At 39.8% G+C, this 65,146-nt stretch overlaps 2 protein-coding genes across 3 annotated transcripts; one reads left to right on the top strand and one right to left on the bottom strand.

Moving 5' to 3' along the window:
• Positions 1-17,764: 17,764 nt before the first annotated feature.
• ccbe1 (collagen and calcium binding EGF domains 1) lies at positions 17,765-62,429 on the top strand. Of its 2 annotated transcripts, none has more exons than XM_051938596.1 (11): positions 17,765-18,009; positions 18,099-18,179; positions 48,207-48,259; positions 48,471-48,605; positions 49,507-49,644; positions 51,490-51,596; positions 53,100-53,208; positions 54,917-55,056; positions 57,811-57,846; positions 61,358-61,393; positions 61,823-62,429. In XM_051938596.1, exons 1-11 carry the CDS (start codon positions 17,906-17,908, stop codon positions 62,078-62,080), a joined length of 1,197 nt encoding a protein of 398 aa, XP_051794556.1. In that variant the 5' UTR covers positions 17,765-17,905; the 3' UTR covers positions 62,081-62,429. The 2 variants fall into 2 exon arrangements, with proteins under 2 accessions (XP_051794556.1, XP_022065926.2); XM_022210234.2 differs by having other exon boundaries at positions 51,487-51,596.
• A 1,908-nt stretch (positions 62,430-64,337) lies between these two features.
• LOC127530949 (snaclec 5-like) lies at positions 64,338-64,670 on the bottom strand. The gene has a single exon (XM_051938943.1). The coding sequence runs from the start codon at positions 64,668-64,670 to the stop codon at positions 64,338-64,340; it is 333 nt and encodes a 110-aa protein (XP_051794903.1).
• Between the last annotated feature and the right edge of the window lie 476 nt (positions 64,671-65,146).

The following is a 65,146-nucleotide window of genomic DNA, read 5'->3' as shown; positions in this document are numbered from 1 at the left end:
AAGAAGAACAATTTCTCATTCACCAGCTCTTGGAATCCCCTCGTCCTTTCTCTTTCTCCTTTTCTTTCTATCATGTTATGAATTTCAAGTTTGTCACCACCATCGTCTGTCCTTGAGCTTGACTCGTCGGTAATTAAATTAGCTGGATGACACGCGTGAGTACTTAAACCAATTCATCTATTTCAAAAGTTAACAGTCCTCCATTTGACCGACACTATTTGCTAATCAAGTTTGTCCAGAGACCAGAATATGTCCTGCCCCAGACGACTGCCTGCAGCTTGTTGCATGTGCTGGAATGAAAGGAGCCTCAGTCTTTTATTCCTGTCAGATCGAGTAAACAGCACATTTGAGAAAAGACAGAAGTGCCATGTGCTCATTAATTTATCTCATTTATGATCTGAACATCTCATTTCACTTGATGCTAGTGCCTTTGTGTTGTGAAATGACCCATTTGATGGGTAGCGAAGGAGAAAAAACCTCTTGAAAATTCCGTTTGTCCCATTTCTTGGTCCATCTCACATTTTTTAGCATATCACCTGAATTATTACTGTCCTATACAGAGCAAAGCAAATTATGCCACTGAAGAAGGCATTAATAAATGATAAACCAGCAGCTGTGAGTGTCAGTGTTATGCAATCACACCCTACCACAAGTGTGTGTGCAGTTTGTGTGTGAGAGAAGGGGAGACGGATTCAGAGACTATAGGGCTGAAGTGGGAGAAAGAGGGAGCAAAGTGGCAAAGACTCCAGCAACAAGGCTGCAGAGTCTTATCTATATTGATGCTGTATTTACCGCCACCGCCTCCCAGCATTGACCTGAAAGTTACTGTTTAATGCATTATTAAAAAGGCTTGAGGGCTTCAAGTGTTCTGAACAGTGTATAGACTATGAGAAGAGTGTGATATTTTATGCTCCAGCAGCATCCAGGAAGTGCATATATTTGCTGCCTTGTTAACATTGGTACTTTCAAGGGTGCTCGACCAGTGGAGGGGAGGAATGCAGGAAGTGTGAGACAATTAAACAACATGCAGTGTTGCGCAATACTCACGGAGAGCCATGTGTGTAGTGGGAAAAGGATTTCAGAATGTTGCTTATGAGTATCACATAACAAACTGGCTCAGTGAATGTGACAAAGGAAGGGAGACCAGTCAGGTTTTCAAATACAAACACAATATTTTAAGATATCTTAAGTAATTAAAGACAAAAGGAATGAGGTGTGACAAATGTTTACATCAGTAATGAGTGGAGTGCAGGAGCTTGCAGAAAGGGAGGGTCGTTAGACTAATATGTGGCACCTGGGGGAGCTTTAAGTGGCTACAAAAGCTCACCTGGTCTCACTTACACTCTCTCTCTCCTTGGCTCCACAGCTTGGTTTGGTTTTGGTTCAATTGGTGATTCCTTTGCACTCAACACCAACACACACATCTTCACTCAGTCATGGAGTGCATGAGTGAGTGAAGACTGCTCTTTTGGAGCAGTCTTGATTGGATCAAATGGGCTTTTCAAAAGAAGAAAGAAAAAAGGTTTTGGAAAACGCATATGATTATATAATCCAGTCGTGGTCCAATCCTTGCTCTGGTCATTATCAAGCAAAAATTCATTTATCACTGTGTTTTTATTAAAACTGATGGCTGTTGCTAAACCTCTTAAAACTGCTAGTTTTTCCACAAATGACAAAGAGCTCTGAATGTTTTTTTAATGTTAATTATTGAACATTCAGTAATTCATTATACAAAACACAATGAGATATGTATATTAGGTTGTTTGTACTTGTTGTGGGTTAGAAATGAGATCTGATTATTTAAAATAAAATAGGAAAATGGAAGGGGATGTTTTTTGTCTCTTCAACAACATTTAAAGTAAACTCATGCTACCTATTCTGCCTTTTGTTTTTTACAAAGCTACCACCTTACAATATGACATGTAGTCCCATAAATTAAGTGCACTTGGTAATCAGATGATCTAATCTAATGTTTCTTTAAAATACACAATATAAGATGGATTACTTGATCCTGTATTTCTAAATCTGGAAGATTCTGATGCAGATTAAGCTTTTTGAACAACCTGGCCCTGAAGATGAAACCCAGCAAATCCTCCATCCCCAATGTGACCATCTATCTCAACATCTAATTGTTGGTTTGAACCTTTCTACAAACTTGTATGCTTCTCAGATGATGCATCCTAATGACTTTTTTGATCATAACAAACAGAGAAAAGCAAGTCACAGAGTTTTCTGTAAAACATTTTTTACACAAATTGAGTCACACTTGTAAAGCTCTGAGCCAGGGGACGTCTCTGACATTGAACAGTGAATGCAGTGAGTAGCTTTTGATGCTCTGGCACTTTGTTCTTCTATTAGTTATTCAGGCAAATTGCTGTTACGAGCACAAATCTTTTCTCCTCGAGGTAGTTTTACCAGTTTCTTGTGGAAGAATCAATAACACTGCAAAACAACAGAGTTGTTTAGCAGGATTTAAATTTCCAGGATTTTTTTTTTAACTTATGCTTAAATGAGTGCCAAAGATGAAATTTCAAGATACTAATTGACCTTTCATGAGAATACTCTTTTGGTCATTAAATGACCATGTACAATAATGAAATGCATTTATTCTCTGCCTTATTAACGCTACTTTTAACCCCCAGGGTTGTGTGTGCAGCCCCCTCCTGTTCCCACTGTACATCCATGACTGCATTTCTAGACATGGACAGAATGTGACGTTTGCAGATGACACAACTGTCATTGGTCAGATTACCAACGATGAGGAGAATTTATATCAGGAGGAAATCCACAATCTGGAAGTGTGGTGCACAGAAAACAGCCAGTATTACAGAGAACTTGTCGCGATCATCACACTTCTCCTTGGCACCCATACTCCTTAAAGGCATTATGGAGGATGTTTTTGTTGTTTAATTTGTTAGGTCAGTATAAAAATGAATATACTGACCTTCAGTGGACTTGTATGTATGGTTTCTAAAAGAATAAAAAATAAAAAAAAAACTGTGGACATGGCAGGACCTGAAAAACATCAGCCAATCAACACACTCGGACCGAGGCGTTTGCTTTGCTCCCTTTCCTGTCAATCAAAAATCTTCTGGCTCAGGCGTAGTTACGTAGATTACGTACGCCTTGGACTTAAGTGTTTTGTGTATGTGTTGCTTTGGTATTGCTTCGTAGTTAGCTGGCGACTTGTTTTGCTCATCTTTTTTTACATAATGGCAGATAAAGATCCAGGGGGACCCAGCCGTAAGAGAAAGTCATTTTTTGAGGTCAGAGAAAATAAAAGACAACTGGATCGTGAGAATGCAAAAACAAAAGTGATTATTGGCGAGTCATTTGGGCGATGGCGTCAGCTCAAGCAACAAATGGACCTAAAGACAGATGCCTTGGTTGCTAAATTCCTTCTGGACAGGTAAAATGTATTATTGTATTATACTGCGGCTGTAGGCAACTTCACGAGTCCTACGCAATTGTCTGGAAGGGGGCGTTTCTTCGTAAATGTTAAGAGGGGGGAGGTTAGAGGGGGGTGAGGGAGAGGTTTTATGTGCGCATGCGCATGCGACATTCAAAGTCGTAGGAAATTAAATCTCCTCTAATTCCTTTAATGGAACAAAAAAAACCAAGTACCTGTTAACTTTTGTAGAGGATCAATAAAATTCATCCTAACTACAAATATTTTTAACTGGTATGCACACTCTTTAGCCCAAAACACACCGGGGAGTTTGAAAGACATGTTTAAAGTATTTTTTGTTTATGTTTTGAATCTCTGGAATTCCACAATCTATCAAAGCCAGAAACTGCAAAAAACTGATTTCATCTTTCTGGTGGTTCTTGGACTACACTCATCTGTGAGATGCGATTGGGTCAGAAAATTTAATCAAATCTAAGCTGAGAACCTGATATTTCATCAAAACCACTTAATTCTACATGTCTCATAAGCTGTTTGTTTTGACCAGATTCAGCAAAAAAACAAAACATCCTGCACTCCTCGGCACAACCGTGACGCTATTAACAATTAGTGACTTTTCAGCTGAACTGCACATTGTGCTCATACGGAGGAGAGAGGGAAAAAGTATGGAAACAAATTTAAAATCTCTCTAGTAACATACATTTTTGAGTTCTCTATACTTCTAGCCAGTTCCAGCCCAGCATCCAGAGGGTCCTCGTCAGTCCAGTGGCCGGTTCCCAGTCCGGCCCCCAGAGGGTTCCCGTCGGGCCTGCTGCCAGTTCCAGCCCGGCCTCCAGAAGACCCCAACTGACTCAGCTGCCGGTTCCCAGTCCGGCCGCCGGAGGACCTCCGCCGGCCTGGCTATCAGTTCCCGGTTCAGCCCTGGCCTGTCCAGCCCCCGGGCCGTCCTCCGGAGCAGGCCCTTTAGTTTGTTCGGCTCCAGCCTGTTCGGGTCCAGCCTGTCCAGCCCCCGGGCCGTCCTCCGGAGCAGGCCCTTTAGTTTGTTCGGCTCCAGCCTGTTCGGCTCCAGCCTGTTCGGCTCCAGCCTGTCCAGTCCCCGGGCCATCCTCCAGAGCGGCCCCTTCAGCCTGTTCAGCCCCTGGACCATCCTCCGACATTTTCCCTTCCACCCGCCCGGTCCCAGCCCGCCCGTCCCTCTGGCTGCCCCTCTCTATACTTCTAGCCAGGATTGTGTTGTTTCCACAGACATACAGTACAGGACTTCATAGCAGGGAGTAAATATGTGACAACAGCAAATAAACACCCAGGGAGTGCTTAATACCTGCTCAGAACATCATTGATATCGGTGAGACGAGGTGTCAGTGAGGACCCAAAGGATACTCAAAGACAACACCCACCCCAACCATCACTTGTTGACCCGGTTGCCATTGCTTTACCACCAGACTTCACAGCGGTTTGTTTCCTCAGGCTGTAAGATTATTGAATTTTTCCTCCACACTTTACTATGAAAACATTTTTTAATTACTTGTTTATTTGTTAAATAATTAGTCTTTATTGTAACTAGCAAAAGAGATTACATTCTGTTATTCCTTCACACAGTCTTTTTGTCACGCCCTCTCCAGCTCCTGTGCTCTGGCTCGTTAAGCTAATGAGGAGCGGCTGTGCTGGAAAGCACAGCTGATGCAAATCTCCAATCAAGCACAGCATAAAAGCCTGGCTCTCCTCAGCTTCCATTGCTGGTTCATTGCCTCAATCCTCTATGCACTCTGTACTCTGCACTCCGGACTCTACAAGCTGCATGCCATCAACCAACATTCCGGAATATCATGCAGGTTGCATCCGTCAACTGCAGTTACCACAAATCAAGTTGTACATCCTATAGGTCACCTCAAATTATTCTACAGGTTATCACCTTTGACCCTTGTTCCTATTTGCTTCTCATAATCTAAGGTTTTAAGCATGTTTAAGCTCTTCCTGTCCTTAATATGGCCCTGAGAAAGGCAGACGTGCAAAGACAAATCCTGTACTAAAAACATGGCTTGGATATGAATAAATATTGTCTAGTTGATGTTCTTGAGCAGACAAGTTGTCTCCATATTGGGCCGTAATCTACATATGGCATTCCTTCCGACTCTGTAAATACCCAAGGTCGAAGAGAATCCTCAGAACTGATGCTGGCAATGCTCACATGAATGTGTTGCTTTGCTCTTTCACTTCTTCTGACGTCGGTAAACCTTATTCTCCACCTGAGCCATCCGAGTCTCCAGAGTGTCTCTGGGTCTGAATCCTCATTCGTCTCTCCATATCGCAGATATTCCATAACACCTTTCAAATCACACTGAATTTCATATAAAATGTCAAGATGCTCCCTATATGAAGCCAAGCAGCATTAGTCTTGATTGTAAGCCTCACTGTCACACATCTGAACCCACAGCACTTCTGATCCACCCCCTACACAGTCAGCATGACTTTCTGTTAACTTCTCTACCAACTGTTGCCACCATCCTGACTTTAAAATTCATGACTAGCCTATCAGTGATATTTCTCAAGGATGAATAAATCAAAACAAGAAAATTATGAAGGACTTGGCTGGCTTTGGCATATGATTGACAACTTGGCCATCTCACAAGAAAAACTATTAGCTGATACAGTCAGTAAATGACCTCTCAGGACATCTTGGACAGTGAAGCAGTGATGTGCATTAGATGAAGGACTGAACAGTGTTTCATTAGGCCAAATGAGGGGAAATAAAGGCTGAGCAGGTAAATAATTTAAAGATGCAATTCAGACGATGCTGTGAAGAGCAAACCTGTAAAAAGGTTTTGGTAGTAATTATATAATCAGAGGTTTGTGAGCGTTATTGATGAAGGCTTCCAGTCACTGTACTGTAAGAGATTTCTCCAAGCTGCAGGTTTTCTGCACCAGCGGTCCATTAAGGTCTTCTGCTTTTATGAACATTTCTCTCACAAACATTTGATGACAAAAGAAGAGAGCACCAGGGAGAAACATCTTTATGTATAGAGATTATTGAAGGACATGTTTTTCTGCAAAGCCTCTCAGCAAAAAGCCAGAAAGGAAAACGAGGACACGTATACTGTATAGCAGTGCTCCATTTTAAATGCAGAGAGGGCTTAGTAATTAGAAAATGAGGAGCAATGTGAAGTTGCCCTTATATTTTCTCAGACCTGTGACAAGTAAAGTAGTTGGCCAGCATCCATACAACCATTAGGCTGTGTCCAAAGTATAGTGGGCCAACAACGATATATCACAGCACCCCAACATTAGGGAACGACAAGACGGGTCAGAAAGAACGAAATGAAAGTGAGTCCTAATAATTCATGAATGTGGCGATTTAGTTGATGATTAATTCTCATACAAATAGTTGTGATTCACAATTTGTCTTTTCTAGTAATTGTAGAGTGCTGCGTTAGTTTTATTATTGCTTCTGAAATCCTAAGGAGTGCATTCTCCAAGTTATTTTTCATGAAACCAGAATGTTACCCCTTGTGCTGAATCATGATGCTATTGTCAACAGATGCTCCAGGTACCCAGTTGGTGCTTTTACACTTTACACAGTTGTGTCAGGACTGCTGATACTTCCATTTTTTGTTTACCACAAGCCATCTTAGATCACTGGGGCAGAATTGCCTTCATTCCTATATATTGATTGTTCATGCAGTCAATTCAAAAGGGCGCTGCACCGATTTTGCACGTCAGAATCTATTTTAAGCTATTTGGGGCTGAAGCCTACAAGTCTGGAAATGGAAGAGAAAAAAAAAGAGAATCAGAGTTTGGGATAAATGAGCATACAGGACTCTGCAGCCCACTCCTCACCTCTGTTTGAACTCAAGTGCATTGCTTTGTGGATACATAGACAGTCTAAAACGAGGAACAACCCCACTGTCATCATCCAGCAAGCACAAGATGCAATGATTTCATATAAAATTTAAAAACTATTTATTTCTAGTAAAAGACAGGCAGTAAAATAACCTATCCGGAGGCATAATCTTTACTTTGTGTTTATAGCCTGCCAATGATAGTCACTATTTGTGTCCTGAATTGTACATGCAGGTCAACCTTAGAGACACCTCACAAATCTGAACAGTCAAAGTAGTCAATTAGAAACTGTTTAAGTTTAAATGTTACAGCTGCAAAATCAGTGACACTTTATATAGCTGCAAATGAAGAGATCTCGAGACAATGATGAGGAAAAAAGTGGTTATGATAATCACCTTACCACTGAACAATGTGGTTTGGTCTGCTGGTGCATGTTGCCGCCACTGGGCCACAAATTCAGAGACCCATGACTGATGCTTAATGCTTCAGAACTGATTTAAATGATGATGAGCTATATTACTAGACCTGTGCTAGTCCTGATCATCACAGCACCCCTGGGAGATTTTTGAAAATATGTTTTGCATGAGTGAATGTCACAAGGTTACCTTTGCTTATAAGTTATGAATTGATAGTTCTGGCGTTCTTACAATAGCTAGAATTTCCTTGAAATAGCATATTTATATGCCGCCTTATATAAATTACCTTTTAATTAATTATAATCTCTTCTGCTTTTCCACTGTCTGGGATATTCTTGATTAGTAATTCTGTGATTGATAAAATACATCCTTTCGGTGCTCTTGAACGCCTCATCAGTGATGTATCCTGGGTTCCTTGGGTGTTTCGGGTCTTTTAACATCAGACACCCTCGCCCAGGTGACCCAGTCATGGCTGATCAGACCCGGCTTGTGTTCAGGTGGCATTTGCTACCCCCCATGGATCTCCTCTCCTCATCCAGAACCATCTCGAGGCTTTCTCTGGCTCCTTCTTGATGACTCTTATCCTCTCCACTCTGTTGATGTCCAGTTCACTCAAGGTTTTGTAGAGTGATTGCCCCTCAAACCCTCTGCAGCGAACCTCGATGAGCATACACTTAGCCTTCCAGCCCTGCTTGCGGCAGTTGATGACCATCTCTTCATATTTGATCCTCTTTATCTCGTAGGCATCGTCCAGACTGTCTTCCCACGGCACTGTCAGCTCCATTATGATGTTCTTTGCCTCTTCTGAAACCAAAACGATGTCTGACCTCAGGGTGGTCGCAACGACATGCTGGGGGAACTTCAGCTGTTTCTCCAGGTCGACAGACAGCTGCCAGTCCTGTGCAGTTGCCAGGAGTCCTGGTGGGTTCCTGGCTCCTGTGGTTCTATGCAGCTGTTCTCCAGCCTTCATGAAGGCGGTCGCCTGGGTGGTGGAACGGGACCATCTGCTGATGATGATGATTCCCATGCTGATGGCTTCCCCAATGGGTTTCAGAACCTGATTGTGGCAGCAGGTATACTGACCCTGCCCAAGAGCTGGACAACAACGCAGGATGTGCTCCAACATACCCCTGCCTGGACATTACAGGCAATTGACAGACTCTGTTTTGCCCTAGATGGAGCGGTTTGATGGGCTGGGCAGAATGCCGTACACTGCCTGGACAAGGAACTTTATGTGCTGTGGTTCTGCCCACCAGAGATCAGATTTTTTTTGTATCTGGTGCAGTTAAGTGGAGGTGGCAATAGAACAAAACCTGAATTTTTTCAAATATTTATTTAAAGACCCCGTGTCATTCACATTTTCAGGTTTGTAAATTTATTTTGGGGGTCTACCCCAACAGATTGACATTTTTTATTGTTAAAATAAACATTTGAAAAATAATAGATTGACATACCCCTATGTTAAAAGTGGACTAAAAGAAAGCTGCTCCTTTTTCATTTCAGGGTAAAACTACTCACTAGGAAGGCATCATGAAAATGGTTGCATGGTGATGTACACTAGTCAAAAGTTTGGACATACATTCTCACTGAATGTTTTTTCTTTATTTTCAATAATATTTACATTGTAGATTCTCACTGAAGGCATCAAAACTATGAATGAACACATTTGGAATTATGTAGTAAACAAAAAAGTGTGAGATAAGTCAAAACATATTTGATATTTTAGATTCTTCTACTAGTTTGCACAATCGAGGTGGTTTGGGATGAGATGGACTGTAGAGTGAAGGAAAAAGAGCCAACAAGTGCTCAGCATCTCTAGGAACTCCTTTAAGACTGTTGGAAAACCATTTCAGGTGACTGCCTCATGAAGCTCATTGAGAGAATACCAAGAGTGTTCAAAGCAAAGGGTGGCTATTTTAAAAAATGTGAAATTTAAAGCATGTTTTGACTTATTTCACACTTATTTGTTTACTACATAATTCCATATGTGTTCATTCATAGTGTTGATGCCTTCACTGAGAATCCACAATATAAATAATTCTTCTCATGACGATAAAGAAAAAGTTAAGTGAGAAAGCAGGTCCACACTTCTGACTGTTCGTGTAAATAGGTAATAAGGCATATAGGCAATGGGCAGTGTTTTCTGATTTTCTTCTTTACGAATGGACTTTGGGCTTTGTAGGTTTGCAGGCATTTTGTATGCACAAAAAAAACTAGAATGAACTGAGAAGAAAAAAAAACCAAAAACGTTATGAGCTCTTTAAATGTCAGCTTGTCAAGTAAAAACTGCGTGACTGAACACAGCAAGAAACTTTGCTTTAAAAGAACACGTAATAGCTGTTTTCATAATGTTCTTACTTTAGTAAAATTCTAATGGATTATTTTAAATGTCACATTAGTATAACGGCCCTGCTGGAGATTCCCACTTAACTCGCATGGGTTGCCACAGTCCAACCATCTGCTCGCTGGCTCTACATTTCAGTGGGTCCAGATCAAGAAATGAGCAGCACACTCTTCATGTCTGAAGAAATTAAACCATCCATCTGATATGGGCTCTGCCAACAGTCCTGTCAGTCATTTCACTGAAGGTAAAACAAATCAACAAAGCCCAATTATTTTAAAAAACTATTTTTTGTATGTTCTTGTTATTCACTACGCACACACAGACTGCTTCACAGACCAAACGGGGAAACAATATATTCCTTCATCAAAGAATATTTGGATCTGATAGGATAAAGATGAAGGCTTATTTCAAAGATGGATAGACTGGACTGTACGTGTGTGTGTGCACATGGAGGAGTGTGAGGTAAAAATGAGGCAGGAGAACCAGAGCAGGGGGAGAGGCATAATGGCAGGGAGGGGCAGTGAAATGTGGCCATTTCAAAGACACTGCATTAAGGTTATATATATCGATTGCAGCTCCATAGAAGGAACATGTGCAGTGATGTGTTCTATGCTAGAAGTAAATTCCAATCTCTCTGTAATTGGTGCTGCTGTTGATTTTTTTGTATAGTAATCGACGGTGGGGAAGTGGTTTAAATCGACTGAGTTTAGATTTTGATTGAATCTGTAAGTCTTTAATGAATAAATACCATGCTGTTTTTTTTTTTTGTTCTTCACTATGGAAGAGTTCATGCTTTGGAGGTGTTGTTGAAAGCAGGCCACCTTAGATCCATAAACAACTTCCTTTTCAGGTTTGCTTTGTTGCAGTTGAGCAGCTTTACAGTATAGACTGCGTGTAAAGGATGAACGGATGAATTCTCTGTGATGTCACTCATAGGTTTCCTGCAGAGTGGGTTTGAAGCTCGGAGTTTTGGCTCTGACTGTTGGCATCTTGCTAGTGAATGACTCCTAACTACTGGCTAATCCAAAAATGAAAAAGATTTGAAGAAAGGGTGGCGCTGATCAGGGCCATACAAATGTATCTGGGCCATGGACTATCTTGTGATACCCACCACCTGTTACTCAAAGCAGCCACACACTTTATGCATAACTTTAAGCCTTAATACAATTTAAACATGTGAGTTAAAAAAATATTCACCATCCTTGTATGTTTTCCCCTTTTATTGCTATTCAACTTTAAATCCTACTCAAAATAACTTGGCTTCCATGGCAAGAATTTATAAATTAAAGATCCACTCATGTCAAAGTGAATACACAGTACTCATGGTTATAACTGGCTTTGAGTCTGTAGAAATCTGTTTTCACTTTGACATTAAAGAGTCTTTTTTGTAAATTCATGTTTTTCCATGAGTGTGAATACTTTTTATTCGCGCTGTATATAAAAATGCCCTCCTTGTACAGTTATCATGAATGGGAAAACTCGCTACAGAGAGCAAAACTGTTGTTGCATCAGCCTATAAACTGTTATTTCTGATGTAAAGCTTGGCATTTTAACATTGGGGTGTGCAAAGGCTGACTCAATTTTAGAGTCAGCCTCAGTTAGCCATTCAAAGAGCTGCTGTTTGTGACGCTTGGCTTCATTTTTCAGCCCCAGAGATTGCTTCTTGTTTTACAGCAGCTGAAACGCAAGACTGCCTTGCACAACACATTACTTTACACCTTGTGTGACTCACCAGTAAACACCTGGTGCAAGTGAAGACAGAAAGGAAGAGAGAGTGACATGTGGAGGGGAAATAGCTCTCACTGAGATGACAGGAAGAAAACTCTGTATTAACCTGCTGCCAAAACGCTGGATAGCTCAACAGTGAAGGTTGTACCCCACTGACACTGCTTTGTCTTCTGGATTGGGTGATTATGTCATCCACGCCTTTCTGGAAAACCTACAAAAAGAGGCGAATGTTGGACTTAAACAGCCAAAATATGTATAAGTGATTAAAAAAAAAGAAGAAGCTGTACCTCACTGGATCATCTGTCAATGTATTGATCTTTTAAAGACAAGCTCAAGACAGGATTAAAACAACATTAGCATGCACATATGTTGCCACAACAATAAAACCGCCTGTCAGATGTTGTGTTGATCTCCCTCACACCGACAAAGCGGCTCTGACCCAGCAGGACATGGACTCTGTGGGTGTCATGTGGTGTCTGACAACGGATACTTTAGATCTCAGGACACAAGGTTTCCCAGCAGATTATTGCATTGAAATGATGTGATCAGTGTTATTCACTTCACCTGACAGTGGTTTTAATCTAGTCGCTGATTAGTGTGCATTTTTGAAAAAGCTTTAGTTGCTGTGGCTTTTCCTTCTGGCTACACTGCTAAAGTTACATAGTAGCTCTGGATGAATGCCAGAACACACATTTGCACAATAGAGTAACTGTTGATTTTTCCCAGATACCGTACACTGGAATCTCATTAGGAAGAGATGTCTTAATGATTCAAAGGAGGAGATTCTTAGAGTAAATATTCAATGCAATTACATGTTTAAGCACCTTTCTAAATAGGTGTTATTCAAATAAGGCTTTGTAAGAACCAGAAGAAGAGCATCCTCCACTACACCTACCCTCTATTCTGTTTGATGAAGCAAAGCATCAGAAAATAGACCAAAAAGAAAATACATCTTTCCTGTGTTACTGAATTGTTTTCTTTTTTTCCCTTCAATTTTCAACAACGACAATGTGTCTCCTTTTTTTTAACCTTTTCATCAGTTATTATTTTGTCTTTTGGTGAGGTATGAATCAGAGTTTGTATGCTTCATGATTGCACCGCTGGACTATTTTTGTTCCAGCTACTGTAAAAATGGAAAAATAAATAATGGTCTATTGCCAAGGGAAAGTGGTTGAACAGAATAGCAAGAGCAACATGCAGCCATCAAGATTTCCCCAAATGGAAAACCTGGCCTTTAGAGTGACAAAGCTACCAGACTGTTTGAAAATTGGACTCCTAGCTAAATATATTCTCAGAGCACATTTATAATTCAAACGCAATCCGAAGCATTACTGTCATAGCAAGCACAGTGGCCTTGTTGTTTTATAAAATATACATAAACAGGAATCACTCTGAGACCTAAACTGGTTAAAAGATAATTAACTTCCACAGTTTGGAACTATAGAGAGAGTTAAATACACCATTAAGCTAAAGCACTGCAGTAACGATGGCGATAAAAAATGAATCACTGTAATTTAAAAGAAAAAAAACTGTTATTATTGACTAAGCAGAGGTGGCAGGCGTGACACTGTATATTAAAGCTTCATCGATAATGTGTTCATTCTCCACTGAGCAGTTTGCGTAAAAAGCTTGTGGGAGGCGGAGTGACCTTGAGACAAAAGAAAACCCTCTAAACAGAGAGTCACAGGTTTGGTTCTTGAAACAGTGGAGGTGTCCACGTCAGCAGCATTTTAGCCTTCCACAAACAAGAAAAGAATTTATTTTTGTTTGCCTAAAGCATGACTTTTGTTCCTGCTGAGAAACGGCTCAGAGGAGTACATGAATGTGTCTGTGATGCAGGCTGTTAATATTTCTAGTGAGCTGAAACTTGCTGTGGCTCTCTCCCAGTCTGTCTGGGCATGTGCAGAGAGGCACTGCAGTGCTGCACTGTGAAGAGAGAGGAAGACAGAGAGAGAGGAGTTTTGACAGCGGGGAGCTCATTCCCTGCAACACTCACTGCCGTCACATGTGTTCCCTTGTTTGTGCAATAAAGACAGATTAAGAATTTTGCTTGATGTAGCACTGTGAGATAAGTTTTTAAAAAATGCTCTTTGTAAGTCTGGAAACAGGTCAGATCAGCAGAATGAGTTAAACAGTGAGGGCAGTAAATAGACACTGGAACCACTTATTGACTTAATCCAACCTGTCATTCATTTCTGAGTTTAAAAGCCAGATTTACACACATGCAAATAGACATTAAAATCGTTACAGCCAGGCTATCAGCAGCAACAGTAAGCATGATGTAACTGCTTCCCAGAAACTGAGGCCACGGGGCAACAAACGTATTTTTAAAAGGAACAATAGAGAACTTTTTACTTCTAAACTCAGTAGTTACTGGTAAAAGCAGATTAGAGGGTGCAAATGCTTTCTTTGGAGTTTTCTGTTGTTTTCTAGAATTTGATGACTAGTAAGTCTCAGATATTTCTGTCATATCTGTAAGGCAGAGGATGTTGTCAGGGGAGCTTGTTCGGCCTGTAGCTTTGATACAGTATCATCCTGCAATATTAATTGGCTGCTTGTGCTGTTGCAGGCATGATCTCTCTCTGCCTCGCGGGCTGCTGATGCATCAAAACAGGTGGAACATAAATGGCACAGCATGTGCACCTCAGAGTCGTGACGCACCCTGGTATTTCTAAAAGCTGTCATCCATTTTGTGGGCAATGATGACGATAGTGGCGAAAGTGGGGGCCAGGGTGAGATGTCTTGGTTGAAAGGGCCATCAAGTGGCCGGGAGCTGAACTGCACCCTCAGACTGTTGCTGAAGCGTAGAGGCTCTGTTGTAATGAAGCCAGCCGAGCAGCGAAACACAGCTTTCCCTTGAACTGAAATGGTCATGCCTGAGCGGGCCTTTTGAGGCAGGCTAAAGGTGTCATTTTCTGCTAAATGACACTGGAAGAGGTGCGATTCCCAGCCTTGAGTACAAAAACTTTATAGAAATGGGAAATGTTTTATTAAGTTTCTCCTGAATGGATTTTCTGATTAATGGTACGTCACTAATGTCCTGAATATAGTTAAATAATACCTGAGTGACCTCACAGATAGACAAGCTGCCAAAGTGGCTGTAAGTGACACCATGGTCCTCATGTTTCACCGGGATATCCTTTACAGACTCCTCAGTGGCTCTGCTATCCAACTCTATGTAATGTCACACTGCATTCCTGAGAAACTGAAGAACTCTTGACTTCTGCAGGTGCCAGAGAGCAGCGTTCGTGCTCGGATCAGGCCGATGGAGGTCGCACTGAGGTCAAGGTCAAGCCGAACTAAAGTCAGCAGCGTTTTAGTGTAGGGTTTCTCATTCATTCACCCTCTTAGCTCACCAAACACAAAGAATGAGTGAGCTGGTGAGGTCAGTTTGGGTTAGCAGAGAATTAAAGCTGCAACTTGGCTCCTCCAGATCATTAGGATGTACATGCTTAATGGTAAAGAACTGAATACAACAGTTATTTATTCAGAATCATTTAAAATGATCTGTCAGAGCGAGTGAGGCCGTTCCACCAGGCAGCAATAAGACCCACTTCTTAATGAGCAGCGCTTTAATTCACAAGTTGGCTTCATAATCAGCTATGTTTGGACGCGATATAATGAAACACACATTGTGCCACCAGGATCCGGGCTATAAATAGATCATGTTTATCCTGCAGGGTTTTAGTTGATTTTTTTTTTCTTTTTTGGATGCTCAGTTAATTCACAAACTCTGCTGTTCTCTTTAACATGCTACTCAGCTTTGTGATGACTTAGCTGATATGAGTCCCCAGTGTTCTGACACAGTAAATTAAGGGAGTAATTTGCATCACACCATCACACAATTGAGAGAACATTAGTTTAAAAAGTTGGACCCTATTTTCTGCAAGTATGGCGTAATGAGTTGCAGGAAACATATTTGAGACAGTAGTTTGAGTTAAGATCAAAGCGAAAGCTGCTAACTCATTTGACTAAATAATCCACCTTGTAGACATTTTGCCAAACAGGAAAAGTCCTCTGTCGGGTTTGTTAACCTCATCTGACATCACAAGCTAAAAGCAGATGCAAACAAGGTTATTTTTGAATATGTTGTAAGACTTGCACGCTTCAGCTTACAATTTACAATTACATTTAGCAGACGCTTTTATCCAAAGCAGCGTACATCTGAGAGTAGATACAACACAATGTCGGGGTCAGGGGTGTCAGTCACTGAGTTATCCAGCTGCTAACTTATTTATAGATTCACCCTGTTAAGGGTTATGGGGCGATGGAACCCAAAGACGACTTTACAGGGCCGACAATAAGACACAGAAAGGCATGTCAGGTCACATATGGGGCAAATTTAGATTCACCAATCTACCTTGTATGTTACTGGACTGGAGCAAGAAGCCAGAGAACTTGAAGAAACCCATGCAGGCACAGGGAGCACATGCAAACTTCACACTGTGAAAGCTCCAGCTGAGCCACAGGTTCAAACCCAGAACCTTCATGCTGTGAGGTGACAGTGCTAATCGTGCACCTCTGCAACTGAAAAATCTAATTGTGAGAAGTCACAAAAGAAGGAGAAGTATCAGCATCAATACATCTTTATTGCCTTTGTACATGTACAAGAAAACACCATTCTGCATGAAGGTTAGAGACCCAACTAACAATCCTTTGAAGCACAGTTGTCGCAGTAATCAGGAGATAAACAATGAGCTACAAATCAGAGCTGCAGTGGCAGGAACAATGCAGTACCTGCACATTCAAACTGAAACTGACAGGCAAGTGATCAGTGGAAAGGAGAGTTTCTGTAACGTCTCAGCCAGTACGAGGGACTTTGTGATCGATGGCAGAAGCTGCAAGATTAGATTTGCTGAAGAACAAGAACAGAAGCCTGATGAGCATCAGGAGTTCAATCTTTGGTCAGATGAGACAAAGATGAATTTTCTCGGCTCCAGCATGTTTGGAATGAACCTGCGGAGGGCTACCACAGTGAATGCATAGTCCCAACAGTGAAGCTCGGTGGGAGTTTAATGAGATGGGGCTGCATGAGAGCAATGAGAACATTTACAGATGGCACCCTGAATCCCAGTGGTACACCAAAACACTGGCTGGCAGGACGACTCCCAGTCTGCAGAAACTTGGAAGATGAGGGATATTTCAGCACGACAGCGTTTGAAAGCACACTGAAAAAAAATCACAGAGCTTCTAAAGACGAAAACAGTGAAAAGCGTGATCTGGACATGTTGTATTGTACATGCCGCGAGAATTGCATCCAATAAAAGACCTCTGGGCTATTTTAAAGAGAAAGATAGAGCAAGGCAAGATTTTATTTTATTTTTTAGCAAAGAGCAGCTGAAAAACGACTGAAGAAACTTCATCCGTGCAGAGGAGGACTGGGTACGTCATCCAACATAAAGGCAGATATATGAAGTATTTATGTTTTTTAGTGAGATAAAAATTACATTTGTATCTCAGTTTGTTTGTTTTTTGCAGTCAGTTTCAGATATGGAGCCTGTATTTCGAATGTAGTAAATCCAAAGTGTTAGTTTTTAGTTTTGACATAAGAATAAATGAAAACTATTCTACACAGAGGTAGTGTGATTACTGTAAGGTGATTCAATTTTGAATAATTTGACATTTCAATTGATATTGCACTGGGGTGTACTCATTTCTGCTGACTATTAACATTAAGTAGCTGTTATTTCATTGACAGCCGCGCGGTGGCAGCAAAGATCATAACGCAAATAGCGCGTTCTACGACGACAAGCGCGTGTTGGTGCGTGCGCGCGTGCACGTGTGGTATGACTGAGTAGTGTGTAATGTTTAAATTACTTCCAGTTAATTTTTAACGTTTCACAGAAGAAAGACCCCAAACCAAAGCCCACGTGTGTGTTGGAAAACTCCTCATCTCATAAAACTTCCGTTCTTAATGATTAAATAGTTTATTCCTCCGCTCTCGGTTTTTCTTGCCTTAACTTGCCTCCAAAGTAAAAAGGAGGGGAAGTTTAGATAGTTTGTGCAGTGACACCACAAGAATTAACGTTTCATAGTTACTCATAAACTGTGTGGCAGTGGGAGGGTCTGCGCGTCTGTGCGCTCTGCCACTTTTACGCACTGAAGTTGCAGCAGCGCGCAGATAATCGTTAAAGTGTGGACTGTCGACAGGAGCCAGGTGACTGGACCGAGGAGATGCTGCTGAACCACAACAGGACTCCTCTGCTGCTCACCGTCACCTGCATGTACTTCTCTGGAGCTCTGCTGTGGTCCTACCAAGAGGAGGATGCCAGTGACGGGTAACTTCAGGACAAGTTCACACCAGATGACAGGAGGACTCCTAGCGTTAGATGTAACATTAAAAATGCTCCCTTTGCTTCTTTCACAGAGAGAAGTGCTCTGAAAACAACATTTCGACCAGCAAGTACCCGTGCGTGAAGTCCACCGGAGAGGTTACGACGTGTTACAGGTACAGTAGAGATGAATTATGCGCGCAGATGCTGCTCAGATTGTGGCACAGTGAGGATAGAAGGATTGTGGAGCTGAAGTCCAGTGAGCCAAATGATGCAAAACTGGACTTGTGAATTATTTATAGTAATCATTCTGTTAAAATAGAAATGATAATGAAGCAGAAGAGTAATTTAGGTTTGACACTGAGCACAGTTCAACCTCATTAAGCACATAAAATCTTATTGCCTGGGGCTAATAATAGCTTTACAACCAAAATCAGTGAGCTGTTAAACATCCCCTTGGGTTCCTTTTTATACCACACATGTGATTTAGTTATTATTTTGTTAATGTGACTTGTCAAATTGCTGCTTTTACTGCAGAAACTGAAAAACATCCAAACCTTTTGGAGGTATTACAAAGTAATGTGTCTGCGTAGGGAACTGTAGGGATTTCTAGAGACAGACAGGCCATAGTGGGTTTTCCTCTTTATCATTCTTTGTGAACTAAATGGATCATAGCAATCTAAATATCCATGAAGCCTCCAGATTGACCTGTTATACTCTGACACTGGCTTTAATTATGACGGTTTGCAGACGCAGTGGACACAGCGTTGCCTCGCAGCAAAACTCCTGTCAGAGGCTGCGGATTAAGTTGTTAGAACCTAATCTGTCTTCATTGCATGGGGCTGCCTCCCAGGCATAATGAAAAAAGACGACTGACTTTAAAGAGCTGGTCTTATTCAAAAAAACACCCAAAAGTACCAATGAGAAGTGTCTGGAGAACAGTATGTAGTAACATAGTTGAACAAATGACTGCAAGTAAGTCATGACTGAAAGTAAGTTTTCCAGAAAGTTGAATCATCTAATTAAAACAAGACTTGTAGACGTCCGACACTCACACTCCTCCTTACAGTGTTCCTTTAACGTATCATCTTGGGAATTATTCAGTTTTGTCTCAGACAGCTGATAAATGCTCAAACAGCACTTAACTCATTTAGGGAACTAATTTGAAACATTTTGTCAATGATCTTGCTTTATAGCAAGTCTATTTCTATCTGTGCTTTTAGGGAAAAATATCGAGGACTAAAGAAATGACAGATTGTTGGACATCTCCTCTCAAGTCTTCCCAAAGTGGACTTTGAAATGTTTCATTTTTGCATCACTTGACACACGGCTGGCCGCGGTTCAAACACGCAGTGTCATCCCGTTTGATCTTCAACTCTCAAACACACTCTTAACATAATGATGTTGGTTTATGGTTATTGGCTGCAGCCGCAGTTGCTTCCCACAATGTTTATTTAAAGAAGAAAAACTGTTTCAGCTGAGAGCCAAGAGAATGTTTCCTGGGTGCATCTCAGTTCACCTGCACAGTGTGAGCGGATAAGCACCCATCAGCTCTGAATGTTTTATCATGGCACCAGAAGTTTCAAATAATGCCTGGAATCTTGTAGGATGAATGTGGATTTTGCATACTGCATTTTTCCCCTCAAAATGCAGTCATATACCAGTGCTATTATGCCTTGGCACGGCTGAGATCTTGTTCAAAAGGAACCAAGCGTGTTTAAAGTTGGCAAGACTCAGTTGCCAAAGGAAAATATAGGTTTATGGCATTTATTAGGTGCTCTGTAGAGCATCAGTGTGTCTGCACACCTCAGAGCATTTTGGTACTGTACCAAACTGTTCTTTTATTCACCATCTTAAGAAGTATTTATATAAAAGTTTTTGTTAGATGGGCATCAGTCTGCATGCCATTAAAGATTACAGTGCACGTGGCAGCAGTTCTTTCATGTGGTGCATGCAGGAGTCATACTAGCTTTTAGTAAAGATGCTTAAATTCTTATCATCACCACGGGTTTGGTTTCTGAAAGTATTTTTGGTAAATTTGACCGTGCAATTTTCACCAGAAAGCAAAACAAGCCCGTTTCGGTCATGGCATGCCGCTATGTGTACAAGTCAACACTCATCCTCGGAGCATTTATCTTATTGTGAAACAGCACCAGAGCAGATCCCAGACAGAAAGAGTGAATGTCACTGTACAAGACAAGTACCAGGGCCTCAGCTGACTCTACACATATCTGTCTGCAGGCATCTTCTCACTTTCTCTCTGAGTTATCTTACATAGAGTTTGTCATGTTTGGATTCTACTGTTTTTAAAGGTCTGCTGTACCAGGATTCAGCACTTTCAGGCTTTTATTTGTAGTTTTACAGGCCATAGGGTTTAATTTTCTTGGCTCGAAGTAGGATGTGAAAGGCTGTGGTGGGTTTTTGTTCCAGAAGTTGCACTTAAATCACAAATTGCTGAGATTGCAACATAAAGGCTTTTGCTAAAAGCCAGAAAAAGGTCTGATTGAAAAGATACGTTGTGTGCTTTTTGTCCCATTTCAGCAACATCTTTGCAGAGACATCAGTTTATTATCAGCACTGCCACTAGTATGGCTTTTCTTTGTGAAGTTTTTCTGTTTTTGTTCCTGTCAGTAGCTATATTTTCTGGTTGATGGTTGTGTTAAGTGTGCTACTTTAGCTTATAGTATATTTTTTCCACAAACCTCACTTGAACATGAACCCATCATCTTCTGTGTCCAGAGAATTCTCTGTTGCTTGTGTCAAAAGCGGGATTACTGAATTATGTGGACGACTGCACCCTCTGTAACCCATAAAAGGTTCTTATTTGAGTCTATGCTGCAGATTTTAGAGCCTCCCAGGTTTTGCTTAGCAGCTATCCAGCTAACTTGTTAATCCTGCTTTGTGAGACAGACCCCCTGGGGAAAATATTCCTGATGCAGCTGTTAGCAGACAGCAAATCTTTAAGCTTCCATGTGCTATTTTAGCCTGAGTCACAAGCCAAAAAGATGGATTATCTATGTACTATTGTTTTTAATCTTAGATCTTATACAGTTTCCTAAGGTTGTAGACGTTTACTTCTGTTGCTGAGAGATTAAGAATCGTATGATGACTCCGACAATCCAAGACGAGAGCCAGATTCGGTGTTAACCATCATAGGATCGAGAGACATTAATATTCTTTGTTTATAACTTTTCTTAAGTGACAAGAGGGTACATGAAGCAGTGATTACATTGGCTTGATTAATTGTGTATACGGTGTCGGCCTTACCTAACCTGTAAAGGAAATGCTTCTCTGGAGAAGAAGCAGAACCCAGGCGGAGTGAGTCTTTCCACTCTACAGCTGCAACAGTTACACATAATTGATGTGTGGCATGTGTAATTGTTGCTTTGTTATTTTTCCAAATAATTCTGGTGGTACTAAGCATTTTGTTGTGTTCTCCCACTTTCTCTTCGTTTCCTTCTGTTCCAGTCCGGAATTCAGGGGAAATTCTGGTTTACACTCTAAACATTTCCTCAGTGCCCCTGTGAGACATCACAGTCATGACACATGCACTTGGCTGATCCAGAAAACAATGTTTGTCTCCTGTAAATGTTCTCATTTCATTTCAGTCAACTGCAGTGGAATTTGTTTTAGTAGTATTTGCTTTAAGCATTTGTACCTATTCCATTTATGTGGTCTATTTTAAGGAACCAAGAAAAGCAGATGTCAGAGGCAATTAGATATAATTTCCACAGACTGAAAAACCAGTAATTGATTTATATTGTAATTCCAAGTTCGAGTCAAACACAGCAGGGTTGCAGCTCAGCTCTACTGAAGAGATCGCGTCAGTCGGATTATTCAACTTGGCTTTGAGGCCTGAAGTCTCTCTTGTTTCCTTTGTTTTCAAGTCTGTTTTTCACATCACATTTAAAATGTACTCTGCACCTTGGAATAATCCTCTCAGTTGGACTTTAGTTCTGTGTCCCAATTCAAATAGCTTTCAGCACTTGAAATACACTTCGGGGGTTCTTTGTTGCCGTATTGTCGTTCCTCCAGTGATGGGAGCTCCGTGAAGGATATATATATCCACATCTTAAGGAGTTAAACAGGCTACAGTGAGATTATGTTTTGTCCTTTTGGGCTACTACGCTTCTGATGCTGCTATAAATGTTCTAGACTGAAAAAAGAGAATGAGCCTAGATTTATGAACAACATATGTGTGGCATATTTCTGGATGGAAAAATGTGTAATTCAAGGAAAGCCCTCAGGCCACGATATCACTAAGTGAAAGTCAAATCAGCCATAAGCACAACAAGTTATTTATTAGATCAGCGCCCTTTAAATAGATGTCTCAGTTAGATTTTCCAACATTTTGAATGTTTTCTTATACTGGGTTTCTAGGTGAAATTACACATGCATTGATACAGAGTAATTAGTCATTACATGCAAGAGTGATTACTCCAGGGTGAAAGAATGCAAAACCCTTCCTTGGAAAACGAATGATGGAGATGGAAAATATTAGGCTGTTTGAAATGATCACTCTCAGTCTCAGATGTTCTCAATGTGCATTTTATTACCTACAAACCCATTGTTCAAATGCCTCATGTGCTACTGGATATGCATCAGAGAACATGTTAGTAGACTCGATCAGCACTTGTCAAGTCTTGTCTACTTGTTTATAGAGTAATGAAAGGAAACAAAGAGTCACCAGTGCAGTTCATGTCAAAAGATTTTGGAAAAACACTGAAAACATTGTAGCGCAGCATTACATTAGCTTTAGTTAAACCTAAGGGGTCCCAAACGCAAAACAGGCATTTGTTGATTCATTAAAACCAAGTTGCTAACAAATGTTCTTAGAATTGGTTTAAACCACCAATTATTTCATGAAACGATTGCAGTTTAGCTTTTGTAAAGGCAAAATGTTTCACGATAAAGGAAATAAGTTGTCAGAGAAAAGAACATGAAATAAGTCCAAGCTGTTTCTCAACAGGCCTGTAGTGAAACAGAATTTGCTGGAATTAACGTTGGTAGATGCAGAATGAGATTGCACCGTTGAAAATCACGCCAATCAAAAAAAAGTCTGAAATGATTCACTGTACCTTTAAAGCAGCAGAAACTGTGTAATAAAAGAAACATTAAAAACAGACGCAAACTTGCTGGTATCGTGTACATCATTATGGAATGTAGTAAACCCTTGTACTAACTAAATGTGCTTAATGCCTGACACAGCCGAAATACTGCGGTCGCATACATCCCATAATCATAAACCAAATCACTGAAATGATACATAATGTCCCGTCAAGGAAAATACATCAGCATCTGTTTTCTATCAGTCCTCAGAAAGAGGATGTGAAGCCTGTTAAGTGAAGTCGACTGCTGTGTTACAGAGTCTCTGCTGTGGACTGAAGGAGCTGACACCAACATTTGGTTTTGCTCTTCAATGACAGCTCCCACACAGCTGAACATTAAAAGGATGTAAAGGCACAGAGGAGGAGGTCAACTGCCATGTTAAGCTAATGATCCCGGTCCGTCTGACTGAAATCCTGCTGCGTAACAACGGAGAGAATACATAAAGATGTCTAGTGAAATACTCCTAATTGTAGTTTTATTTTATCATTATATGTTTGGCTTGTAAATTTGTCAGCAGCTTTATCCTTTGTGTTAACCAAGTCTTTCTGATTTAATCTGTTTGTTACGGTATAATTGTGCCAAATGGATAAATTTGCTGTATTTTAAACAAAAAAGTTCATAGTCAGTGTGTCAGCAGAAGTAAATGTTCCTTTCACCTCTCTTTTCCTGCAAGTTCTTTGAATTTAAATGAGATATTTGTTGTAACTGTGCTCCAGAAACAAGTGTAGAAGCATTCGATTTGGCTACTTTAGCAGCAGGACACCAGCGTTTGTTAGTGCATTCCAAAAGATACAAATCCAAGCAGCAAAAATCAGTTTTAAGTTACGTTTTAAATAGATTCCAGCACAAACAGGCTTTCATTAGATTAGGAGAAAAGCATGGTTTGGATTACAATGAATTTAAGGGTAGAAAAACATCTTGATTTGGGATGAAATAACTACATTGTTAGTGAAATTTGTTGAAGTGACGACAGTATCAACCATTTGTTTTGGTTAGACTCAAGTAGTGGTTATGGTTGCAGTTAAAGAAATAATTCCCACAGTTCCTCAACCAACTGGTACTCTTGTATTTGTTGTTTTTCCAGCATATTAACTTCACAGTAGGTCTGGCAACTACATACATAAATGGACATAGTTCAAATCTGTTTGTTTATAGGCAGTATGAGAACAGTGCAGGATTCTCACATAGGCCCCAAGTTCAGTTTCTGTAGCTTCATTCACAAATATCAAATGCATGCTGTCCATCTGATGAGCAGCAATAACCATCTTCCATGAATCTGATAGAGGAAGAAGCTATGATGATTTCACTGCCTGCTACAAATACAAAATGTCTTGTTCACCTCAAAACAATAGTTTATTTGTTGCATTCCTTGTATTATCTCTTATCTATACCATCACTAGTAGGTCTGTCAGATAGCCTAGCCGCGCTAGACCCATGTTTCTGACGGCACAAGGGTCTAGGGCCGCTCGACAGAGAGGGAGGCGGGCTAAAAGGTTGTCTTTCAAATCACTCTGCAGCAATTGGGTAGGTATACAACCAATCAGCGCAACGAATAGGCTGATGGAGTTCCTAGAGCGCCGGCGGATTGTGGCTAAGTCCCGTTAGCTTCCCAACCAGCGGAGCCAACTGGTATATTAAGGATTTGCCATATCCCGTCGGCATAAGTCCCAATACGTCTTTCTTCTCAATGAAACACTTAAGTGCCGTCCTTTGTTTATCTTTCAAGTTGAATTTTAGCTTCAAATCTTTAAGGGCTGTGGCCAAAGCCGAGTCGAAAGATAACTGTTTATTGTGCGCCGGTTGTTTCTGTCAGAATCGTCACGCCTCTGTCGTCACTTCGTTACGCCCGCCTTCTGACTCTACACTTCATGGTGATTCGTCCGGCCAGTTTTAGGAGAATCCAGCCTCGAGCCTTATGAAGGGTAACTAGACCCACCCTGGCAGAGAATTAAATTCGTTGCCGTGGGTTGTCTAGCGCGGCTAGGCTATCTGTCAGAGGCATCTCTCGAAATCCTGAGAGATAGTTAGCTGTAGTTGGCCCCTATATTTCCGAGTGTTTTACTCTGCACTTCTAAAACATAACTGTTTTTAAGGTTTTCAGTGACATCAACACTTCTGCTTTTCACAAAAAATAACTTTGATTGCTGTTGTCTAAAGTTGAAATTGTAACAATCAGGTTACTGTGTGTATTGCTTGTTTGAATGGTTACTTTTGTGCATTTCTTTTTTGCTAAATTATCATCTTGTACATGTATGCCCCACTTTAGTAAACACACTAACACAGGTAGGATTAGCTGCACCTACATGTACAGTTCTGAGCCTATAGATGTCATTACAAATGCATCTCTACATGGAAAAGGAGGTGCTCACAATTTAGCTCCTTTTTAAACTGAGGTAAAATTCCTCTCCGGTCATGATTTAACTCGTAAAAACTGGACACTAAGTTACATATTTAGATGTTATTTCCATGATTTCCATAATCCCTCTGTGCCTTAAAATGGCTACAATGTTGCTTCCTCTAGGATTTGAAGATCCATTCATTTCCTAATTGTGTCTTCTCTCAAACTTTTCTGCTCACTGCAGCTCAGCACACCAGCTCACCTACAGCTCTGCTCAACCGCAGAAAAACTACTCTGTGCTGCACAATGAGAAAATTGGAGTAAATCATTGCAGACGTCTGGGTTTTTGAGACTCACTGCTATGCTGCAGGTTCAAGCTGTAGCACTGACTGCTTTTCTTTCTTTTTTTTGCTGTGCTACACTGCAGTAGAAGCAGATTGTCTAGAGTGTTATAAAATTTTATGGATTTATTGTTAAGAAATTACCAGTCCAGTGGTTGGTAGTAAAGATGCCCATCATCATGTGTCAAAGAGAAAAAATACTTCCGGTTGTTCCACTTGTAAAAGATGTTGTGAAGTACTTTCATAGTATTATGATGCACCATAAAAGCACAAAGAACCCAAGAACATCCATCTGTCATCTTAAAACATACCATGAAAAACTGATACATGTTACTGAACAGAGCAGAACAGGCAGCTATTGTTTTTGTTCATCAATTTTATCTCTGGCTACACAACTGTTCTTTGTTTGTTTGTTTTTTTAAATCTAAATACTCTTAATTCCCACTGCTACTTTGCTCTGTGTTTCTGTCCCATACAAATAGTATTAATGCTGATGTTAATAATTCACAGCACATATGCCCCACAGCCAGCCATCAATATGTGTCAGTTTAACAGTGTTGCACTTTGCGCTGTATTTTGAACAATATTGTGATAGAAATGGAGCCAATTGGCTGTGAGTAATTTCTTCAGGTCCTAACCTGACTTATATTAGTAAGTATTAGTGTGCCGCTGGAGGTTCTCATAGTGTAACTGAGCTATAAGTGGGAAGTGGAGGCAGGGTCATATTGGCTGCCGCAGGGGCTGATATTTTATGTTATATTTAATTTCATTTCACATTGGATGTGGATGAGCTGTTTAGCCACGCTCTTATCAGCAGTTCAGCTGATACACCCTATTAGGTAAAGGATGAAGTCCCGTCCTGTTCCTCAGCACTGAGGTAGATGCAGTGGAGTGTAAGTAATCATGGAGGGAGGACGTGTTCGTGTTCAGGAGCATTCTTCAGTGACAGATGTAGAGCACAAGCACGAGCAAACAACCTCTCTCTGATTTCTTCAGTGCACAGAACTTCATGAATTCAAGTGTAATGTCAGAAATATAAGTGTTAATTACATACCTATTGAAGTCACTGTTTCACATTGTATTCAACATTTCAGGAACCAGAAAATTAAATGAGCTTATATGGTGCAATTTCCTTCAGTCGTCCATTAAAACTAGGCAGTGAAGTGCTTCTATTTGATCTTTCATTGCCTTTGTTCTTTTTCCTTCCTTTGAATAATTAGAAACATGTTTGGTTTTTATCAAATTCTGATTAGGTTTATCTCAACATTTTAAGCATTACAGGACAGAGTTATTTGATTTGGTTCCTCACATGCTTTCTTGCCATCTGTTTCCATTTGGAAGAAGACTGTAATACAAAACATGCTTTTACCGGAAAGAGCCTGACTTTGAGAGTTCAAATGTTTCATATTGTGTCCTAATGTCTGGAGTTATTTTATTAGAATAGTTTGACAACTGTTGTTCAGATGAGATTGACCTACTGCAAAGAGCACTGAACACTACAACAGCTATTAGACGGAAGGTTTGGAACATATGGAGAATATATAGTAACTGAAATAGATGCTATACTTCTGTCAAAGCTTCAACGTCCTTCAAGGCAAGTAAAGTTGGGCTGTTATCTACTTCTGCAGCCTACATGACATTTGTAAGATCTGTCTGGTGCTCTGTGAGACCTTGTTTGGTCTGTTTCAGCTTACTCTGTTCAGGTCACAGACACATTTTCCTCCTTTAAATTGTGTATCAACAAGGTTTCTTAAAGATATTTTGGTTTCTTAAAAGCCCACTTTTTGTTTCTTTTGGCAGATGCTCATTCACCCATCTGTTTCTTTCCATGGAGAACTTCAGTGTGGTCACGCTTTGGTCATGCTGGGGTGCAGCAGTGGTTAAGGGATGTGGTGATAAGTACACCACAGACTGCGGTTTTCTGCCTCCATGCCTCTGCGCTGTAAATCTGTTGTAGTTTTAATCCACATGCTGCATCTAATCTACCCGGAACAAAAAAAAATAAACGTATTGAAATTACACAATAGCAGCACTTTGCATGAAAACAATATTTGTACTAGCCTAGCCACGCTACACCCATGTTTCTGACGGCACAAGGATCTAGGGAAGCTCGACAAGGAGGGAGGCGGGCTAAAAGGTTGTCTATCAAATCCCTCTGCAGCAATTGGGTAGGTATACAACCAATCAACGCAACGAAGAGGCTGACGTAGAGCACCGGCGGATTGTGGCTAAGTCCCGTTAGCTTCCCAACCAGCGGAGCCGCGGAGCCAACTGGTATATTAAGGATTTGCCATATCCCGTCAGCATAAGTCCCAATACGTCTTTCTTCTCAATGAAACACTTCAGTGCCGTCCTTTCTTTATCTTTCAAGTTGAATTTTAGCTTCAAATCTTTAAGGGCTGTGGCCAAAGCCGAATCGAAAGATAACTGTTTATTGTGCACTGGTTGTTTCTGTCAGAATCGTCGCGCCTCTGTCGTCACTTCGTTACGCCCGCCTTCTGACTCTACACTTCATGGTGATTGGTCCGGCCAGTTTTAAGAGAATCCAGCCTCGAGCCTTATGGAGGGTAACTAGACCCACCCTGGCAGAGAATTAAATTCGTTGCCGTGGGTTGTCTAGCGCGGCTAGGCTATATTTGTACACCAGTTACAATGAAACGGGAATTTCCACACAAGTTTATTAGCTAATTGAAAACAGTCACGTTTCAACTTGATGTGCTTTTTTTTCTAATTGTTTTTCATCATTGGGCCACTTGAAGCCTTCATTTATTCTTCCATTAGTGAAAATAATAAGCAGGTAATTTATCAGTCCTTGAGGACAGCAGCTAGCCAAAGGAGATATTTCACCTGCATCACCGAACACACATTCATATACCAGTTATTTAGAGTTATAAGCAGCTGTAGCATTCAGTGTGAGTACGTTTTGGGAGAGATGCTTCATATTTGGTGGTTTTCGGCAGCACAGATGTTCCCCTCCCCTTCCACTGAGGATTTTCTCTGTTGAATTTCAATATCTGTGAGTCAGATGTAATTCAGTTTAATGATATTCACCGCTACCTCAGTGTGTTAGCCCCCCTGTCATGACTGTATTATACTGTACTGCTGTGGAGCTGCATCATCGTCTACTTAAATTAGTCTGCCATTTATTTTTCTCCTCACCTCGCCCTGTTCTCAAATCCAAGGGTGCTTCATTGTTGGGGAAGCTTTCACATTAAGGAGCGTTGCTTTAAAATATAATGAAAGGTTCCTCACTAATTTTTATGTGCAGTCCCAGGTTGAAATATCAGATTTCACTACAGTATTAAAATAACAGCAAAACCACAAAGACTCAAGTGGGCTAACATATGTCACATACCACACATCTCATGAGAACATATGAAACAGTTGAAGCAGAAATATAATACAGTAAGTACTTCACGTTTAGAAGTTAAAGTCACTCACCGAACTACAAGACAAAGCTTATGTTACATATCTTACATTTATTGCGTTTTTGATCAGTAAATTGCAATTTTAGAGTCACATAACTGCATAAGTAACTGACAAAAGATGCACACGTCACTTAAAAAGCTAACTACAAGATAAAAACAAGTGGTTAAAAAGCTGTTTTCAGGCTCTGAGCTTGTTAACATGAGTGACATGCTGATCACATCACATCATCCCAGTCGTGTCTTCTTTACATTGGCTGACCGATGGGTTTAGAATTGCTTTAAGATTTTCCTGATCACTTTTAGAGTGCATCAGAATCTGACTCCGAGCTGCACAACAGAAATCTTGACGCCATATGAGCCAGATTGCAGTCTTAGATCCTCAGGTGTGGCCCTTCTGGCTTCTTCAAATGCAGACTTCACAGGCTTCCTGTATGAGACGTAGTTTCTTTATTTGTTATAAATTCTTTCTTTATTACACATTAGGGTTTCATGTGCCTTTTATATTTCATTTGCGTTTATTAATAGTGACTAATTGCATTTTTGCATGTGTAGACTTCTTGTTTAAACTTATTTCCTTCTGGGTATTCTGCGTTAGCTTTGTCTGTCAAAGCGACTTGTTTTTCAAAGCGTTACATAAATGAAGTTGTCATGATTATAGTATCTTGATGTTTACCATGTTTTTGAGAATACTTTATATTTAGACAGAATAATATGAAACGTCAAGGTCAAGCTAGGCAGATGGAAATGTCACTGGTTTGCAGGTTTTTGGTCAAACTTTGCTGATAAATGTCACGGGATTAGCAAAGATTTATAATATGAGAAGCGGGGAATGTTTGTACAAAAAGTCACGTCAAGCGGATGACAGACAAACCATCTCTACAGCAATGCCAAAATCCTGGCTAAGACATTAGATGTGTAACACTAGGATCCAGATCTTTTTTTTTTTCTCTTTTTTTAGAAAAACTGAAGTCTGATCATTTGAGCCACAGATGTCACATTTCTACACCTCTAAGTCTCCCAGAGGGATGAGCCACCTCTTTTTCTTTTCTATCACTTCATTTATTTCTCCCATGTGTGATTGCTGATAAGGGACTTCTAGTGATTCAGAAAATGAACTGATTGATTTCTCGCTCGTGTGCAGCTCAGAGCCCCATTGTCGTGTGGCTTCAGTGGATTACAGAATGATTGAGAACTCTTCTTTCAATTTAGAACCATTTTTCATTCTGTTTCTATACATTTCTTGTTAACTCATCAGAAGGAGCCAGTGGCACAGCAGACCAGCTCTGTCTTCTATGAAGAAAATAACATCTGCTTTTTACATTAGAGTCTTTATGACTATTGTCAACCTTATATTTCTGTGGTGGGATGAAAGACATTCCCTTTTAATGGCAAATAATCTGTCATAAACTAATGTTTATTTTTAGTTCACCTTTCAGAAGGTCCGTTCTTCAGGGACCAGTTTGCTTAAATACATTTTTCATCCAGTTTCTTTGCATCATTTACATAGTGTGGCTGTTCGTATTTATGTTTCAGCAGATTTTTCCACACTGTAAATGTAATGAGCTGTTAAATCTGTGACTAGTAACAAAGGAATTAAATTACTAATAATTCCCTTCAAGTGGAAGTTAAACGCTTTCACAGTAACCTCAGTGTTTGAAGGGACTGGTGATATCTGGCGCGTGTCCAGTTGGGTGGTTTGAGTTAGAAACACATGGACGCTGTGATGAGGGTTTACAGTAACGGGCCACAGACAGCTGTGCTCAGTATAATTTCCTGAGGTGTCAGTATCAGAGATGTTACACACAGCCTGCACTTGTCCTCAGCTGTTTAACTGAAAGTATATATAAATGAAAATCTGGGTTTGTCAACCCAAAATGCGACATAAAGCAGATTGATTTCATTAGGATAAGATTTACTTTATCAGACGTGATCGCAGTCAGATCGGATTTGTTTGAAATGGAGACACCACAGTGGAAAAGAGAATCGGAGGCTTGGGCTGCTTCTGTTATAGGCGACTGGCAGCTGAGGGAAACTCAGCGCTTTGCTGCAGGGAGTCTCACTGAAAAAACTGTTTTGCTGGATTATGTTGCAGATGCCAGCACAGCAGGAGTGCTGTGCATAGCCAGTGTGGCTACTGACAGCAGATAGATTGCAGAGCTAATATGGAGAGAAGTTCTTATTTCAAGTGACTCCTTTCAGCCATATCATCCGTTTCAGATGGAGGTCAGGCCAAGTAAATAGTTGTTTTCATTGCAGATCATTTACATACATACGAACAAGTTGAGGCCTTTATAGTTCCATCTTCTGTTAAGCTCAGTAGGTCTTATCACCCCATTACAGACATGAATCCTATACAAAGCAAAGAGGAGCAAAAGTCCGCATTCAGAAATTGGAGAGGATGCACTAGAGCTGGGGTCGGCAACCCGCGGCTCTGGAGTCGCATGTGGCTCTTTCAGCCCTCTGTTGTGGCTCCCTGTAACTTTGGAAAATAAATTGTTCTGCCTTTCAGGCACGTTTCAATGCATTTTGATATAGAGAATTTTATTGTGAAATTACCGCTCTTATTTTGACGTGTCACTCCACCGGATGTGCTGCAGGGGTTTTCCCCTGTGACATGAGAGCGCAAAGTTGATGCAGAGAGACAACACGGAGCTTCGGATTCCCACACGTTTCATGCCTTTTTTGTTTTATTCCTGGAGAAGCAACGCCTGTAGTTTCACATCGTTTTGCACTCAAGAATGGCAAGCCTGTATATTAAAGCTCCACTCCAAGAAAGACACGTCTTGTCTTTGAGTCAAAAGTACTCATGATAGGGTAATACACGTTACTCGCAAGAACACGGCTCGATTTCACGTGCAGCATCCAGGCAGCAGGTCAGAGAGTCAGAAGAGTGTCGTCTGGGAAAATAGGGCAGCGACTTACTGGAGAAAAGTTATTAGCTGAAGATAAATAGAGAAATAGATTTTACAAGTTAAATAGACATTCCCAAAATATTGATTTCCAGCTAAAATTACGTAACATATGAAGTCCGGGAGCAAAAATGACATTAACCAAGTAAGATAAATATTAGTGGAAGGACACAATTTAAAAAATGAATCTAATTAGAGGCTTTGTAATTAATTAATCACGACTGATTAACAAGGGGATAGAGGTAAAAATAAGCGATATATGGAGTGTTATCTTCATTTTAAATGCCAAAAGGATCTTGCGGCTCCCGGTGTTTTCTTTTCTGTGGGAAACGGGTCGAAATGGCTCTTTGAGTGTTAAAGGTTGCCGACCCCTGCACTAGAGCCATAAGTCAATGGACAAAGTCTTATGTTGTTTATTTTATGCCTTTTTACTAAAAATGCCGTCTTCTCAGTAATCACAAACATGGTTCTAAGAAGCTTTTCACGTTTTCACTGTGATTTTGGACATTTTGGCCAAAAGGTCAGCATCTTTGTTCAGTGTCTGATTGAGATGTTGTTTTCAGAACTGTTCGGATTCAAGGACGATTCTTCTTGGATTCTACTATTCTTGCCAGTACAGGAGTCACTTCTGGTTTCCAAGCAACCTCTTTAAGACTTTTGTCGAAAAGAGGTTGACTCTCTAGTTGGAGTCCTTTCTTGGACCATAGTCATACTTACATTATTATTAAGTCTTGTTTCACTAATGCACCAAACCCACTTGGTTGGATTTAGGAAAGGATCTTGGTTTCGGTTACAATACCCACTACGATTACTACGTGTTACACCATATTGCGCCCTCTCCTCTCCCTCAAAGCTGTTCCAGGATGTTTGGTGCATGACCATGAACATGCACAGGATTGGTGGATTGGTCTGAGCTACTTTGTCCTATTTTCAGAGTCAGGGCTGCACATGAGCATTGTGTTTTATTTCACTATGCACAAAGAAGGGACAGCTGTGAGGAAATCTTCGCAGAATTTGGCAATAACTTTTATTAGGATCCCCAACACCACCTTTAACAGTATTTTATGTCTTATATGGCAGACAAAACAATCTACGGTTTCAATGTCAATGTGAGCTTATGTTAAGAACTTCCTGGTACATGCAGAAAGTCTTACCAAGGAGAACTACACAGTCTGTTCATAGGAACCTTTTCTGGGGGAACATTCAGTTGTTTTAAAGGAGTAGCTCTACATTTTTTTTGGAAAAAGTGCATATTTGTCTTATTGCTAAGAGTGACATCAATACCACTCCGACAGCACAACATGAAGTTGGAGTCAGGAGGTAGTTAGCTTGCTCGGTGTAAAAACTAAAAAATAGGAGGAAACAGCCTGGATGTGTGTAAGTTGTTTTTGCGCTGATTAAACATGTCAGGCAAGTTGTTTCCTCCGTTTTCATTCTTTTTACTGTACATGGAAAAAATGTTGCTGTAGTTTCATATTTGAATGTACAGACCTGAGAATGGTATTCATTTTCTCACTTAACACTGAGACAGAAAGTGAATACATGAATAAATCCACAATGACCGACTTGCATATGATTAGCAGCAACGTATAGTGTTGCTACACACTCTGGCATTTTGCATTTTTTCTGCACTTGCTGGGTCGTTTTATTACCACTGTGTCACAAGAGAGAAAATGAAAACAAGAGCACAAGAATAAAAAAGCAACGTTGTAAATTAGTTGCATTAAATTGAGCGATATATTTGCACAAATTCAAACCAGACTGCTTGTTTGTTTTAAAAGAGGGGCCTGACCGCTGGGTACTATGCCAGACCTGTGTGTCTGTCACGGCCTGTGAGCACTGAGTTCAAACAGTCATTAACCAATAGGTTATGTTAATGTTCCATGTTAGTTACCAAATGGGCCAGCATTACTTCTCTGAGCAGATATATATACATGTATACATGTACTGTATTTACACTAGAAACAGCATCGCACAGTGCAATTCATTTTAACTGGAAGAGAAGATTTTATTAAAGAGGATCTGTCATGGAAAAGGCTCACTAATTTGTTTTTATTTTGTAAAAGACGTATTTTCCCAGCTTAGCTTGCCTTTTCTTTCTTGTTTCTTATTTGCCACACTGTCGCTACCCATTAGGGTCTTATTTCCTGGCCTGTCCTATGAGATTTAAACTTGCATTTGTGAGTGCTGGACATCCTTTAGTCTTTAATTCCGTCCCTCTGAATGCTCGGGAGCTTGACAGAGTTGGACCATCCAGTAAGTGCAGGATTCAACACTCCCTTCAGGCTCCATTAAGGGAGTGTTTAGCACTCTTAAATCAGATGACTGGGGGGAAGAAAGCGTAGCTTGCTGTGAAGAACCCGCAGAGAATTGTCACATGTGCAGCTCTATTGAGTGTTTTAGCCTTATTAAGCTCACAGCCTGGGTTTAATGTGTTTCAGTGTGTTTCTTGTGTGCCCGCGGGATGTGGAAGTACAATTATTGATTTTTAACATGTTAACCAAAGCAACTTTAGAATGTGACAGTTTATCAAGGTGTCTGGAACCTGTTTTGGACTCTCTCTTAGTGGCCAGAAATAGATTAAAGCACCTTTAAAATATCTATTTTCCCATGTGAATCCAGGAACACTAACTGATAGAGGAGCCTTGAGGTGCATATGAACTGTGTTAGAAGGTTGTCAGTTTGATTGGCAGAGGCTTTAAGCTACCGGCAGGTTGGCTCAGGGCTTAGGCAAAGTTCCAATATTTATCCACAGTACAATCAGACAGCATGCTGGAAAACACATCAGCAGAAAGCAGCCAGCTGCCTACATAGGTGGGACTTAGAACACATGAGATCCAACATATTTACCTGAGTACAGACTCCTAAAATAATTCAGTGACACATATCTGCAGCATGAATACACAAATTGGAATTACTTTCATGTCTATTTAGCCCCTCTTAAAGTTGTTAAGCAGGCCAGCCTCGTGCTGCAAAGGAGAAAACCTGAGTGCTATTATTTTAATAAGCTACGCATATAATGATGTTATATTTAGTTTATACTACAAAAAAAATGTGGTTAAAAATGATGAACAGCAGTGATTAAGGTTTTCTTTTCTGCACAGGCAGGATGGTCAGTCTTAAAATACTTGGGTCAATATATAATTGTGGGACTTTCTGTATCATAGTTGACATTTTTTTTTGCTGTTTTCACGCTTAAAATCAACATGGCCGCTTCTAACCAAACACTACATGGCATTTTTACAGAAAGATTCTTCTAAATATTATATACAATTGAGTGAAATTGAAATTGAAAGTTATTTATATTGTAGTAAACCTCTTGACATGTGATAAATCTACACTTGACTCACACACTACTTTATATTAAATAAATAACTCACAAAGCCTTGGGGTCTTTCAGTCTTTTCTTCAGGAGGAAATGACATCATATGGAGCAGGTCATGTGATCTGGAATTAACACACTTCCTAAAGAGGTGTTTTTGTAATGGGTAACATGGCAGAAAGTGATTTCTCAGACACAGATACAATTTGTTATTTTCCATATAAATTTATTATATAATTTATTTATTTGAAATGTTTGAATTTATAGATTTTGGATATTTATAATGTCTGTCTTGATTATCTCAACGTAATAAAAGGAACACAATCAAAACTATTTTTGAATAAACTCATTTATCATTGTTTAACTAATTAGAAGGCGGTTGTTATTAAATTTGGTCAGTTATTTAGTTGACATTTTAGTGATATCCAGTCATTTTTTATTTTAAAATGATTGCTTCCATAATAAATAATTGTGGAATTTGTAAAGACATGATCATATTGAACATAAAAACATTACTTTTTTTCCCTTTTATAAAAATGTATTCAAGATATGTCCATTGGACTTCAAAAATCCTCAGTTTTACATTGACCCACCTGCTTATGCGTATAATGTGTATAAATATTAATTTAATCCATCTATGAACTGAACCATCACTGGAAAATATATTGCAGTGACACCCGTAGTCTCCATTAAATATGGGTATAGGAAAGAAACAGGTGGTTATGTAATAATTGCCTCTTCACATCTGTCAATTTCAAACAAATCCTGGTATGAGAGAATTGTTTTTGTAGCAGGTTATGAACCTTTTCAAGAGCTGCAGTTGTTGTTGGATGCCACAGTGCATGAGATGTCTCTTTACCCCCCCACACTGGTTTGGGGTTATAAAGTGCAGATGCATTGGAAAAGCATATTTCTCTAATATCATTGACCTCTCATGGCATCTGCAAGGAATTGTCTGTAATTACAAGATAATTACTGATAATAATCGGACATAGCATAGTTGAAGTACGAGCAACACATTTAAAAATGGAATGTTGCTGCATTAAGAACTGTAACAAGTCTGATACTGTAGAGAGAGTAATGATCAGCAACAGTCTGATTCCTGCATTTTCTGAGTTGTAGTATTTTTAGCAGAATCAACGACCTTTCCAAGAGTATTTTGTCAGCCTGGAAGTTTGGAAAACACAAAGGTATCCAGGCATTCGAAAGACGTACTCTCTGTACTTAGTTTTTTATGTGTGCCTATAAAACCGCTCCCCTCCGGGGATTGTTTTTTTGGATACAGCATTAGCAGACGGTACTGTCCTTCTTAATTTACTGTAGTTTTGTCTAGTCCTGGGATCACTAATGTGTTGTTTAACCTCGTCTCCTGCTTGTCAAGACGACCTGCGTGTGGTTACACAAGCAGTACACATTTTGACATGCTGGAGTTTTATGTCCAAGTGACACAATGTGAATCTCCACAGCAAACATCCAAACCAGGAGGCCTCACAAGCTGCTGTTGTTCATCTGTTTGTGTTACACCGTGGAGACGATGGAGCTGCAGAGGGATTCAGATGTTTTCATCTGTGTTAGTGTGGCTAGGCTCATCTGTATTTGTTTCAGAGCACAACACTCCCAGGAGAAAGCAATCCATGATGAATACAGAAAGGAGAGACTCTTTGTTTAATCTAAAGCTTCTTTTCCTCTTGTCAAAATGCACTTTTTGGTCTTATGCTGATTTTTTTTTCCTTGTGACAATCATCAAACATCATCCAGAGAGACATGTTTTGATAGGAGTGGGTTCAACTTGTCTGTTTTCATTATAATATTTTGAAAACACAATAATCCCATGAAATACAAGACATAATAAAGCACAACATTGTAAGAAAATATCCAGGCATTATTTCACGTTATCTCAAATAGAGCAGTGTCAGTGATTATGCTTATTGTAAGTTAGTCTGTGGAAAATCATCGCCACATGTTCCAGGAGCCCACGATTATTTCTTTAAATGTCTTATTTTGTCTCAATAAAAAAAGGTTTTGTATAGGATCAGGAAATATTTTTTTCCTTTTGATTAGTGGCCATTGTTTGCAGATGAGTAAGTATCGCCATTTCTTCTAATTGTGCAGCGGAGCTTTGATAAAAGCCACATGTATGGTGTTATAACATCCAAAAGGTATCAGCAGCACGCAAAGGCCCAAACAAAACTGTAATTTTTCCATGAATATGCAGCTGAAGTGTAAAGGTCAACCATTAGAGTGCACATGGGAAAAATCTCTGGCTAAAAGGAGAGGATAGAGAACATTTTTCTTTTCTCCACTACATTCAGAATTGAACAAATTCTCATCATCCCTGTTCACCATCTTTATAGGACTTACACCTATTAGCCAAAACATTCAAATCAAGATAAAGTAAATAACACTAATCATCTTGGCAGAACAAGACCCTGTTCTACTGGGAAATCTTGGCTCATTTATATGGATGTTACTTTGACATCTTCAGCCAACCAATCATGTTAGTTGGGACTCGTCACTCTAGCAGCTCAGAAAATAGCGAAAATGCTTCAAACATGTTGTAAAAGGGTCGTATTTTAATCCAAAACTGGTTTACAAAAACTTAATCAAACCTCAAACAGTTATTTATTACTGTGAAAGCGTCAACTAAAGTGTGATATTTTCCTGAAGTTAACCACACTGTTTTGTTGCCTGAAGCAAAGTGAAAATCAAAAGTAAGAGTGATACTGGAACTTAAGCCTGAGAGTAATGGTCCCACACAGAATGTACATCCTGGTCTCCAGGGTGAACGTCCTGTATTTAACTCGTGCCTCCACCCTTATACAGACACTCTGACATTTTGAGTTGAAAAGACAAGTTTTCCAAAACTGCAACTGCACTCCTAGATGAGCGTAGCCTTCCCCAGCATCACAATGTGTCCCGCTACACCAAACAATGTGTCAGAACAAGTCTGATTCACAGAGGCCCCACCTTGCAACCCACAGCACCCAAAAGATATGATGCCAGACACCACAAAACACTCCCAGAGGTCCACGCCCTGACGAGTTACAGCTGTTTTAACGATACAAGAACGAAATATACAATATTAGACATGTAGTTTTGATGCTGATCGGTGTTTTGCTGCTTTGTTGAAAGTAGAATTACTGAAAGAAAGGTAAATCATATTTAAAGTGCTTACCCTATTTCAGAAACCCATCCTTCTGATCAATTGGTGTATATTCATTTGTGTTAAGTTAAAAAAAAACAAACAATAACCTCTGAAAATGTCCGGGTGACTCCAAAAGACACTGCCTATTTGCTGATTAAAGAAAGCTGCAAGTGGTGCCAACGACCCTAATTTATTCCTCAGAACGACAGCCAGCAACAGAATGCCCCGCGAACATTAATATTCACAATACCTGCTTTAATCTTCCCTGTCATTATCTCTGACCGCTCACTTGCCAGAATTATTACTCTGTTCATGCCGCAGCAGGCAATCACTCACTCAGCTCTGGTTTTCTTCAAGATAAGTGTTTGCCACGTGAATATCATCTCAGTACCAGTTGCACAATACATCAGTCTGATTAATCTGTGACACACCGTTAGAATGTCTACAATGTCTTACTTTACCACCATTTGAGTTGGAGCTTATTTTACAAAGAAAGATGTGTAAAGTCTTGCTTTGCACAGTCCATTTTGATGCATTCATGGTGATATTTCCGGTCAGTGCTTGAGAGTTGGACTTTATAGTGCCAGATAACAAGATTTTGCTGTGCAGAGGTGATGAATGAAGGGTACGACAGACTACATAAGCAGCATATGTGGAGAACAGTCGGTGTTTTGCGGTGCTTTGGGTGAACGTGTAGTCAAGATTGTCGGAACCGAGGTTTTTGGATTGGAAACTAGCAGGTAAACACAGAGCGAGAACACAGTGAGGAAACTACTTTTTGATGAGCTGAAGGAATTGGAGGCTGGCGAGGATTGAAGTGCTGCAGTCCAGAGAAGAGACTGAAGACTTAAAAAAGAATTTGGGCTAAGTCACTGTTGATGAGGAAATGTCTGATTTAACAGATGGTTTTATACAAACATACTGAATAGGTTGCAGATTCTGCATAAGAGCCAGTTGACTAAAGCTTATATACCACATTCTTCTTGGCAACGTGATTGGAGACATATTTACAATAGTGGCATCTTACACTTGACATCTGTGGAGTTTCGTGGAAAATATTCCAGCCTCTTCATGTGTGCTATGAGGAGGTTGGGGGATATTTGTAGCAGTAAAGTAGAATGTAACCATGAAATGAGAAAGATGGATGTGGAATGTGATTATAGGGCCAAACAGTGATGTTAAGAGAGAGGAGAAGAAGGAACAAAGTCTGAGCGTGAGACACCTCTGGTTCAGTCAGCAGACAGATATTCAGGATCCTTTGACACTGATTACTGGATATAGAAACAGACTTCTGAGGAAATTCAATGTAATATAGAGCAGATTATCAGATGCTCATGTCGGTAATGTCACTATTTGACAGTATGTGGCTTTCTGTTTCCCATGAACTTGTTTATAACCAAGCAGAAATACAAAAGAAGTAGAAAAAAACTCATGCTTTTATGTCATCCTCCATAAGTTCTAGAACTATCTCTGAAAGGTCAGCAAACTTTTTAGCAAAGAAGCTTCCTCACATTTTCCATATCCCTTTATTATCAAATATTTAATTTACTATCATCTTCTCTTTATTCAGTTGGAAGCCTTTACTTGAGAGTCTTGGTCTATTAATGAGCCAATTTGCCTTTTTTTTTTTTACTTTGAAGAACAATTCATTGTTGAGACTTCAAATTTAATCACAGGTACCCTGTAAGGGGTAGATGATCAGATTAGCTTTCATTGCGCCTGCTGTGTACAGTACATTTACATATTAATGAGTTCTGCTGGAACTCTGCTACTGATAGAAGACATCTTCTTTTATCATTAAAGGACAAGGTCATGCAAGTTCCTCTTGATTTATTAATTGAAATCAATCATAAATGTGCCAAAATGTGAAGAATGGCGATCACAACTTTCCAGAGCTCACAGCGATCTCTTCAGATTGCTTGTTCAGTCTCTCCCAAATATATTCGGATTACAATGAACAAAATCAGTAAATTCTCGCACCTGAGAAGCTGGAGCTAAATGTTTCTGCTCAAAAAGGCAGTCATTGGATGAATAAAATGACTAAATTAGCAACTGAATGCTGTTTCATTTCTACCAACCTCCTTTCAGAATTACACTGTGTGTAGAAAGTTGCTCCACAAACATCTTCTCTTGTGTGGAATGCAGACATGTTATTGTATATCACTGGCAGCAATGCAAGACAAATAAGCTTTCACTGTGTTGTCTCGCAGCTGTGTGTTTGTATGTGTGATACTCTCTAGTTCGGTAATTGTTATCCCTTTTAGAGAGAGACGAGCATGCTTGGACGTGATGAAGCAGTTGGCTGATATGAAGGTGCACGTTCTGTTTAAATCTGTGTCCTCTGCTCTACCAAATTCTGCAGATTCTTCTTCTCCATTAACTCTGGTGTGAATTTGTGTGTTTTATTACGAGACGTAGTCAGACCAGGCTGGTGCACCATGTTGGTTCAGGCAGAGGGTCTCTGTTTATAAGGTAATTAGAGCGCTTATGGTTCGACCTGGGTAACTGAGGTCAGACTGGTCTGTGTCTAGATTTCAAGGGGCCCCTGTAAAATGATATGCATCACTGGCAAAATGCAATAACCTTTAGGTGAAAAAAGGCACAGGTGGCCAAACAAACAGGTTGTCTGTGGTGCACTGATCGCTCTGAACAAGTGCACTGGTGTGTCTGAAATTAAATGTCAATCACAATACGCCGGCATTGTGTCTTCGTTCATGTGACACCGCAAACTAGGCTCATTGATATTCTTGTAGAAAAGTGTCATGAATGCATTTGGGAGATCTTTGCCTCTTGTTCTCGCACTCATGAATATGAATGAAATCCACATGTGTTTTGAATTTATTTTCTGATTTGCATGAAGTACACGAGCAGCTAACAAGCTTGCAGAGGATTGTATTCTTAGACGCTGTTGTGAAAGGTGTTAAGGCTCCGTGCGTCACAGCTCAGTGGGATTTTGTTTTGTGTACTGAATATCATCATCAAGTGCTTCATCTCTAATTGCGGAATCCATGACTGTCCGCGAGGGTGTCACTGTGGAGAGTGATTGGGAGCTGAGCAGTCTCTGCTGTTCAAACAGTAGGAGAGGAGCTGAGGTGGTTTGTTAAATGGCTTTTGGGAAATCAGATGCCAGATATTAGGTCAGACAGTTGTTGAAATGTAGATATATCTGTGGTACCGTCATTAGTGTGCAGAGGCTGGAGGCCTTTGGCACTCTTACACACCGCAAGTTACTTTGTCGACAGTTAACTGGGTCCTAATTATAGAAAACATTGTTATGTTATCTGCAACTTCAACAGTTGCAAGTTTGGACAGGTGGGTTTGGATTGCAAGCACAAATTGCAGCTTTAATTGCTACCACAATATGACTTGGTTTGGTAACAATAATGTCCCTACAGTGCATTCATTTGACCATTCTTCTAACTAACATTTTAAACTGTTTGCATTTTTATGTGTTGAATGCTCCGAAACACACACTACACCATATATCTATGTTACACACGTGGACAAAATTGTTGGTACCCCTCAGTTAAAGAAGGAAAAACCCACAATTCTCACTGAAATCACTTGAAACTCACAAAAGTAGCAATAAATAAAAATTTATTGAAAATTAAATAATCAAAATCAGCCATCACTTTTGAATTGTTGATTAACATAATTATTTAAAAAAACAAACTAATGAAATAGGGCTGGACAAAAATGATGGTACCCATAACTTAATATTTTGTTGCACAACCTTTTGAGGCAATCACTGCAATTAAACGATTTCTGTATTTGTCAATGAGCGTTCTGCAGCTGTCAACAGGTATTTTGGCCCACTCCTCATGAGCAAACAGCTCCAGTTGTCTCAGGTTTGATGGGTGTCTTCTCCAAATGGCATGTTTCAGCTCCTTCCACATATGTTCAATGGGATTCAGATCTGGGCTCATAGAAGGCCACTTTAGAATAGTCCAACGCTTTTCTCTCAGCCATTCTTGGGTGTTTTTGGCTGTGTGTTTTGGATGGTTGTCCTGTTGGAAGACCCATGACCTGCGACTGAGACCAAGTTTTCTGACACTAGGCAGCACATTTCTCTCCAGAATGCCTTGATAGTCTTCAGATTTCATCGTACCTTGCACACTTTCAAGACACCCTGTGCCAGATGCAGCAAAGCAGCCCCAAAACATTACTGAGCCTCCTCCATGTTTCACCGTAGGGACAGTGTTCTTTTCTTCGTATGCTTGGTTTTTGAGTCTATGAACATAGAGTTGATGTGCCTTACCAAAAAGCTCCAGTTTGGTCTCATCTGTCCAAAGGACATTCTCCCAGAAGCTTTGTGGCTTGTCAACATGCATTTTTGCAAATTCCAGTCTGGCTTTTTTATGAGTTTTTTTCAGCAGTGGTGTCCTCCTTGGTCGTCTCCCACGAAGTCCACTTTGGCTCAAACAACAACGAATGGTGCGATCTGACACTGATGTACCTTGGCCTTGGAGTTCACCTTTAATTTCTTTGGAGGTTGCTCTGGGCTCTTTGGATACAATTCCAACGATCCGTCTCTTCAATTTGTCATCAATTTTCCTCTTGCGGCCACGTCCAGGGAGGTTGGCTACTGTCCCGTGGGTCTTGAACTTCTGAATAATATGAGCCACTGTTGTCACAGGAACTTCAAGCTGTTTAGAGATGGTCTTATAGCCTTTACCTTTAAGATGTTTGTCTATCATTTTTTTTCGGATGTCCTGGGACAATTCTCTCCTTCGCTTTCTGTTGTTCATGTTCAGTGTGGTACACACCTTTTCACCAAACAGCAGGGTGACTACTTGTCTCCCTTTAAATAGGCAGACTGACTGATTATGAGTTTGGAAACACCTGTGATGTCAATTAAATGACACACCTGAGTTAATCATGTCACTCTGGTCAAATAGTTTTCAATCTTTTATAGAGGTACCATCATTTTTGTCCAGGCCTGTTTCATTAGTTTGTTTTTTTAAATAATTATGTTAATCAACAATTCAAAAGTAATGGCTATTTTTGATTATTTAATTTTCAATAAATTTTTATTTATTGTTACTTTTGTGAGTTTCAAGTGATTTCAGTGAGAATTGTGGGTTTTTCCTTCTTTAACTGAGGGGTACCAACAATTTTGTCCACGTGTGTATAATGTTATTTTCATGTATCACTTTAGCACTGAGACCTTCCATATTAGAGCCCTGACAGATTTTCTACCTCCAGGACATAAATCGTGTAGGTAGTTTGTGGTTATTTTGTTGCTTTAGTGCACTGACCTTCACCCAAGTATCCATCACCCCGTGTCTTTACCAGGCATGTTGTTTTAACTTGTAGACAGGTCATATCGCTACCATCTAATTTCTCTCGCGGGTTGACGTCCACATGTGTCAAAATATAAAAGGTTAACAAAGGGACAACATAAGAAATCAACAATACGAAAATTAAATCAATTTGTCACAATGAAAATAGCAAGATAATACTGAAGAGTGCTTTCATCTGAAAAGTAACTAAATACCATTATGTTTTAGATTTGTTTATTTAATGATACAATGAGAGACAGAACAATAAGGTAGAATATCTTACAGCTAATGAGTAATCTAATAAAAATATAATCCAGTAAAAATGAACTCCAACACAGATTTGGATCCAGTTTCCATGGGATTCTTTTGCCTCTTTCATGATCTTTCAAGACGGACATAGATGTTTGTTTTCTCATGATTGTTAAGCTAACCTTGGTTATTTTGCTAAGCTGGTTATTTGCTATAAGTGCCTTCTGTCCTCATGGGGATGTTATTATGACATGAATTATGGGGTCACAGAGGAAACATCCTCAGATCAAATCTCTCAGGGTGACCGAGTTATAGCGTCTCCCACCCACAAACACCACAACATACGATATGCTGCTATGTCATAAATTAGACTACACTGGGAGACAGACATGGTTGGTATGCACGGGTACATTTTTCTGCACAGGTAGCTTCAGTAAATACACACAATTGTAACTACAGTTACGTGTGCCTCTCGCTTTGACAAACTTCCACATACTTAATAAGTAACTTATGAAAATATGATAAAAAAAATATTATTTTATTACTATTTAAGGGGCTACAGTATAGTCTATGGATGTCTCAATCAAGTTTTTGGCCCCCTTATCTGACCTGTGTCATTTAAAATTTACTATCTACCAATAGTTGATAACATTTCCGTAAATAATACACATTTAAAATATTGTAGACTAGCAGTAGTATCTGGTTGTACTCTTACTATTTAATGCTATCATGATCAGAGGAAATCTGTGTTGTCAAGCATAAAGCTTTGTGGGTGTTTAGCTAGTAAGGGGGCACCATGACAAAGACTTCTGTGAAGCTTAATGATGCCCGGCCAGTGCTAATGTGTAAACCCAAACTGAGACTAGGCAAGTGTTTTCATATTTCAAAGGCCTTATCTTTACGGTGTGTATAATTTTTCCTCTTGTCTTAAAACAGCAATATTAGCCCACGACAAATGTCCAATGTGCTTGATTTGTATTAAAAAATATTAATTTACTGATTGATGAGGCTGTATTTATTAAGAAAATTGCTCAAATGTATGACACCGGTGTGACAGAGGACGTAAACAAAGGGTGAGTCTTAGGTTATCAGCTGGTTGTTCATAGTATGTGCATGAATCTGCACCTCTGTCAGTATGTCACGTACTGTTTAAGTGAACAATGGCTGGTCTTGATGAGTTTCAACACCTGAACAGCTCTTCATTTATGATTCCTATCCGTGCTAAAGAACCCTCTTTGTGTGTTCAATCACACGAAAGCGAGCACCAAAGATGCTCTCAAAGAAAAACACACTATATTTAGATGTGTACAAGAAGGCAGTACAAGTGGCCTGCTCTCACCTCACTGAGGGTCTCCTGAGTGCTGATTGTTCCTCCTCGACAATAACTACACCTGCAGGAGCTAGGGCTCTGAGTGTCAGCAGAGACTTAAAGTGTGATTGTTGCAGGTTAAGATCCTTCAACATGAGCCTCAAGAGCAGTGAGGAAAGTCCTTGTGGCCCCTCTTTAGGTTGTAAATATTCGGTGAATAAGTACTCAGTTCCTGTATATTCTGTACCCATCAAAATGACTGTAAAAACAGTCGACTGTATAAGGAGCACCCCCTGGGACTGCAGTGGTGCAGAGTCAGTGATTTAGTTTGTTTTACTCGGATTATATTTCTGTGATTGCAAACACATGACCTTTTACAAATGGGTCATTTGATTCATAAATAAAATTGGAAGAAGCAAATGGAAAATCTTCGAGGGTTTCAAATTTACTGTAATGCACAGTCATTGTGTTCCAAGTCTCTAATGGGCCGTTTAGGAGAGATCTCAGGAATTAATCAGAAGTCTGTCAGTTTAACTGTCTGCAGATATCAGACTCTGCTTGTCTTATGTTTCCACAACATTTTGTCTGCTCAGTTACTCAATTATTACCCAATTATTTCCTTGTGTATCTCCTCATTTGTCTCTGTTCCTATAAAAGGGCAGTTTCTGATGCCCAGACTTTCTCCATTGAGCCACAACAAGTGACAAAACTACGAATTCCGACTTCTAGGGTTCCGTACGTAACAAACCTCAGGAACCAATCAACTTGCAGGATAGAGCTTTTCGTGTCATTATTTTTCTTCAGACTTGGTTTCTGGTGTGAATATGTATGGCTGAATTACTCCAATGTTACAACTCCTTATTGGGTATCATAGTTATATAGTGTTTAAGTAGAGTTGTAGGTGAGCTGGTGTGCTCAAGCTGCAGCCAGTGGGGAATGAGTGGATGGAGATAGAAGCCAAGTGTTCATAGATCTGCACATTGTAAAGGATATCTAAGCCATTTTAAGGCATGACGGGATTATTTTCACAGGGAAAAAGAAGCATGTAATTTTGATACACAGAGATGAGATTCTAAGAGTTATTCAATAACCAGTTAGAACTCCAACATCGTCAGCTTGCATCAACATGTCTTCTCAAATGAGTAACCTGACTAAGTGTTCATTTAAAAAATAATGAGAAAATAGATTCGATAGATTGAGTTCAGAGCAGAGGAATTTTAATCAGAGAATGTTCCTGTCAACAGCTGCTTCTGAATAAAATCTGTAAAGCATTACAGAGTAATCTCTGTCAGAAGAACTGTGCCTGGTTTATAGATCTGTGACTTCATGGTGTAATTGGATTGTTTTATCTTCTCCTATTTGAAAGCAACACCTGGTAGTACTTTTCCTTCGAGCTGAATGTGAGCAAGAAATGAATAATACCCCACGATGACGTGACTCGCAGTGATACAATATTACACAAAATGTTGTCATGGAGATGGCATTAATCAAACTTACTATAGATGTGTGAAGTAATGAGGAGGTGGTGTAAATGGAAAAGTCATTGGGCCAAAATTCCACGACAACAGATTTCAGCAAACTCGACGTCTGCACCTTCTCTTGGCTCGGTTTTCAGGCTTTAGAAGAACTCGTGACAGGAGATTTCAGTCGAACAAAAAGCTTTTCTGCCTGAGTTTCATCTATTTTCCTGTCAAATACCAAAGATGCCCATTTTTCTTTTTTTCCATTTAAAACCAAAAGAAAATGGCTCTTTTTTTCTCTACTTTTCCAGACTCCTTTGATACTGAAAATCAGATGTAACAAAGTGAAAAACAGCTCATTTTTTTATTTTGGTATAGGAGCATTCGAGTATTTTTTGAGAGGAGGGGTCTTTTTTCATGATAAAATTATAGAATTACAATAAATGTTACGATAAAAATACATCTTTTTTAAGTTAAAAATGTGCGTTTTCTGCTCTGTTACATGTTTTTTTTAAAGATTAATGGACATCGAGAAAACAAAAAAAATGGACACATTTTCTTGCTTTATTTGGTTTTGTTCATGGGTTCATTTTTTGTTAGTATTTCACAGAAAAAGGGTTTATGCTCAAATATAATTTAAGTTCTTTAGGTTAGAAAAGAGCTGCAGAAGAACAGCTGTATATACATATTCTGCTAGGTTCCTAGTTTGTTAGTTTGGCTGGTTATTTTTACCTTTTCCAGAACGCTTTAAAGGATTTAGAAGAAGCCATTTTTCATGGCCTCTTTAATGTTGAATTGCACTGAGGGCATCCAAGTGAAAAGGAAAGACTGTGACATGAGTTGATGTGCCAGAAAAACAGAAAATAAATAAGAAGTGAAGTTAAACGTTAGGTCAGAAACGAGGGATTCAGACGGGAAGCTTTGGGAAGAAATGGGAACCGAGCCACACAGTCGGCTCTGCAGGAAAGTTTAACAGCAGTTCGGAGGAGCGTCATCAAACATGACCCAACATGCAGCAGTAGGCCAGACACAGCAACGAGACCTGCAGACTGCAGTGTGTGTATATGTGTGTGTGTGTGTGTGTGTGTGTGTGTGTGTGTGTGTGTGTGTGTGTGCGCGCGCGCGCGTGCGCGCGCGCGTTTGGTTGCATTTCCCACAACTCCAATTGTAAAAACAGACCAACTCATTGCAGCATATTCTTATAAATGCCAAACATCATGTATTTTGTACAGAAATACATGAACTGTTAAGTGAATGTGAAAGTATTTGGGGTTTGTCTTCTCATACGCATGTTTATTTGATATTTTACAGGAAGAAATGTTGCAACGGCTTCAAATTTGTGTTGGGCCAGTGCATTCCTGAAGGTAGGAAAAACTCGCTCTCTTGTGTTTTTTGTGATTGTTTTGGAAATCCGGCTACTCCTGTCCCATAAGGTCCTGAAACATCTAATAATACTTCACTTAACTTTCTCTTGTTGCCTGTTTTGAATTTAAAAGAGAGAGCGAGTGAAGACGGATGTGAGATTCCTCTTTGTGGTTTGGTTTGTTGCCACTGATGACGGATTTATTTCTACAGACTATGACGTGTGCGCCGGCGCCCCCTGTGAGCAGCAGTGTACGGATCATTTTGGTCGGGTGGTGTGCACCTGTTACCCTGGATACCGCTACGACCGTGAACGCCACAGAAACCGAGAGAAGCCCTACTGTCTGGGTGAGACCTTGCACAACATCACATCAGCATCAGTCTATTTTTAAGATAAAAGATGCTCGACGTTCTCAGATTTGTAATGGGTAAAAGCATCATTGTGGTTTGCATGATTGTACTTTTGTGTTTTCTACTTTTTGTTCAATTTTTTGTAAAGACTGAAGACTTTAAGTTAAAAGGTCTATCTTTCAATACTACTTCAGTATTTTACACGATCTCTATCATGGCATGGTTTGATAATTCCCAAAACTGAGATATTTTTTTCAATACTGCTGCTTTCAGAAGGAATAATATGACCAAACGTATTTGTTTTGTGGGTTTTGATGTATTAGTTGAATACAGAAAAAGGTGAACTTGAGCAATTATATATATCACTGGTTGAATTCTGCCTTTTATTTCATGGTCAGAATTAAAATAATTGTATGGTATATGTCATTATTTTTATCAGTGTTAGCAACCAGTGGTTACACCTGTATACATAAAAGTTAAATGTGTGAAGTTAAATGAATTAATTCTATCAGAGATTAAAATGGACTACACGTATGTTTTGTACAACAAGAGTAAAGTTACTAAAGACAATAAAAAACATGTTATGTCAAAGAATACCTGAGAAAAATATTTTCAGCTTCGTCACAGTATGCTTCTTTTATATTCCTTTTTTTTTTAAATGTGTATTTACCTAGATAATTGCACAAATTTTTGTCAAGTCTTAAAAATACATAATCTTTCAGTTTATCTAAAAAATCTGAATCGCACATACAAGCTACATTGTAGTTTGTAAAACATTTTTCTGTCCTTTTGAATGTAACTGGAACTATATGACTGCTAATGGAGACTAAGGTGCTTTATTTGACACTGGCATTTTTCAATTTGCTTGCTGTCTCCCATCTGTCACTGCGACATATAGACATCGATGAATGTGCAGACAAGAACTTGACAGCTTGCTCTCAGATCTGCGTCAACTCTGTGGGGAGCTACAGGTGTGAGTGTGAGAAAGGCTATTTCCTGGAAGAAGATGGGAAAACATGCACCAAGGGGGAGAGAGGTGAGAATGCTATTTTTTTTTACTGACATTTCTCTCTTTATTCAAGGGCACATCTGACTGTGATGTGGGGCCGACTGCACATTGTTATTGCTGTGTGTGTGAGAATGAAACGGAGGAGGGGGTTCTGCAAATGCAGACACATGGTAATAATTAGACATCGCTGCCCTTCGTACATGTCAGAACTGTTCTGTCTTCCAAACACACCGCTGCCCCTGTGACTTCTGGTCTTTTCTGATTTGCTGGATGCATTTGAGTAAAACACAAATGGTCGAGGTGATAAAAACATCTTTTTTTTTGCCCCAGATTCAGTTGCCAGTGAAGCGGTGAGGGGCTGCAGATTTGTTACTTCCTCCCATGAGTTTGTCTTCCATTACCTACTATAACATTTCAGGAGAAGCAGGGGAGTGAGAGACTGTGGTGCATATAATCATGCTCTGGCCTTATGTCCTGCTGCTTTGTAATATAGAGGGGAAAATAGTGCCCAGACACATTCACCCATCCATTAAATCTATGCATAGACTCAGGCCCATTCTGCTACAGGCTCGAGATGAAAACAGAAGTGAGTTCAGTGCTTTTTGTGTTTCTTCTATCTGGGTTTGTGCAGGTTTATTGATGAATTGTCAGTGTTCTAATGTGGTAGAGTGAATGTGGGTGAAAAAAGTTATGATCAACTGTGAAAATATGCTCTTAAATTGCGTTGTTACCTCCAGCAAAGCCTTCATTAGGTTTTAGGTCTGCACTTCCCCATGACTCTGACACATTTATGAGACCACCCTCTAGTCTAGTTTAGTCAGTCACAGACAGCGTGGTAGAGTTAGTCTGCACTGCATAAGTCACTCATCCCCTGAACAGTCTGTTAGCTCGCACTGGTTTTAAAAAATACCATCAAACTATCATCAAAGCAACCCATCGCTGCAGGCCTTTAACTTGAGCAATTCTGTATTTTTGTTACTGAAAATGGCAAAAATGTTTATTGTATTATAATGCTCTAGGAACAGATTCAGCCCTTTGAGCCCCAAGTGGTTACTCTGGTTTTTTGCTGCTGTCACGTTTTTAGTCACTGTGGACACATTTTTCACTACAGTATAAAGACCGTCACCTCTATGGAAACAGCACAACCACAACTAGAAGTACAGGGAATTATACAATGATGCTTGTGCAGTATGACACAGTAAAATGCCGTGAATCATCAAAACTGAAAGAAAAATTAAAGTTGAATTTCTTAGATTACCTACTGCCACCATTGCTGTGTGACTCCTTGTGTGAATGGGTGAGCATGAAATGCACTGTCGAGCAGTTTGGAACCAAAGGGTTAAAAAGTGTGGACATTTACCACTTAAAAAAATATTGAAACAACTTCAATCAGCATAAACAAGATTTTCCAAATGCAGATAAGTCCTGCAATTTTTGCCACATCACTGTTGGTTGGAACTGAGTCCCTCATAGCTTCGCAGTTACACTCAGAGGCACTGAAATTTTTTTTTTTTTTAAGAATCTGGCTTAAGCAAACAGTTAATTTCTAGTGATTTTTTAAATGAGACATGTAGAAAAATGTCACTCTGATCAAATATCTCAATTTTAAGGTAAGATTTGGTTAATTACTCCACCAAGGAACACGGCGGAGTTATGAGACGATCTGCTTTGGTTTGTCCAAGGCTGCTTTAACACAGTGTTGCATAAGATGTGTTAAGTCGACAATATTAAGACAAACTTCCCAAGAAACATGAAAAATAAGTCCACTTGACAACAGAGATAGTATAGTTTTACCCTTTTCCTGCCAATTTTCTGAGGGAAACATTTTCGAGTAACCTCTGTGACATCAGTGTTTTCCCCATTTCCCAGCAGTACATCTCTTTGAGAAGTCCGATAACGTCATGAATGCTGGAACTTGCTCGGCCACGTGTGATGATTTCCACCAGATCAAGATGTCTGTCCTGCAGCTTAAACAGAAGGTAAAAGTCACGAATGACAACAGGAAAACTACATCCATTAGCTGTACCCACTTCAGCGTTTGGAAGGTCATGAGGAGTAGAGCCTGCCCCCGCTGACACCGAGAGAAACAGAACATCAGTCCATCACAGACAGACATCACCAAGTAGCCTGACATAGAGAGGTTACACAAACTCCACACAACCACTGAACCACCGCGACACACATCAAACATATTTCTATCTTTAAAAATTCAAATTAAATGCTTTCAGTTTACAGCACCATAACATTGCTTTTATTTTAAATCCGTACTTTTCTAGTATGCTATGCTTGACCACAAAAAGGCTCAGCAGAAAAGCCCAGTCATGCATTAAACACACCTTTTTATTTGGCTGAATGTATACATCTGCAGAACTATTTCTTTTCTTTATCACCACCTTAAAGTCTCGCTGTATCTCCAAGGACTCCATACCTGACTGCATTTCAGAAACAGCAGGCAGGTTTCTACTGCTCTCCAGGGGTACATTATGGCACTTTATTCCCTAATAAAATAACGGGCTGAGAAAATTTCCTCTATGTATAGCGGGGGGGCGGGATTTCTTTGTCCATAGGCGTATATTGGTGGGCAGCAGTGAGGTTACGTTTCCCCCTTTGTAATTGCAGGCGTCTGAACCTATCTGAGCACGAGTCTGTCAACAGCTGCACTCAACACCCTCTACTGTAACACATGATATATTGCTTCCAGCTGTGTGGTCGAGGTGGAGCCATACTGTATTTATATAGTGGAAAACAATATGAAAATACTTGCTCTGTGTTTTTACAGTGTGTGAGGAAATATATTCTCATTTATTCGTGTCACAGAAGGGTCAGAGTTTGAAATTAGGAACCGGCCTCAGTTCAAACACCTGTTTCCAAGGTCACAGGCTACAGTCTTGCATAATTCCTACTGATCAGCAGGTGAACCACGACCTCGCTCAGTGTGAGTGTGTGGACATATGCTCCTACGACTTGCATGCATTCTGATTTGTGGGTCTTTGCAGCTTAGCAAGGCCTTTCACGTGTTCCCCACTGGGGCTGCCACATCCACATGATGTTACACGGAGATCAAAGATAACTTTGCCCAAGGATGCCACTTAGCATACAGAGCAGGAACTCTCCTGGTCATGCTGAATAATGCAGAGGGGTTGCCTGGCCTTCCATCTGGCTGGGTTACAGCTTGTACCATGGTGCAGATAGGAGATCAGCTTTCATCTCTGACAGGGTATAAAATTTTTTGCATAATTTTACTTGATGTTGGCCCTCCGGTTTGTAATTTTCCTGTCCTGTTTGACAGTGCAGACCTTTGTGAATCATTGTATGTGAAACCATAACAGAGGGAATTGCGCAGTCAGGCATTTGGATGTTTTATGTAATTTCCAAATTAGAGAAGAAAAAAAAAACATTCATTCAGATATTTTAAGTTAACTCATCATTTTATTAATTCTTTCTAGTTTTCCTCCATGTTTTTTGTTCACATGTATTTCCAGATGGCATTGCTGTCAAACAGTGCTGACATCCCTGAGCAGGTGACGAGTGAGAAAATACTGACATCACCTATGTTTTTACCTGGACCTCCTGGGTCTCCTGGACCTCCAGGTAAGAAACATCAAGAGACATAAAGCCAAAAATAAAGATAAGGAAACTGGCTTGCATCCAGAAGTGATGGTATGAAGAAAAACTTAGAATCTACAGATGTATTTAGGCAACTCTGTACCTAAATTCAAATGCTAACAGTGACAGATGCTGATGTTTAGTAGACACAATGTATAGCATGTTCACCATCGTAGATTAGTTTGGCCACTATTTGATTATGACGAGAAAACACATTGTATTTGGTCATAAACTAAAATATTGAACAAACCTGGTGCACCCAATGATACAAAAGTTCACCAGGAGAACATGAATATATGTACCATATTTCAGGGTAAACTGTAATGCGGTTCTTAAGACATTTTATTCAAAATCACAAATGTCAATCCCATTGAGACGCTGGAGGAAATATCAGCAGCTCACCAAAGTCATTAGAATTCATAATGTGGGAATCATGAATGTCAAAGTCAAATTTAGTTATAGAGTACATTAAAAAACAGCAAGCGTTTAAACAAAGTGCTGCAAAATTAAAATAGCAAAACATAAATGAGCAAAATAAGAACACAACGACTAAAAGACAAACCTGAAAGAAGATAAGATACTAAAAAAATACTAATTTAAATATACAACAAAATAAGGGATGAAAAAAGCACAACTTCAGTTTAATGGCAAATAAGAGAGGTAGGTTTCCAAAGCCTGAGCAGGTCTCACATGAAAAGGTAGACTCTTTCAGGGATTAGAAGCAGCCACTGCAAAGGATCGATTACTTCTATTTTTGTGCCTGTATCTCAAAACTTCCAAGAGTCTCTGGTTGATCGACCTCAGTGCTCTGTGTGATGATGTAAGAGTTCTGCAAAATAAGGTGGCAGCAACCCATTTAAACGATAAAGTCTGAAAAGTCAGTCCTGATATGGGCAGGATACCAGCGAGGAGAGGTTAATATTGGTGCTATCATAACTATAGTTTGCTGTTACAAACTATATTTTTATTTTATTTTATTTTTTTCATCCTAACTGTTTGCATAGCTGTATTTCAGAATAAATAGTGGAAACGGTGAGCATATTGTTGAAAGGTGAATCAATGTCCTTTTTCCATGTCTTTTCCTGATTGGTTGCTAAACAATATATGTGCACCATATTGTAGTGAGATGGAGAACCTACCACAACCTACTGACCTTTTAGTATTACTATAATCTGCGTTTTGAGTTTCAAATATCTTAATTTCTTATTAATTAGCTAGATTGTGCCCCGACCCCTACCCAAAAGCAAAAAAGTTCAGGTTTAGGATTGTTTTCACTTTAAGCCCTGCAAATGTGGCTGCAGTAACAAGCTTACGCTGCCTGACTAACAATATGTCTGTGGTTTGGAATTATTTCCAAGTCCACATATATCGGTATCGGTTGATATCGGAATCGGAAATTGAGAGTTGGACAATATCGGCATATCGGTTATTGGCAAAAAAAGCCAATATTGGACATCCCTAGTGTTATGTGATCACGCATTCAATGTCTGTATGTGAAAACTTACAACCACAAACAAAGTCCTGGGTAAGACATTTCAGTCAGAACCAAAGAGAACTATGACAGACCAACACTGCCAAATCTAGAGCTGTGCTGCTAGAATGATTAAAAAGCATTTCATCTGTTAACTTATACTTTGTGTGAGGGTTTTTTCAGTCGTCTGTTGTCCACTAACATCAGTGTGCAATATTTTAGGAGATCCAGGACCAGAAGGCCCTCCAGGACTTACTGGACTATTAGGACCCCCCGGCCCGCCAGGTCCCAGGGGCCTAATGGGACCCATTGGGCCCACACCAGACCTGTACCACATCAAACGGGGCCCTCGAGGACCTGTGGTCAGTTAATGTATTTATTCACAGTAAAAACACACACACACGGTGCATAAAGTAGAATTTTTCATTCTCCACATGTGTAACAACACAGGCCTCTAAATCAGCAGGTATGAATGTATGTGTTGTTCCTGTGACCTATGAATGACCTGTGAATAATTCGATATACACTGCACTGCTCTCTTAGACAATCTTTACGTCTGTGTTCAATGGATTCACCATTCTGCATCATTTCACACGGTAGCGTTGCCAAATGAATATGAAAAGCACTAAAACTTGAAAATTGCCTTTTTTCTGTGTTGCAGATATGTGGTTTTGGATTTTGCTCACCAAATTTGCAAGATAAATTATGAAATTCTATGGTAGCTTAGTAATCCCTGCCTTGTGAGACAGGCCCTGGGGGAGACACAAAACACATTCCATCACACACACCCTCTTAAAGGCCCTAATTTTTGCAAGGTGAAAAAGGATGACACATGGTTATGGTAATAACAACAGAGGGCTGAATCCATTTACGGCTTCGATTGTTTTCTTTGGCTCGCTGTATTTTTGTGCAGTGCTCAGTCTTGCCTGTGAGTGTGTTGAAGTGTGGGATCTGAATCAAGAATGTGCAGGATGTGGCCACTGAGACATTTTTCTAGTTTATAAAGGTCTTTAAAGGTGTTTATGCAGTCTCGCTATTGATAAATCAGACTATCAACACCTGCAATCAGTCATCTCACAAGCAGCAATATGCCAAACCAAGTAGTCTGGAGCAGTGGGCAGGTATTACTCATGTTATAGAGACATCAATCTGTTTATGCAGTCTCATCATAGTGGCTTGTCTCCTTTATGGGGACAAAATGCATGTACTGATAATGTAAATCATTGATTTTTTTTTTTTTTGGGGGGGGATGTGAGTTAAGGATAGGATTAGTTTAGGTTTGGGTTAAAGTTAGGGTTTAGCAAGGAGTAATTGTGTAACCTGCATCTCCAGGAAATGAATGTAAGTGTAAAATCTGAGGTCATGGAATCTATTGCTTTGTGCAAGTGTGTATGGTGTTTGACATCTGGATGTGCGTTTTAATTCACAACTTCGTATTTTCCCGGCTTTCTAATCCATTAAATCAGTGGACATTCTGTTGAGGTTTGACTAAGAGGGTGTTGTCGCCTCTTCACACAAAACCCTGATTAAATTCTGGCACAGTTATGAGGTTTGGCCACCAGGTCGCATGTTTTTAGCCGCATGTCAGAGTTTCACACAAGATGATTGTGTGACTCAGAGTCTAAGTAATGATCCAAGTATTGGCACTGCTCCCTATAGGATGTCTTCACACTTTAAAGATCATTATCCCGTGAAAGAGATCAAAGCGCTCGCCACCATCGATCAGAAGTCACTCAGAAATGACCTGGAGGCAGACACAAAGTTAATCTTGGTTAATCTTTCCTGTTGGAGCATGATGGAGATGACAGATTTGTACTGAGAAGGAGTTTGATTTAATTGTTTTTCTGTGGAAACACTGAATTTAGCATTGAAACATTTTTGTTTGGGGCTGGGAAATGTCATCAACAAAGTGGTTGTGCACTGGCAGGCTAATAAATGCACATGTTTATCTTTGAATGTGAACAAAAATGACTCATATACATAACAATTAAGTTTTCAGCGGACATGATGTGCAGTATCACTTTAAGGTCAAATGATTCAGAATACCAGCCACATGAAGTAGAAATCTTTACATGTTTCAAATCTTTAATTTTTTAATACTTCATGTCTTTCAGGAGCTGTTTCTTTTCAGTTGCTCTCTGTTGGACGGGTTGTGTTGCTCTACCTTGATCTTTAAAATACGCTAAATGTGTTTTATTGGATTTAAGTCAGGTGACATACTTGGCCTTTTTCTTCCTGAGAAACTCATGTGATTTTGGCAGTGTGCTCTGGAACGCTATCATGTCAAAATGTTCCTCATCTGTCAAGCTTCTGCAGACAAGGAGTCATCTTCCCAGCCAGATTTTTGATATATTCACAGGCATTCATGGTGTCAACTAAAAATGTCATCTTCCCATCATTTGTTGCACTCACAGAGCCCCATATCACCACTGTGGTGGTCCTGGCCAAGTTCACAGTAAACATGCTGGACAACATCTGAACTGAACATGCTTTTTGTATCTCGGGTTATTCTGGTCAAATAGTGCGTTCCCAATATTGATCAGGCTTCTACTGATACCCTGATGGAAAGTTTAATATTGCAATTTTGTGCTGAAGAGCAAACAAAGGTAGTTGAAATCATAGTTGTGCTCAGTTTACTTTCAGTGATCTGAAGTGCAGTTACTTTTGCTGCAATTCTGGTTTCTACTTTTGGGTGGCGTTAGCTGCTGGTTGCTAGTGTAAGCGGCTAGATTCTTAATGTTGGCAGCTAGTTGCTAATGTAAGCTGCTGGGTGTTACTGTTAGCTAGCTGTGCAGTTTGGTTTCCTCAAAGCGGAGAAAAGTAAAATTTAACGGGCAGAAAACAGAAGTGCCCAGACGTTGGTTTGAAAGGACCATTAACCGAATAACTGAGCTGTCCGGTTCGTTCTGGTCACAGAGAAACCTTTAAACTTCTCCCATATTTTCAACCAAGTCTTTTGTTCATAAGACGTAAACTATGCTTTGTCAATGTTGAAAATAATGCAATCATTAAAACATTATTACTTTTACATTTTTTTGACATTTAAGTGATATTAAACAGTGATGTGCCCACCTCAGTTTTATACTATATATGAACTACATTTTTTTATTTATCAGGGATCTCCAGGAGCACCAGGAAAAGATGGCCTAAAGGTGAGATCAGATGTATTTTAATTTGATAATCTCTGTGTATTTTATAATATAACCTTTCTCTAAGCAGCAACTACTCTTAAGTAGACCTATCCAGCAAACTGCCCATCACACATGAGGAGTCGCTGGTAGCACATACCTAACTCTTTGATCTACACTTAAAGGAAAGGAACTTAAGTTGGCGCAAAAAGTGCAAAAATATCAACTAGGGATGCATTTGCCAAAACCATGTCAGTTTAATTAAATTTCTCAATATCATAATTGTTTCTTAACGTCTCCAGATTTGTACAGGAGTTTGGCTAAATTGTACAGAATGAAAGGCGCAAGGCAGGTGCCAGGAGGCTCGTAAATCGAGCTTCTCCCTGTAGATGATAGGATTACTTAACCACAAGTAGCTACAAGTTGAGAGAGCAAAGCTGGATGTGCCAAACCACAGCTTGCACAGTTTTAAGTGCAATGCAAACACAAGCATTGCAATGTTACTAGGAGCACGTGCAGCCATGTCAAATTATCGAATGATACTAGCGTCTTGAGATTACACATTTTATCAGAGAATCACTGTTTGTTTTGAGGACTTTTCAACTGATCATGATTTTTCTCAGCTCTGAATCAATTTCGTCAGCATCCTTAGTGAGAATCGTTCCACTTCACAATGCCAGCTCTCTGTCAATAGCTATAATATTAAGTGGTAAACCTGGAATGTCTTACAGACCGCCAGTGGGAAGACCCTGGATACCTCTGGGATATTACGGTTGTCTGGAAAATCACATGGAGTTTGTGAACAGTGCCTTTAGATTGGCTGACTAGAGGTGTAAACTGTTTTTCAAAAGGCTAACTGGAGTGTTTTCCTCAGCTATGTCTCCCTGGGAACCCTCAGGCAAAATGTTAAAAAAGGAGGCTCCAACGCTTAAGTCTGAGATAAAAGGAGACATAATGCAGATTCAATCCTGGTGACAGTGAGATTTGTTCTGCATTTTTTACATTTTTTGTAGACATGATTATACATTTTTTTCCCTACTTCTACAATATTTGTAGACAAAAAAAATCAAAGAGCAGCTGAGGTCACTTGTTCTGTGTGTTTGAAGCGGTTGCAGCTGAGTTTGATAATGCCTGCTCTCCTTTAACTGGAGTGTACACACTTGAATTAATTGAAGGATGTGTTGAATTGTGGTCTTTAAAAGTGAAAATAAAACAAATGTATGATTATCATTTGTGACTCTGGCACTTGTTACTAAGATTAGCCAAAAAGCAAAAGGCTATTCAGAATTAAAGTCGGCTACCTGTTGATCGCTGATTTTACCCCGACTGTGATAAGTACGGCAGGTCAGTGGTGCAGCTAGAGAGGGGCTCTCTTTTATTTTCAATGGGAAGTTGAAAAGTTGAAGCTTTGTGATGCTGCAGTATGTCAGAAGAAGTTCTGACTGAGAGCAGCCAGCTGATGTAGTTCTATAGTTCTAGCTGCAAAAGCGCAGCAAACTCTGATACATTATCCGACCTAAAAGGGACTGTGATTAGACAGGGGTGTAGTTTAAATGGTATTTTAAGAACTAAAATTAAAATCATAAAAACGTTGCTCCTGATTTGGAAGCATGACTTATGGAAGCTTAAGAGATTCTCATGTTGTATTGGCTCTTGAATCTTTTACTCTGTTTGTTTAGCTTGTGAATTGAACGTATGGAAAGATTTAGGTGCATCTGCTTTATTGACACAGTACGCTGGTATTCTCTCACTACAGCTGGGATGTTTGTGTGGATAGATTGGAGGTTGATGCTAATCTGTCTCTGAGTATCAAATCTAAACCACCTGCCAAAACACTCACAGCCCCAGTGTGACCCTGAGCACGGCTAACAACCAAAGTGGTCAGATCAATGTCTATGTGCTACTGTAAATCAACAGGCTGCCGGGAAGCCAAACGGTCAAGACACAGTTTCTTCAGAGAGTAGTTTTGCATTTTACAATATAAACTTTTCTGCTGCCTGCTGAGGCTGAGGGAGAAGATGGATACAATGTCAACCTCCTGGTGCCTTCCTTGTCTCCCAAAAACTGTTTCAATACAACTAAACTACATTCAGATATTTTTTGACAGATGAGATTTGTTTGTTTTGTATCGGAAATACATTTCAAATAAAATGACTCTACCATTTATTTCATTGCTCTACACTTGCTCCTTTTCGGACATCAATCATATATTTCATGGGGCAAGACTCACAACACTGGTAGCTGAAAATTAACATGTTGTGAAAGCACCATATTTGAACACAAACCAAGACATTTTCCTGCACTTCATGTAGTTTTAGTGCCTAGACCTAACCAAACAGTGATTGAAAGTAAATAATGAGTAAAATTAAGTCGAGGAATAATATTGCACAAAATATGCAAATCCTGCTCTCCCATCGCTGATTTACGCTGCCAACCTAGCTCCTTTGCAGACTTTATGACTCTTTCGAACTGAAAGTCTTTCTGACTGTGTGACAGTCTCAGCCTTCATTTCTTCTTCTTTTGTGAAGTTTAATTAGTCTGACTCACCAGGTGTAGATTTCTAGTGTAAGCCTTCCATCTACGCTGCACATTTCACACCGTTTTCACTATCTTTGCATTATCGCTTTAGAAATCTCCTTTGCTATACTCTCTGTGCAGCAACCTATCTACAAAAACTTTTAGCAAGGATTTACATTGTGCAACAAAGCAGTCCTTCTTGGGCTTTTTCATGTATGCGTAATTTTAATGACAGGTCTCGCCCTCCTTTGTGCAAATTTCATCTAATCTCTATTTTGCAGGGGCATCAATGCTGTGTTCTGGGCTTAGTACCACCCAAGACAAATGTGATTTCCTCAAAGAAATACATAAAAGCTCCCCTATAGCAGAATGATAATGAGGCTCCATCAGACATTCTCGAGCACTGACAACACTGCAGTGATTCAAGTCCTGGAACTCTTTGGCACAGCGACTGGTTAACAAGATATAGTTATATCAAGATTTAAACTCCATGTGAAGCCACAACTTGTGTTCTCACATTTTGGGAGGGTGTTGAGATTGAATAAATGAGATACAAATATTAGATCGTTATCTCACGAGGTGACATGTATTTTTCAACTTGAAAGAGATCTAGGTTATCTGTTGCCCCCTAATTTCTGTTTTTATGCCACGCTACAGCTAATCAGCTAGTGGTTCCAGCACTATAATTAAACCCGCAGACATGAAAGTAGTATTCCTCTTCAGCATGAAATCAAATAAGAAGGCAGTTTCTAAAAAAAAAAGTCAAGCTATCCTTTAATTGGCTCTGGAAATACTACAAAATAGAATCTGATATTAATCCTCCACAGAATGTGTTTCTTAAAACTTTGTGCATACTGTTTTTCCGTTTTTAATCCATGAGGTGTTTGTGGCTACTCTTATCCTGAACTCAGTTTTGTCTCTCATCCTCCAGCTCCCCAAGTAGAATATTATGAATTCTTCTCATGCTTTTACCCCCACTGTAATTCATCTTAACTAAATATTTGTTTTGTTTCCTCAGGGGGATAGAGGAGCTCCTGGGCCTGCTGGACCACCAGTAAGACGAAGACTCTATCTATACAGATTGTAACCTGCTACTACTATCCAGAAGCACATCGAGAAAGTGAAGCATGACTGAAAAGCAGGCTACTGTGGACTCTGGACGTTAAACAGTTGATGATACTATCACAGTCAAACTAAATATTGTCTTGTACAGAGTAAGCATTATCCCCTTAGATAAACACTGATGCTGGGGCTGACATTAACGATTTATGAGCTCATTAGCCAGTGGTCTGTCCATTGATCAGCTGGATCCCTGCTGCGATAAACTCCTCTGTGGCTACTGAGTAAATAAATGTCAGCTTTTAATTAAATCCAGACATTATCTGAAAGTGGAATTGATCCTAATTAAATTTCCATAAATGATTAGTTTGATAAAAAATCACATTTGCTTGATTTTTCATTTCTGTTGTGCTTAAAACCCCAGGGCCCTCCAGGTTCTTTTGACTTCCTGCTTCTGCTGATGGCCGACATCCGCAACGACATCGCAGACCTGCAGAGCAAAGTGTACGGTCGACCGATAAACTCTCTAGAAGACTTTCCCGTCGCCCCCGACAGCTGGAGGGACAACCAGGACAGTCTGGATACGGGCTCAGGTGAGGACTATAAGGAAACTCCACCTCGAACAGGTGGAGGGTCCAAGAGGAACCGGAAGAGGAAGCCGGCACAAGAGAGAACGGACTGAACAGACTGGAATGTATAAAGAGGGTGGTTCTAAATACTTTATGTCAGGTGTAAATGTTGAAGAGCTTTGCCTTTTTATTTAACTGTTTTTAAAAGAATGTACTGTACGTGTTTGATCACAGATGTTTATTTTTGTATGATATATGTACAAGATTATGTGAGACTATTTTTTAACAAAAATGAGACTGTGCCAATGCATGTTTTTTTTAAACTGTATATTTTCAGAAACATATTGTTCCTTCACAGCACATTAAATGAGTCTCTCATGACAGCAGTTTTTTCTCATGACTTTTTGACACTGAACTATTTCACATAAATCGTGTAGGAAAATAAACAACTAAATATCCAAACGGTGCATAAATTTATGTAATGTGCTTAAATTCACAAGCAATATTAAAATAGTACAAATGCTAGATTAGAGCATTTAGACTTGCTGTGGCTCTAATACATTTAACCCTCATCTGAAACACTGCAGTTTTCAGCCTGAATTGCAGCAAAGTTATATTTCAATCCTGCTTGAATTTTTTTCTCTGTTACAGTCATTCCTGTTGCTAAGCAGCAGCGCTTTAGAGCCTCAGCTAAGAATGAATTCATAATTATGTAGATTATTTTGTAAATGAATAATTTAAAATGTCAAAAAAAATGTGAAAAATGCACCTACAACTCTAGAATTTTGTAGCTATCTTCACTGTTTTTAATGAAAAACAGGTGAAATGCAATTATCCAAATAGTTGCTGTTTATTTTTCTGACTCATTTTCAATTAATTGTTTCACCTCTAATAGTTTCAGGTGCTGCAATACTGTATGTAGACTTCAAATTAATTCTGCAAAAAATAATACCAGTGTAAACTTAATGCACCACATGCAAATAACCTGACCATTTTTCTGCTCTCTCAAGCTGCTTGAGTCTGTGAGGCTGGTGATAATATCATTAGTGCTGCGGATATGGAGAGAAGCTGTAAGCAAGCTGTAAAGAATTAAGAGTATTAATGTCGACTGCAAAGCAGGATGTTGGCTTCATGCCATTAATTAAGTCTAGTGACGCCAATTGTGTTTTAAAGTTCCTAAAATTGTCAGCAGCAGGAAATGGTCAAGCCGGAGTTTCTATAGTGTGAGCGATTATGTTTTCCAGTTATTGTAAAAATCTGCTGCATATCTGATCTGATTTTCAATTCTGTGCAGACAAACTCAGGCCATCGCTTTCTCTGCATGCCTGCAACTGCTGGGTGATGGTCGACTGAATTTCAAACATGTTTTGATTCTCTTCTCCACCAGAGGGAGACTTTGTCAATGCAGTAGAATGAAAGCAGTGACTTTTACCAAATTCTGTATCTTGTTACAATATGTTTAATCAGTCTAATCTAAAGGAAAAATTGAGTTTTAGTTATTCTGTTGACTTTTCTGTAAAAATACAAGAAGACAGTGTAGTGTTAGCAGTATAACTATTGCAAAGTACAACTTTATGGTGCTCTAATGGCTGACCTGACTGCAGCAACGTGTTCAAATCCAGCCTCAACCCTTTACTGCATGTTATCCCCTCTCACTTCCCACTGCCTTCCCTGTCTCTGTCTAATATCACTATTAAATAAAGCAGAAATGCCAAGAAATCTTGCAAGATAAAATACATGTGCAACTTCAAATATAAGGATATGAGAGATATTGGCCTCTGTTACGGAAATAAATGTTGAAATTGGCTCAGTAAATAAGTGTTCGTCACATGAATACCAGCAACTCCAAAAATATGTAGTGCAGCTTTTCAAGACTGGAGACTGTAAAAAAAATAGTTCACTTTAAGGTCAGTTAGGAGATTAATTATTTGAGCAAAATTTTGCATAGTCACTCCAATGGCAGGCTTGTTATTTAACCATTAATTAAGTGGAATACACCTGACTCAGAAAGCCTCAGCACAAAAAAAGGACAGAACGCATCTTTATTTAGATATTTTTCATGCTTGCTCTTGCAAACAACAAGTTAACATGTTAATTCTCATTGTAACTTCATTCTACAACAACATCACCAGAGGATACTTTAAAAATCACTCATCTATTCAAATGTTCTCACAATGTATTCTAATTTCACTCACAAAACAAGAAACACACAAACCCTTCACCTGACAAATACAAACCACCAAACTGGAAAATTACTGATGAATATCGTCTCATCACATAAAAAAAAACCAAAAAACAAATGACAGTTTAGATGAATTTCTATAAGTATCACTATATGTTTAAGTTAATCTGTTCTCTCTCCAGAATGTGTCAGACACAGATGAAGTTGAGTTTGTCTTGACAGTCCCAGTTCTCCCACAGTCCCTCTTTGGTTACAGCTCCACAGCGTTTCCTGACTGGACACTGCTGGTCCTGATGTCCTTCTTCATATTCCAGAGGGTCACCGTTCACCCACATCCAGCGGTCACCCAGGAAACGCAGACCCATCCACACCCTCTCACTGATGTCCTTGTGCTTGATGTGAGTGTGGTCCAGAAGCCGATCGGTCTCAGAGAGCAGACTGGGGAGATCAGTTTGTTTCTCTCTGCAGTGGCTCAGAGCGTCTTCCCAGGACATCTTCTCCTCCACCACAGTCACATCCATGCAGTAGAAGTAGGTCAAAAGTTCCCCATTGAGATCATGCCATTTTCCATTCTGAAGGATCAATCCATTGTTCTCATTGCCCCTTTTATTATCTGGTTCTCCATCCTCCCAGTTCTGGTATGTAACGTGTCCCCCTCCTGACCACTTCCAAGCAGTTTTGTTGTTGGGATCTCGATGAAGGCCGATCCATCCATAGTGAAGATTTCCATTTGCAGCTTTTGGAAGCTTGTCTATCTCACTCTGACTATTAAAAGAAGAAAGATCAGTGTGATGCTGTCGACAGTAAGCCTGAGCTTCAGACCAGGTTGTTTCGTTCTCGATAAAAACATGTCTTCTGATATTTCCCTCAACAGCAACGCAAAGACAGACAAAGAAGACGATTCTCTCCATGATCACTGCTCTGTAGCTGAAGCTGACAATGTTTTCTGTGGCTGTCTCTTCACTAAATGTCATTTAAATCCCTTCAGGACATGACT

This window comes from Acanthochromis polyacanthus, chromosome 18 (assembly GCF_021347895.1).
Source record: "Acanthochromis polyacanthus isolate Apoly-LR-REF ecotype Palm Island chromosome 18, KAUST_Apoly_ChrSc, whole genome shotgun sequence".
Lineage (NCBI taxonomy): Eukaryota > Metazoa > Chordata > Actinopteri > Pomacentridae > Acanthochromis > Acanthochromis polyacanthus.
The sequence above is the reverse complement of the archived record's forward strand: the minus strand, read 5'-3'. Positions and strand labels throughout refer to the sequence as shown.

Bases quoted from the DNA above. Each gene is read 5' to 3' on its own strand.
- LOC127530949 (XM_051938943.1), bottom strand. From the start codon at position 64,670: ATGGATGTGACTGTGGTGGAGGAGAAGATGTCCTGGGAAGACGCTCTG.
- ccbe1 (XM_022210234.2), top strand. From the start codon at position 17,906: ATGCTGCTGAACCACAACAGGACTCCTCTGCTGCTCACCGTCACCTGC. The intron at 18,010-18,098 runs GTAACTTCAGGA...CTTCTTTCACAG, and splicing joins GAGGAGGATGCCAGTGACGG to AGAGAAGTGCTCTGAAAACA. The intron at 51,597-53,099 runs GTAAAAGTCACG...ATGTATTTCCAG, and splicing joins TCCTGCAGCTTAAACAGAAG to ATGGCATTGCTGTCAAACAG.